We start from the raw sequence: 72,089 nt of genomic DNA, 5'->3' as shown, positions 1-72,089 counted from the left end.
AAACTGTATCCGCTGGGCATGATCAGCCACTGCCAGGGAAAACACACTGCCTCTTTCCTCTTTACCTACCTCTTCCAGTTGGCAACCTCCCTGGTCCCCAGATCAATGTATTTTACGGAACATAACACGCTGTGTACTGTGAGGAAAGAGTTCTTCCACTTGTGACACAAATAAGAATCACTTCTGATTAAAAAATGTATATATTTTATGACATAGACAAGTATTGTTGGAGAAAAGGAGAAGAAAATTAATATTCACATTGGTCACATCTGCATGTCAAGTAATGAAAAGCTCTTGATTACTGGTTCTCATACTAGACATTAGAACTCCAGGAGATCATGAACATGAGTTGTTCATGACTGTGAGAACCCTTTTTTTTTTCTCACAGTGTCACAGAAGAGAAAAATTATCTTAGATAGATAAGTCACAGGTTTATGGGAAAATGGACTGCAGATGAAAAACAATTCACCATGTCACCTATCTTTATGACATTTCTCGGTATTTAGAAGCGATAGTAGGCTTTTTAATAGGAACCATGTTTGTTAATAAGGTTAAAAAGCACCACACAACAATTGCGTTTTTTCTTGCAAAGAGTAGAAGAGGAAACGGGTATACCAGACAAAAGTGTGATGCACTACAGATGCCAAATTAAGGCTTCTTGAAACAAATAAAGTGTTATATATTTAAAAAAAAGCTTTTTGATTTTAAAATATATTCTATTACTGATCTATGATCAATGCATCACTCTGAACTCCTCAGTATTTCTATAGTCAAAATTATTTCAGACACGACAGATAATTACAGTGGGATCTACCTCTCAACAAGCATCCAATTTGCACAATTGTTTACCAGATACAAAGAATTGTCTGCACATAATAAATTAGAAACATTAATTTCATATTTTGTGACATTGCTGGACAACTACTACCTAGAAATACATTGTTCATACTGCAGGGTGCAAATATTGAGATGATACACAAATTAGGACATTCACCGTCCCCTTTCAAGTTGTACAAGCTGATTGCCTGAAAAATATGCTTTATTAGTGCTGGCTTAGCCACATCTCTCCGATTTCTTTTTTCCTCTTTTCAGGCTAGCAATGGGAGATTACACACCTTCTGAAAGAGTATAGCATAACAAAGGTTTCAGATTCCTTTCAATACCCTCTTAAGGCAAATATGCCATTTTTTTCTAGCCTAGGTCTGTGAACGCTTAGCATGTTGCAATTAGTGAAACAGATGTGAAAGGCTTATTATCATCACCTGAGTCATCATCACCAGTTTAGCTTGAAAAGAATCACTCTTAATTTTGCAGGAGTTTACTAGTCTGGTTTTTCCCCCAAATGCATATTCTTTTCTATTATGAATTATGGCATTTTAACTTTTAAAATGTGCTTCTACTACTACTTTTACTGTCCTCAGACAAATTCTTGTTCCTGATAAATTAATGGTAATTTTTCTTATAATCATCAGTGGGAGTAGGAGACAGCTCCTACAATGTGACAATTATTTTAAGCCCAATTTTAATATATAACAGACTATACCATATTGCTATATTATCATCTCAATTGATTTACTCTAAGATATATTGATAAAAATATGTTCAAGATCCCACTTTGTTATGTGTCAGTTTCAAATAATTTTCCATCTCATTATCAGATTTCTTCCCCCATAATAAATATAAAGCCTTACACATACCTAGGAGATCTTTAACTGTTTAAATACGCTTTAGCATACTAGTCTGATGATTTCAGGGGCCACTTGAGTACAGGTTAAGTCCTTAACTAGAGCACTAGTATAAGTACATACAAGTTCATATGCTTCCTTAGCAACAGATCAACAGTAAAATGATAGGACGATTAAAACCAAAATTATGTCAGGTATTCCTAGAAAAGTTTAATCTTCCTTTTCTTCCTGACCTGCATTTTCATTATTGTTTAAATGTCATAGAAGAATGTTATAGCATTTATAACAGGTATTGTAACAGCCTGTACTAACAGCACAGCAGTAGCAGCTGTTACATGGGGAACTACAGCCTCCATCCTCACCAGTTTTGTTGTAGTCACCTCAGTGAAACCTTTCTGAGTTGTTTCCCTCTTACGCTATGCAGACAGCTGCAGTGGAGAAGCCTCTACCCCAGCACACCAGAACAGGCGTCATAGACAGGAACCAGAAGTGTACTGCCCACGCACAGTGCAGGACCATATCTATCCATCGTCTACTTTCAGATTACTTGCCAAATCCAAAACCTGTTCATAGACCTCACTTTGAAGAAATCACATTAAACTAAAAATTCTCATCAAGTAAATTCCCAGTAAATTTAAGAAAAACATTTCATTCAATGTGTACCTACTTCATAGGTACAAACATGGTGGATATTCTCAATAGCCCAAAAGAAGAAATTACACAGAAAGTAAGGAACAGTATTTAGTATGGGGAATGACTATGAGGCTTTCAGATTTGCTTACTATTGGCCTAATCCTATTTCCATCGAAGTAACTGGCAAAACTGTCATTGCTTCAGCTGAAGTTCAGCCTTCTGTCACTTTTAAAGTACCTTTCCTCACTTTAATTAAATTAACCATATAGGTGTTTCCTCAGTTCAGCAATTTGGATGCTGTAATTTCTACACTCTCAAATAACTTCCAGTGACTGATTTCAAATATGCAGAACTCCAAAATGTGGAGTATTGGCCTTCATACTGCAAGCAACAGGAGGCCACTAATAGGATTCGAAGAAGAGAAAGGTCCAGCTGTCACTGAGAAATTAGTTGCCGAATTGAAAGAAAGACCATATGAGACCGAGGTAGAAACTGAGGATGGGAACTGCATTCGTTTTGTTGCAGTCTAACGAAACAGTTGACAGATAGATGGACAGAAAGAGCTAGATAGCTTTGCATAAAAACCAAAGAGATTTTTTTTCCTTCATCTACTACAGAGAAGGTATCTACAGCTCTCTGTTATCTGCGGAGAGAAGCTACGGTACTAATTTAGATAAGACGCCTCACCTTTTAGGCAGCTCCAGTGAAAGGAATCTTAACATCAAACACTGAAGTAATTTACTCACTGTTAAAGGGAAAAGAGAAGAAAAAAGTGTACAGAGGTTGCTCTGATACTTCACAATAATAACAGCTGCCAAAAAAAAGAATGAGAAGGAAGAAGAGGTAAAGATAAGGGATGAAGAAGTAAGAGAAGTAAGAGTTATAAAGAGTAACCACTCAGCGTATGTAGACATTTTTGCAAACTTAGTATCTTTAAATCCAAAGGTCCATATAATCTGAACCTTTTTTCCAATAATATGCAAAAGAAATGGCTAGAAAAGAGTATTACAGCAAAGAAAGGACACTTTCTTCCAAGTATCATCCAATAATTTTCTACCTCCTGAATCAAAGCGGTTTCTAATAATTTAGGAAACCTCAATGTGTTACTGGACTGGTCCAGTTCTTTTTTTTTTTTCTTGATCCTTAGGCGTTACACAGCTTAACTAGATATTTTTGTGAGCCACTGTCTAATAGAATCATAGAACAATTTATGCTGGAAATTTAATTCAACCTCTTGCTCAAAGCAAGACTAACTTCATTGTTAGGTCTCCTTTTGTATCACCTACTAGTTTCATCAGATGCCCCACAGTTCTTCTGCAGTAAGAGGCAGGGAAAAGACTGTTCATATTCACCATCTCTAGGCTAGTCATAATAAGAATAGTATAAGAAAGCCCTCTGACAATTCTTTTCCAGACTACCTCTTTTTTCAGATTGAAGAGCTCTATCCTACTCAACTGTAACCTTTCCTACTTTTGAATATTTCTCACCCTTCTCTGAAACTTTTCCAGTTCTCCTCTATCCTTTTAGAGACTGAGGGACAGAAAAAGAACTTAGTATTTCAAAAGTACCTTGGATATATACAGGGGAATAATCATGTTCCCCGATTCATTTTCTATTGTTATGCTTATAGGATCTAACACTTAGGAAAAGCAGAACAAGATTCTTCATCACTACTGACCAGTACATGACCACATGGCCAACAAGAATGTCTGATATTATACTGTTTTATTTTGATAAGAATATATAATATTTAATAAATTTCACACATATTTGAATGTCATGAAGCTTTCTAACTTATTCCTTGTTAGAAGCGTAGTTCTGGAAACTGTATCTAAGTTACTGAAAGAAAGAGATGAAGATTTATAATAACAACTGTTAATAGTGTTTTAATCCTTATAATATTATAATATTAGATAAAAATACAAGGTGGATCTGAATATGAATAGTTTTAATCTTAGCTTTACTTTCCTATGTCATCTTTTAAAGTTGTAAAAAAAGGAAAAAAACCTCCCAAACATTTTAATCACTTGAACGTATGTGAACAGTACTAAGAGGAGTGATTTAAAAATCATCACTGCAATTTTGTCAGCTGGTATGGTATTTTATGATTCTATTGCTCTGGTCCTTAACACTCATGCTCTGCTTACTTTGGTATCATGCATAAATGAATATCATTGTATAATGATATAAACTATGTGGAGACATAAACACAGATTTCCTCAAAGTTCTTTTTTCCAGTCGGAATTTTAACAGTATATTGAGCTGTCATTTTCACCAAAACAGTAAATTTACATTAGTGGACCAATCTGAAACTAATCTGAAAATTTGGAAAAAATGTTTTAAGCTAGTATTTAGGTAATGCAATAGAAATAATGACTTGCATTAGGTTTCAATTTATTGCCCTTTTAAATCAAAACATGGCATTAACAAATCGTATTACTTTTTTCCTTAGGAAAAAATTGTTAAGTTGTATTATACAAGCTTAGTACAGTGTCATCAATTTATGAAGTTACCATTACATACATTACTGGGGCCTCTACTGTATGTGACAGATACATTTCCCTATTCTAGTTGGCTGTTTTTTCCACAGCCCGTGAAATAGCCATAGCAGTTGCTGATCAGCAAGTAAATTCAGTAAGTAAACTCTCTAAAATAGTGCCTAATTAGGAATGAGTGAACAACATCAGCTGAAACTGACTCTAAGGAAGGCATGTGCATAGTGGCTTGATCAGCTGTGCTTGTTAATTCTAATCCTGACTAGATCATTTATTTCTGCAAGTGTTAGTAATAGCAGATAGTAATTATTCCACAGTGAAGAAGAGTGCAAGGGGTCAGTTTCTCATTAAAAAAGTAAAATTAAACACATTAGATTTAAAAGATTTTTTCACCTTTTATTTAGCATTATTTAATTCAAACTGAGTTAATAATTTGTGTAGGGAAAATAATTATTTTTAGCCTTTATAGACAAAGAATGCCTTTGTACAATGCATTCCCAATATCAGATGAAAACATATTAAAACTCTTTTAGGATGCACCATTCTGATAAATGATTTTACCGTAGGGATATTTAGAAAAAAAAAGTTCCTTTCATCATATTTGATTCTAGGCCACAGAGCAGGTTCAGTAACACAAAAATATTAATGTTAAAATTTTGTTTAATGGAGATGAAATTATCCAATAAAAATATTGACCATTAAAGGCAACTTTTTGTCTATGTGGGTCAAAAAGCGTGAGAAATAACCAAAAAACTGCTTCAATAAACTTTTGATTTACTCAGATTTTTAAAAGTATTGATTAAGTTGCAATTCAAAACCTTTTTAGGTAAATGTAGGAGGAACTGAAGTACATAATTTATATTAAAGTCAATGAATGTTAAATGCCTAGTTCCATCCAGAGGTACAGCTACGACTGCATTCTGAGACAGATAGTATATGCAGAGTCGGACTGCTCTTGTATATTTTTAAGGGTGATTACCATAGCTTTTACTTTTTGTCAACTAGGGTAGTGTCTAAGGATCTCAGCTACCTTTATGTAGTTTGACATATAAATCCACAGTAATTACCTTGAAATCCCATTATGTTCTGTGTAGAGAGACAGAAATATTCAGAGACTGCCTTATCTAGATTGGTCTATACGACTATGTCAGGCCATGTTCCTTTCCATAAGACTGTAAAAGACCCCTATAGTGATTATCTCCAGACATTAGAAAAATTAAAGCAAATGAATTCCAAAATAATTTCTAAAGGAAAATCAGAAAGACAGAAAGGCAGGCCTGTGTGTAGTCCAGTTTTGCAGAGTGGTAGACCTCAGTCAAAAGAATCTACTCACATAGTATCAATTCTCATTACTGAAATTTGGCATCTATGAATAATTTTACCTTCCAAGTAACCCTGAGTCTTTAAAAAGAAAATAAAATAATTTTTCATCAAAGTTTCAAGAATTGTTTGTTTAAGAGTTAAACAACTTCTATTTAATGAAGTTGAAAAATGCAACAAATACAACAAAATGCAACAAAACATCAGAATCAATTTAAAAATATGAAATCACCTATTTCATAAGAGGTACCACAATGCTGATCAAATTTAATGCAACTGGGCAAATTTTCCCACTATAAAACTATTCAGTAAATATTTAAATTATGTTGACAAAGTAAGTCAAAATTGCAAAACTTAAGTGCTCAATAAATACTAATATATTAGTATTTATTAAAAATAAATGCTTGGAAAATATATGCTTGATCTGTTTGAAATGCAAAAATAGTAAAGCTCACTTCTTATATTTATAAAAGCATAATGATGTATGGCCACAACTACTTCATATTTTTTCAGAGTTAAATGTTAAGCGCTCTCTAGTAATTAAAATGCAGACAAACTCTCACTTAGATACAAGACCATGAATAACTGTGACAGTTACCCAATTGCACCTTGTCAGTTCACTATTTAATTTCAGCTGTGAATACCATTTTGTGAATTGATTGTTTTTCTTCTAGCTGCACATAAATGCATAATGAATGCTTTTATAGCTATTTACTATTTTAAATTTCAGTATTCAGTGTTTTGTCATTTGAAGTTCAGTGACACATGACCTAACATATTAAACAAAGCACCTATATTACATGATGAGTTGTTTCTCCCAAGTATCTTTCTAAAATGATTCATAGGTATTTTAATTTATGGAATTATGTTCATGGTGAATCAGATCTTCCAGTTTGTCTCCAGATCTTGTATCAATCTTTTTGATTTCACTTGGTCATGTGTTTTTTTATGTGTGAGCTGAATAAGGGGTCACACCTTCTGCAGATGAAATTACTGGAAAAAACATGATAAAATCATATGTTTGTTTTACACTTTCAGTGCCAAATGACCCAATAAGAGGGTGAAATAAATTACATCAATTCCTATGCAGTGTTCAAGACCAATACTTTTTCATTTTGATATTTCCAGCTTTACATTCTTGTCTCATTTCAGTGAAATATTAGAAATCATTTTCAGTAAAGAATTCTCCGAATGCTTTCACATTACTATAATTTTTTCCTAAATTATACTTTTTTGAGCTCAGAAAGAGGTACAGCTTGCATATAATTCATATCATAAAACCCTGCTTCTTCTCTTCAAAAGCACAGGATGAATACGATTAAACACTTAAAACAAATAGATTATCAAGAAATACATGTATGCTTAGAACTTTGAGAAAAAATGATGATTTACTGAAAGGCTATTGTTGACTTTATACTACCCCTAATACATCTCATAGCTTAATCTTTCTTTGTGTATTTACCTTTCTATGCCATGAAGAGAATGACTTACTGCTGCAGGAAGCAATGCAATTAAGCCTATGTTAGGTCACCTAAAGGTAGTAGCATCATTTGGTTACTCACATAGAGTCACTTAATGCCGTTATAGAGCCTTCTGGTATCTAAGGACTGGCAGTTATGAAGTTATGAACTGGCAGTTATGAAGTTTTTTGGGGGCAGCCTTGGCTGCAGTGACCATGAGATGGTGGAATTCAGGATCCTATGAGGAGGAAGCAGGGCAAGGAGTACGATCACAACCCTGGACTTCAGGAGAGCTGACTTTGGCCTCTTCAGGGACCTACTTAGGGGAATCTCCTGGGGTAGGGCCCTAGAAGGAAGAGGGGTCCAAGAAAGCTGGTTAATATTCAAGCATTACCTCCTCCAGGCTCAGGATCAGTGCATCCCTCTGAGGAAGAAGTCCAGCAAAGTGGGCAGGAGAGCTGCATGGATGAGCAAGGAACTCCTGGCAAAACTCCAGCAGAAGAAGGAAGTGTACAGACTGTGGACAAGGGGACAGGCCACGTGGGAGGAATACAGGGACGTTGCCAGAGTGTGCAGGGATGCGACAAGGAAGGCTAAGGCCCATTTGGAATTAAATCTGGCAAGAGATGTCAAGGACACCAAGAAGGCCTTCTTCAAATACATCCAGAGCAAAAGGAAGGCTAGGGAAAATGCGGGCCCACTGCTGAATGGCGTGGGTGCCCTGGTGGCGAAGGATGCAGAGAAGGCAGAGTTGCTGAATGCCTCCTTTGCTAAAGTCTTCACTGCTAAGGCCAGTCCTCAGGAATTGCTGATCCAGGGGACAAGAGGGAAAGTCTGGAGAAAGGAAGACTCTCCGTTGGTGGAGGAGGATCAGGTTAGAGATCATTTGTGCAAACCTGACATCCACAAGTCCATTGGCCCCAAAGGGAGGCATCCGCGAGTGCTGAGGGAGCTGGCAGATGTTATTGCTAGGCCAGTCTCCGTCATCTTGGAAAGGTCCTGGAGATCAGGAGAGGTGCCTGAGGACTGGAAGAAAGGCAGTGTCACTGCAGTCTTCAAAAGGGGCAAGAAGGAGGACCTGGGGAACCAGGAAAAGTGATGGAACAGCTCCTCCTGGAGGTCCTCACTAAGCATGTGGAGGACAAGGTAATCAGGAGTAGTCAGCAAGGATTCACCAAAGGAAAATCATGCTTGACCAATCTGAGAGCCTTCTCTGATGGAATGGCTGGCTGGGTAGAGGAGGGGAGAGCAGTGGATGTTGTCTCCCTGGACTCCAGCAAGGCTTTGGACACTGTCTCCCATCACATCCTCGTAGGTAAGCTCAGGAAGTGTGGGTTAGATGAGTGGACAGTGAGGTGGATGGAGAACTGGCTGAATGGCAGAGCTCAGAGGGCACAGAGTCTTGTTGGAGGCCTGTAGCTAGCGGTGTCCACCAGGGATCAGTCCTGGGTCCAGTCTTGTTCAGTGTATTCATCCATGACCTGGAGGAAGGCACAGAGTGCACTCTCAGCAAGTTTGCTGATGACACAAAACTGGGGAGAGTGGCTGACACACCAGAAGACTGTGCTGCCATTCAGAAGGGCCTGGAGAGGCTGGAGAGCTGGGCGGAGAGGAACCTCCTGAAGTTCAACAAAGGCAAGTGCAGGGTCGTGCACCTGGGGAGGAAGAACCCCGTACAGCAGTACACGCTGGGGGTTGACCTGCTGGAAAGCAGCTGTGCAGAGCTGGGAGTGCTGGTGGACAACAAGTTAAGCATGAGGCAGCAGTGTGCCCTGGTGGCCAAGAAGGCCAATGGTCTCCTGGGGTGCATTAGGCAGAGTGTTGCCAGCAGGTGGAGGGAGGTGATCCTGCCCCTCTCCTCAGCCCTGGGGAGGCCCCGCCTGGACTACTGTGTCCAGTTCTGGGCTCCCCAGTACAAGAGAGACATGGAGCTCCTGGAGCGAGTCCAGCAGAGGACTACAAAGATGATGAGGGGACTGGAGCATCTCTCCAATGAAGAAAGGCTGAGAGAGCTGGGCCTGTTCAGCCTGGAGAAGAGAAGACCGAAGGGGGATCTCATCAGTGTATACAAATATCTGAAGGGGGAGTGTCAAGAGAATGGGGCCAGATTCTTCTCCGTGGTGCCCAGCGACAGGACAAGAGGTAACGGGCACAAACTGAACCACAAGAAGTTCCATCTGAACATGAGGAAAAATTTCTTTCCTGTGAGGGTGACAGAGCCCTGGAACAGGTTGCCCAGAGATGTTGTGGAGTCTCCTTCTCTGGAGATGTTCAAAACCCGCCTGGATGCGATCTTGTGCAATGTGTTCTAGAGGACCCTTCCTGAGGAGGGGGGTGGACTAGATGATCTCCAGAGGTCCCTTTCAACCTTGGCCGTTCTGTGATTCTGTGAAGTTGCGGCAAATATGCTACCAGAGATCTATGCTTTGCTAGAAGAAAAACTAGATCCAGATGGATCAAGCAAGTAAAATGGCCTGTGAACCTATGTTCAGGCAAATAAAACTCTAGCTGTCCACTTTTGGGTGACCTAAATTTCTCTCTCTCTCTCTCTCTCTAAGCTTCACTGACTATCTTGACCCTCTCTTTGAACATCTCCTTGGTCAGAAGACATCTCAAGCTTGGACACCTCATGCACATACAGAAACTTTTATATAGGCCTACATGTACATAAATTGATGGTACTCTTACTCCCAGCCTCATTAACTTCAGATGGCTTTAGTTCTCATACTTACATCAGCTTTATTGGCACAGGAAACTCTCTGTCTTTTTCTTTTTGTTATCTTCCTCTTTTCTCTGTTCTCTTTTCTTCTTTCTCCTTTATGTTCTCTCTTTTTGTTTTTTTTTTTAACTTTTTTCTTTTTTTTTCCTTTTTCCTTTTTTTTTTCTTTTTGAATGTATGCTGTACCTAAGGCAGGACTGTACAAAAAGTATTGAAATTTAGAGTTAATTTCAGTGTTTGCCAGTCTCAGCTCTGCTTTAACATTTTTCATATTTCTTCCTCTTATGGGATACAAGGCTACAGTTAGTTAATGTGTCAGGTACAGATGAAAAAGTTGCTGCTTATTCACATATCTGAAATGCCAATTCAAAAATAGTATGAAAGTTTCAGAAATGTACCAGTCCTTCCTAGGATATGATCAGTACAGAGGAAAAATTATCAGTCACAAAATTTGTAGTCTATTGAAAACACTGTAATGGATTTTTATTATTCTATTTGAAAACAAAACAAAATATAAAAATTTTCTACGTAATCGGAGGACATAATCAGAGTTATTTGAAGGTTATCAGAACAATACAGTTAGGCTTGATTTTAACTCTAATCATATTTTTTATTTAGTAGAAATATAATTACTTTTGTAGAAAAGAATTGCCTCTAAACATAAGGACTCACAACAAAAATAAAATAATATAGAATGTTTAGAAGATGATTTAAAATGTCTAATCATGATTACTCCTAATTTACATTGAAATCAGTGTAACTCACCAGTCAGATCACACCCATAGAATTTCCATCATAATGCAGGAGTTAAAGATAAACAGATGGAAAAAAGACTTTTGTTCACAACAATGACCCTGTATACTATAAATAAATGAATTCAAAGCAATACTCAAGAGATATGCATATTACTGTAGCCAACAACATAGCATCTCATTTTCCTATTCCCTAGTTGTTCAGGGGTAGTAAAATGCATATTAGTATGGAGATTTTTTGCAGTGGGGCACACAGTTTTTGCTAATGAAGCAAGTCTGCCAGAGCAACAGAGATGGAAAAAAGCATAATTGGATCTTGCTTGAAAAGCTTCAGCTTGAGCTGTGGTCTAGAATTGACAGGATCTGTCAATATTTTCAGAGAGATTTATTGTTATGCAACATATGTTCATAAGAACACAGATTTTTGTAGTCTTTGTGAACTGACCATAATAAAATAAAATGTATGGTGTGCTTAAAGTACATGGAGACTTTTTAAAATTGCCTAAGGTGGTTTACAATTAACTACAAGTTTTGATCTCTGATTTTGTTAAAAATAAATAGATCATTATAAAAATTCTGAAAGCTCATTATCATCTGCGTAAGTAAAAATCAGCTAATAACGGCTATTCAGAAAAATGAAATGTTCTACTTGTTTAGAGAATACATTCTGCTTGTTCTTACGGTATTCCAAACTTAATTAAAAAGTGATGAGTAAAGGAAGAGATAATTTGAAATAAACATTTATAGTATCTAGGTTTTGCTATATATCAGCATCATACTTCACTCACAGAAAATTGGCCAGAAAAATGAAAAAGAATAATCTTACAGAATGTAGCTGAGCTTCTTTTGGAGGTCAGCGTTTTTTTACAGTTTTAAAACTTCCTGCAAACAAGTTAGTCATGTGTAGTTTCTATATATCTTGCTTGAGAATAATTTTCGTGAATTCATAGCGAACTATTTGTGTATTACTTTTTAACTTTTTCTTTCAATTATTTCTTTTATTTCATTTTTCCCCTACCCCTTTAATTTCTTTATGTTCCACTGAATTCTATAGAAAATTTATATTCCTGCAAAAGCCATACTGACTTACGTTGAGGAACTAACTGTAACTTGTTGCAGAGAGGTCTAGTCTCTTTATCTCAGTCCAGTAATAGTTCTCTGCAGGGTTTAGCCTTGAAAACAAGAGATAGGTAGTAAATCATAAAAAATAATAATAATAATAAACAAGAGAGTAAAAGAGTAACTTTGAAATAAGAGGAGATTTGAATTTAGACTAAAATCTACTATATATGCTTAGAATAATGATCAAGAAAAGGTTAAGAGATTCCAATTAAAAAAAAAAAAAAAAGAGAGAGAAAGAAGAAAAAGTTATGTTTCCTGAAGGAAGCTCTCTTTCTCCAATGAAATGCGAGTAACATCTGCTCAGTAGCTCCAAATGTACAGATCTAAAATTTGATGGGACTTTTTCTCACATAATTATGTTTATGAAAATACCGAAAGCTTGTTCTGGAATGCTAGGCTATATTCATTGTGATAGTTTATGGCCAAGCTATTTGAAAATAACTTTTTAGCTGGCTTATCTGACTATCTGGAAAAGCTTCAAGTGAACCATTGGAAAGACTGTTAGAAAATAAATGTAAAATATGTACACATGTAAAAATTAATCTTTTATTTCAAGATGTAATTCTATGTAAAAGGACACATGCTGTCAAATGACAGAATTGACAGTTGAAGCTAGGTCAGTGAGGCAGGAGTGGGGAGCCTTAGGTACTCCTTGTAAGACTGCTTGTGTATCATATATTAGATGGGCGTTGGCCAAAAACAGAAAGGAAGACATTCTGGGGAACAAGTATTGGGGATGCAAGAAGTTCTGAATAAATGATGATCACCCTGATCAAAAGGCTGAAGTCAGGTCCCCTCTTCCATACCCCTTCTCTAGCGCTGCAAATTTTGTCTTTCTGGTTACATTAGAAAAATAAAGAGCAGTCTCATTTGGGCTGTGTAGCACAATGGTGTCTGAAACATGTATGCTTGTGTTGTTACAAACACCCAGAATCTTGGTGTTTTTTACTCCCACGTCAAGAGTTCTATCCTCTAGACAAGCATACAAAAAGGGAAAGAGGACCATGGATGCATTATCCTTTCACATTAAAATAATCAGAATTATGATTTTGTAATATATACTGGATTAAAGAGGAGTACAATTGTCTGAAGTACTGAACCTAGGCAGCCTAAAAGTTCTGAAATATACATAATATACATGTATAATACACATGTATAATATACAGTATAATATACACCATGAATATAAAAAAGAGACAATGTATAATTGAAATAAATTACTAATAAATAAGATAAAGATAATGAAAATGTTAAAACAGCGATCACAGTTTAATAGACGGGTATAGCATGCGGCAACTGAAATAGCTAACAAAAGCTACATTTCAAGGTAAGAGGAAGCTTTTCTTCCTTGCTTTCTTCAGTTCTCCTACTGGGTCTTTGGTTGATCGCAGTTAATTTTATTCAAAGAAAGATTTCAAAGTTTATATGAGCTCATGGGCTTCCCAAAGAGACAAAAGGAAAGGGCTAGGAGATACTTATTGTCCAAGTCAACGTAAATTATTACAGAACTATTAGTCTAATTCAGTTATTAATCTGCCAAGCCAGAGAGTTACATTAAATAAGGTTGATTCATTACGATAGAACAATCTCAACTCACGACACTACATTGGGAATATGGTGTCCATATTTGGGACCTGCCAGTAGTATCCACAAATTTTAGAAAGACCAGTGGGGGGCCAACAAGATGATTAGGGAGTTAGAGCACATGAAATACAAGGAGAAACTAGGAAAACTCGGTATGTTTAGCCTGCAGAGAAGAAGCTAATTGAGTGCTGAAGAGGAGTCTTCTACTATCTAAAAGCAGATTACAGAGAAGATGGAGCCACACCCTTCCCAGAGATGCACAGTGGAGGATCAAGTGCTCATAGTGCTGCAGCAGAAGAAGGGAAGGATTCTTCATCAGGAAGGTGGTAAGACCTCAAGGAGATTGCCCAGAGAAGCTGTGGAAGTGCTTCCCTTGGAGATTTTCAGAGGTTGGCTAGAAAAGATCTGAGCAGGCAGGTCTGATTTTGAAGACAGATTATTTCTTGAGCAGGAGGTTGCACTAGATGACCTTCAGATGTTTATTTCTGCCTATCTTTACTGTTACTCTATAATTCTAAGTTTTCTCAAACATGCAAGCAAAGGCCCTAAGTTCTCAACAGTATCTAGTTGTAGCCCTGAATTCAATAATGCAAGAAAGAATTTGAGACTCTTCTCCACTTCTTTTGGGTGGATCCTCCTGACCGGCTTGTTGTGCCTAAGTCACTGTCGAAGCTTTCAAGGGCTGAATGTCTACATCCTAGTTTGCCTCTAATCCTAAACACAATTATTTATCTAAGTTGCATTTAAGTAAGCTTTCATGTACCTGGATTTCCAAATAATTACAGAAAATGAAGGTCATTAGATGCTGTACATCACATGTCCCTTACAGTAAAGTCTATTAACAGCACTGTAATTTGGCCTTTATTTCTCCCTCGTTCTGCTCCAGGAAGAAATAAACAACTTTTACATATTTTTATTTTTCACTTTCATCTATTTAAATATTTTATACTATTGCTCTCAAGTCATAAGGAGATATATTACATAGTATGTAAATATGATCAGATTCTAGATTCTGATCTCAGTTACAACTGTATAATAAATAATATGACTTCCTTACAATGCAAGCAACAGTACAGCACAAGATGTAAAAATGATTAAGAATACAATTTATGAGAACACACAACAAAGGGGAATAGAGGTAAACAAAAATTAATCAGATATGTTCGTGAGGAAGCATAAAATAAATCTTTGTGGATTACTCTTCTCCATCAGACAGGTATAATTGTATTGTTTCAAAACTTGCTTACTGACTCAGCTCACAAACACGTCTAGGTGTTTGGGGGCTTACTGTTTTACAGTTGTATGTTATCTCAGTGAACTTGCACAAAGGAGTCATTTGAAAATGTTGCTTAAATATATTCTTTAAATCCAGCTCTGTGTAGGGGATATCTCCTGCTTGTAATCCACAAAGTGAAGAGGATAATACCTAAATGACAGTTGATTTTATTTTCCTTCAAGCTCTTGAAAAGGAAAAGAAAAAAAAAAGTCAAAATTCTTGACTATTAGACCTAAAATCCTGCAAATCCAACTCCCCCTCTTCCTTCTATATATCTATGCTCCCACAAACAGATCAACACTGTTTCTTCTCTCCTGCAGAGGAGGAGAATTATCCCTTGTTCCTCAAGTTTTTTGCAACCCTGCTATAAAAGAACTCAAGCAAGCAGATTACTCTATAGCAAGATATTGTTGTTGTCATTACAAGCCTTGGGAGGGTAATTGTAGTAAAACACTTGCTGCCCAACTTAGAGCTGGCTACTGTTTTGAAGAGAAAACGCTGAGTATGCTGAGGGAGAGAATACATTGCAAATTCATGTCATATTTCTATCAGCTGTTCTCACAGATTATGGCCAGTCAGCTAAACACCTAGAAACCCAGCTCAGTAACAAAGCTGGAAAGAAAAAGGAAATGATATGAAGAGGGAAAAATATGCTGGCAATGGGACAGGTCTTCCTGCTGGCCAGCTGTCAGAAATAGTGCTGAGTGTATCTGAAGAAGGCAGATGATGAATCAGTGAGTCAGGCTAACAGAAGGAAGTGAAGAAATTTGACAGTTCTGTCAACTAGCTCTTGGTGGAAAGCAATTAGGTTATGATGAGTAAGAGAAATAAATCATGCAACTGTTTTTTGAGCAGGAGGTTGGCCGCAGAAACTGTGGCCATTTCATTAGAGAAAACCTGCCTAAATAATATAATATTGGGACAAACTTCCGAAGATGAGATACAGATGGCAATACTTCCGAAGATGAGATACAGATGGCAATGCTTCTGCTGCAAAAGTAAGATTAGAATGCAAAGGCGAAGAGCACAACTGCCCACTGAAAATATTCAGAATTAATTTCTTCCCTCCTTCCCTTCTTCTTTTCCCCTCTCCCTCCTTCCTTCCTTCAATCCCCATCATAATTTGAACTTTAATATCAAATAGCTATCATGGTCCCCATCTCAGAATGGAAGTACCTGGAAATACTCCCCTAAGAGCAGCAGTTCAAGAATCTCATGGCCTCTCAGCACTGCAGCTGGGGAGACAAAGTGAAACAGGAGCTGTGATAAAGTCTGGTGGCAGATCACTGCTGGGCTGGAGAGACAGGCTAGTGCTTCGGAGATTGGGACTTTCCACTCCTCTGAGAAAGCAAGAGAGAAGAGCAGGAGAGGGCAAAGTCTGCTTACTTAAAGCAAACTTTATGGAAAGTTCTCAGTCAAATGCGTCAGGCTGCTTTAGACATTGGATTTAAATGCTTTGAATCTTCTCCGGAGTTTCCTCTTTCTTTTTCTTTTTTCTTTTTTCTTTTTCTGTTGACTAAACAGAAATATGACTTCTCGTCCTTATAATGACACTGAAGATGGTTAACTAAAATAACCTAAAAATGAAACTGTGAGTAGGTTTTTATTTTCCCGAATTAAGGAGAACGGTCCAAAACTGAGCTTTTCCTTTTCTATCATGCAAATAGACATTTTTTTTACTTTATTTATTTACTAGAAACAATTTTAATTATCGGGTTAATGGTGAGAAATAAGGAAAACATTTCCCTAAATGTCAAAAAACAAGTGTTGCAATAGCACGACTGAATCTCAAATATCCCATTCTTTCTTAATAGAAACTAATCCTGTTTTTTCTTTATTCATCTCCAAAATCCTACACGGGTTATTTCAGCATGAATAAAGTGTGATAGCTTGAGAAAAAAGAAAACTATAACAACCTCTCTAGACAGATTCTTTTTCCCTGTATTTTAACATTTACTTTCAGGTTACATGATATTACCTTAATGTTTGGCTTTGATAAGAGAGGAATCATTACAATAACTTATTATCTCTAAGGGAGTTTGATTCCTCCATATTTTCTGTTACAGCGAGTAAGTTTTAAGTTATGTTTAGCAGAATACTCAGCTTTCAAGTTCCCCTCATCACCTTCATCTGTCAGTTAAAAACACTGAGAAATTCCCTGTTGCTCTTTCAGATCAATATATGATTCTTGATGCAATTGTCCAAAATGGCCCAAAAGTTTTCATTCATTTCTTTAGTACCACTAAAACAGAAAAGAGAATTCTATTAATAGCGTTTGCACTTTTCTTCTATTCATATACCTTTGTTATTTATTGGCTTTAAACTGATGTCTGCCTCCCTTATCCCTACAGGTATTCATATCACTCCTTACAAAGTTACTGTGGAAATGCTATATGTGGGAGACACACTTGCAAGGAGAGTAGACAGAGTCTACCTCTATATAAGCAACCTTTAAAATCCTTGTTATACACTAGCTAGGTCGGCCATAGCACCTACATAGCAGCACCCTATTGTTATGCTCCAAATCTTGTTATGGGCAAAAATGAAGCACACCTTATATTAATAATAAATGTTTGGTTTTACATATAACTGGAACCTTAACCATCTGATCAAAGACTTAGTTCTAATCCATATTTAATCCTTAAAAAAATAAACAAATAAAAAGAAAAACAAACAAACAAATAAAAAGAATATAAAGAATCACTATACAGAAGACGTCTCAGTAACAATACAGTTAAAATTGTTGTACATGCAGTTTCTACTATCCACCCTTTTCCCTGGTGTTATGCTCACTGTTTCCCTCCTTAGGGATCATTTTTGTACATTTGCAAATATGCTTTACCACCTTGCGCTTTCTTCATTTGTCTGAACTTATGTTGCATCCAAGTTTTCTATATATATGGTGAATTTTACGTTGGTTAGGTACTTGTTCTGTATTCTCTTTTTTTAAGCCTAAAATTAATTTTTTTCAGCTCCAGATCTGAATTTCTTTAATTAAGCATTAGCATGTTTATAGCCACTTCTCTTTACCACATGCTGTGTCTCTACTCAAGGCCTCTGATATCATACGTATTTCTCCATATTACAGTGTTATGGTAAAAAAAAAGAACTTAATTCCACATAAAATAAAAACTAATGTTGTACCATGCAAAGATAAGTAAAAACAAAACAAATTAGACATAGCTATGTAGTCTTTAGAAAAAACAAACAAACAAATAAACAAAACAAAAACCCATAGTTACAGGATGACCAAACAAAGCTCCAGGTCAGTCAAGACTAGTTCAGACAAAGTAAGCCTGACAAGCCTCAGTCCTGAAGCCTTGCAAACTCATTGGAAAACATTTGGCCTTTTACTAACAATGGCCACACTGTGTTACTGGGTGACTATGATCCCCTTTCATGTTTGTGCAGTTTCTGTTTTTTCTGTGCTTGAAGGTGCTTGCAGTCTTCAGAAAATTGGTATAAAAACGGATGCAGAAGAAAATGTAGACCTTCCTATGCATAGAAATCAGATCTTTATGATTATTTATGCTAAATAGGTTTTTTTTTCCCAAAACATTCAAGGAAATCTATAGGTTCCTGTTATTGCATCAGAGTATTAACAAGCTGCTAGAATGCTGCACCATAAACATAATCCCCAGGATGCCTGCAAGCCAAATATTCCCTGTTTTGGGGCAGGGGCGAGAACCAGTGGTTTGATTTTCCCTGATTCTAAGTTTCCTCTTTAGCTTTTTGTTAAGCCTTCATCAGGAATTTCTAAAAAAGACGTTATCTAGAGTACTGTCTGGGAAAACATGACTCAAAGTAGCAAGGAATAAATAGACCTTTATTATACAACTAAATGAAATGGAACATAGGATATGTATTTTTTAATTTATTGAAGATGGGAGAATATTATAGGGTATCTCTTCTTACCTCAGTTTACAATTAATTTTGCATACAGTGCAGATAATAGATTGTGCATACAAAGAAGGGAGAACAATATAACGTACAAGGTAAATAATGGAAATAATTCAGAAAAGGAGAAATAGAATACTTACACAACATTTCCCAGTAATTTAAATAAAAATTTAAAATTTAAATAAAATGTTTCAGGTTTGAGTATAGATTCAGCATTTCTATTGCTAAAGTAATCATATATTTATCTATCAGTGTTGCTTTACAGAACAGACTGTATTAACTGATTTTCTCCATTTAAAACTCATTCCTCACATGCTTTTCTTTTCAATGACAATTTTTTCGTGAATTCATATTACTGACTGGACCTTCTACTTATCTCCAGTAAATCTCTAGGAAAACCAATCCACTGAGTCCTCTACAAGAGGAATAAGAATTAGATACCACTAAAATTTGCACTAATTGATAAAGACTGCAATTATGCATGCATATTTACCTCTCTGTCCTCATCTACCACTAGCCTCTATCTCTTCTTGGCAGCAAACTGAGTTCCTCTCTGGCAAAATAAAATGTCTTTATTGTCCATAAGTATAGTGGCAATGGATTCCCTTATTTTACTGTCATGTATAAATTCCTTTAGGGAAATAGAGTGTGTACCGATACCAAACGGGCGTTCCCTAGATTAACCTCAGACAAGCCCTGGCTTCTTACAGATGTAAACCAAGGCTAAGAAATCTACCTTCTAGATACGCAGTAGCCATAATTCCCTATGCAGGTTGGACACAACACTGGGGCTATTTCAGTTTCAACCGGAAACTGGCAAAACTCTGTTTGGATATCTAAAAATTAAAAACCGTCACATAACTTCTTTTAAATATATTATTTTCTCAGTTAATTTATGCATAATGCCATGGTCTGATTAGATTAATATTTAGTAGTAGAGAGCTTCCTACAAGCGGAAATCCTCTTGCGGGGGGGGAAAAATGTATGCATATATAAAGCAAGTTTGAAGGACCTGAGCCTAGAAAGATTAATGTTTCTCAGATATTTTATGTTTTAATTGCCTCTTCTGCTGTAGAATTCTGGAAGATTTTATTTTTTATTTATTTTAAAGTGTTAACTCTTAATAATTTTTACAGTTAAATGGTCCTGAATATAACTTAAGTGAGACACGATGTATGTGTGTACCTTCAGTCCACGATAAATTAGGTTTCAAGGGCATTAATTACCTGTATTTCTCATCATCACGTGAGTAGGTTGTATCAATAATGTACCTTTTGTTCAGGGAAGATAGCAGTAGCAGAAGCAACTGTTAGCAACTGATAATGATTTAAATTGTGAAAAGAAAACAGCCCAGCAAAACTAAAGAAAGCAGAGATAGACTGAAGTCATGTTCTAGCTGGAGCTGCAAAGATTGAACTAGCTTAATAAGTCTGTCATACTGTAACTTATTACAAGTTAGAAAAATATTTTAGATTTTTCATAGAATATTAGCATTCGTCCCTTGATAAAATGAGCGTAGCTGATACATATGTCAATAGCTACGCCTCTTGGGAACGCACATCTACATTTCCCACTGGATGCCACTGTGTGATTGAATTTTAGTAAAAAAAAAAAAAAAATCTTGAAAATCTGTAGCTGAAAGAAGTTATTCATTCAAATTAATAGATTCTTTAGGAAACATATGAAGCACATTTTACTAAAATGCCTAGAGCACAATTACTGTGGTTTCAGTGTGGATTACATAGAATTAAAAATTGTCTAAGGAAATTCAAAAAGAACTTAATTTTGACTTTTTCAGATGGATTTACAAAAATAAGGGCAGTATAAGATAACAGAACAAATTTTTGATGTAAAAAAGCGGAACTTATTTGTTGAATACCACAAATAAATGTTTCAAGCCCTTGTACATTTTGAGCATGAGTTTGCAGTCAGAAATTTGCTAATAAGGAGACTTGCCAGCATTGTTAAAATGAAACTATTTCATAGCTGCAATATCAATAACTTTTCTTCTTCTTTAAAACAAGATTAGCTCTGTCTAAAGAGTTTCAGTTATTTCTAAAAGCATCTAGTCTGATCTTATTTTCACTGATATGAACAGGAGTTTCACCACTCACTTTCAGGGAATATGTTCAGGCCAACATGAATATTTTGAACATACAGACTTGGCAGTCTGACTTCTTAAAGCAGCATGGTTCAAGTGACAACAATAATTTTTAAACAATAATATATGTCCTAGTACAAAATAAGAAATGACCTCTAAGATCTAGGTTCTCGAGATGCAGTACTCCCAGACAGTAAAATATGATAACAATAAGAACATACCAATAAGAACTGGAGATAGGAGTATGCACTGAAAAAGAAAAGAATGCAAATAAAATAAAATGAATTTTAAGAGATTATGTCAAAAGAGCAGGTATTATCAGAAATTTAAAAGAAACATGGGAGGAAAGGGTGTTGATAATATTGTAAATCTTCCAATCTGTTTTATCTAGATTCCCATATAGTAGTCATTTGTATGGCACCTGAAAAACTCAGCTTTCTCTCTTTTTTTTTAACACAAAGTTTTAAATAAATTTTGACAACAGCACATTGGTTTGTGTAAATATTTTATAGTGAATCTTGACATTTGAAAGTAGATTCCAAAAATGTACAGTAGGCTAAGTACTCACAGTTATCTTGTAATGAAAACATAACATTTTTTTTTAATAACATGAACTAATCTGTCTCATTATCAGTCAGTATTCTATACAATTGAACATCATTTTGTGATCTCTTTGTATTTAAATATTTCTGGAGTACTAAAATGCACCATACTAACTCTCCTAGGCTTGGTAAATGACTTGAAGGTAAGAATAGCAAACCCCTACCTGTGCCAAAGATGTGTCTATACCAAGTCTGGGTTTTATGTAATACTGCCATTCACTGTTTCAAAACTTGATTTTTCAGACTGCTTTAAAACTCAGGTCTCACACTAAACCTTGCAATGGTTATTAAGTTTGGCTACAATACTGGAAAATGTCTCTCACAGTACTTTTTGTCAGTCTTCTAGCATTCTAGAGCAGAAAACATTTAGTGTCTTGCTTGGAGGCAGAGAGATTACTCTGTTAGTCTCTGCAGAGGCAGCACTGGCACGAACAGCCTGGGTTTGGCAGAGAGGTGGGGTCGTAAAAGTTATGAACAGGGAACAGAATAAGGAAATTGAGAGTAGAGTGAAAAGATGTGGAAGACAGACTCAAAAAAGGGAAGGATTTGGAGGTGAGCGCAAAATAAAGCAGAAATAAAGAGAGCCAAGGAGGGGAAAAAAAGGAGAAATAAAACTACAAGTGTTTTACAAAACAGTATTCTTTCAGTAATGACTGTTATCTGCATTTACCCTGTGAGCAGATTTTTTGAGGTGCTAATGTATGTTCTATATTTTTATCTACATATATATAGGTCTGAGTGTGTGCGTGGGTGTGTATGTGCAAGAGTGTGTGTGCGTATTTAACTATATCATTCTATATAGGGAACACGGAGCATGAAGAGTAACTGGCACTAGTTACTTAAGGATGGTGTAAGTGGCTCATCAGTCAGAAGCTTAGAAAGTATATATGGCTTAAAAGGAATGAGTCTCCATGGTCTTTCAGGAGTAGGGAAATACCTTCCTCCCACACTATGAGCCAGTCAGATCAGGGACAGCCTTGCACCACAAGCTGGCAAGCTCCAAGGCCCTGCAATGGTGAAACGTGCACCTTGGCTCAATGCAGACTTGCGTCTGAGGAGCCTGAAGCATCAGAGTACGCTCATAAATGGAAGGTGCGTATATATCTATATTCTGTGTCAGTGGTTTCCAACTACTGAAGTGTGCGTCAGCAGTGAGGTATTCATATACCTAGGGAGATATATGGCAAAGAGCAGAGTCAGGTACTCTCATGGCATAGCAGGAGTCAGTGCTGCCAGCTGCTCAGCAGGAGTGAAAAGGCATCAGCTGGGGTATAGGAATTGGGGGTGGAGGGGGCAGAGAAACAAGGCGGGCCAAAATAAATATCAGAAGACACTACTGTAGGCTAAATATAGTCACAAGCAAGCCGTGGTGGTGTTTCAGCTAACAGATCATTTGATAGCGCACGACTTCCTTTCAGTCTTAGAATCTCAGATGAATTACAGAAAAGAAAGGGGACCAGATTCCAACAAAACACTTGTGAGCAATATCAACTGCATGAGTATATGCTCTGTAGGAATGAAGCAAGAATATCAAAATTGCCACATTTGGTGTGTTGATCACCCATTCCGTGGTTGAAAAGCAGTTCTGTATGTCTGAAATATTTAAGAAAATTCCTTTCATTTTATCCTATTTTAAGTGTTCCTAAAATGACCTACTTAAAATCAAGCCAGCCATGAAATAGAGCTATACCATCAGACTTTTTCATTGTGCTTATGCACAAAAAAAAAAACTTCTGTGTTGTGATTATTTGATGTTAAAATTTTCTTCTTTGTGCTTTTCCTCTCTTATTTTTTCCTCTTATTGTAAATACTTAAGGCAAAGTCCTCATTGACCCGTCTTGTCCAGACCAGCAATTCCTCATCTTATCTTATGGAATCTTTCTAATTTTCTCTTTCTATCTTTTTTCCTGTCCACTAATCTCTCACTTGAAAGATACCCTGATAAATTTCATCTGTAAGTAAGGAAATTGCAAAAAATGAGCTTAATATGATAAATGAAGTATAGTCTTTCAAATTTGTCTGTTTTTTTAATCTTTAAAATAATTGTTGGAGGGAATGTGCTTACCATGCAGTATATGAAGGCAGTGTAAAATAGAAGTCCAGCTTGCATCTTAAGCAAAACTATCCTTCTCAGGTTTTCATGGTCCAACTGGAAAACACTCTTTCTACAACATTTCCATTTGCTTTTATTGAGAAATATTGGTTCATAATTAGTGATGAAGCAAAATATAATGATATAACATTATTTTCCTTGGAAACAATAAATTTCTGAAAAATCTGCCTATCGACTTAAATGCTATTAGCAATAAATTTATCATTCAAATGGATTTGTGACCTTACTGCTGATGTTTCCTATCTGAGCTTCAGTTTCGCTTAAGGATTCTCAGTTATCCAAATTTGTCATAATTCCATTGACTTCAGTGGATTCACTTTGATTTATGGCAGAGAAGAAAATGATCTGCACTATTTTTTTCTGATTTCTTAATATTTATTTGAAATTTTAAATTATCGTTTGCAGAGGCTTTTATAAACAAATTTTATTTTTTCTACTATTTTTTAAGATAGGCAGAACAAAGATTAGGACCCAATGAAGTGCAGGTCATTCTGCTGAGGTATTAAAAAGTCTTCTTTTTCAAAATCGCTGCAAAAACACTTCTTCTACCATTTCAATTTATGCTTAAAATTAAAATCAAATCCATTGCAGCTCTTCAAAATGAAAAAGGGGATTTTTATGGAAGGGGTTAGGGAGAACACATCTCAAGAACTTTAAACTCTAAAATAAATTCTACTCTGTGACCTTCATATATTAAAGTTAGTGGGAGATCTATCATTATACTTTGGTGATAAAACAAAAGCAGTTCTCTTTCTGAGCAAATGCTCTATGAAGGCAATCATATTTTCCTGAAATTTATTTTCCTCTCTTAAGCTACCTTGCCTACCCTAGATATTGTTATTTAATCTGTCAGTACTCTAAGATATTATACAAACAGAAAAATTAGCCATAATCCCTGCCCCAAAAAGTTTCATTACATATAACTATAATAATATGACAGAAAGCAAAACAAAAGAAAGAATCAGCAGAGGATAAGGACGGGGAAGGAAGGAAATAAGCTATGAAATCCGCAGCTTTAATGGTAATTCACATAATTTTTTTTCAGTTAAATTTTTATCTGTCATAGAGGAATAATACAATAAAAAAAAAAGATAGGCACTACGGAACAGATGAGAACATTACGAATATGAGGAGGAAAAGGAGTGTGGAGTCAACAAGTAGGGACAACTGAGGGAAAGACATTAGGCATAGGAACGTGTGCTTTTAAGAGGTTTATAAGAACATCAGTTGTAGCGGAAGAGGTACATGATATACCAAGCTGATCGGTAAGATTTTGATATACGACAGTGCAGACAGCTAACAGATTCCACAGCTTTGAGGTATTTCTCTCATCACAAAACCTACTGGGCAAGGGGAAAAGAAGCGGAGGAGAATCATCACGTGGCTAGGAAGACGTAAGAAACAAAAGTGAAAAAATAATATTACATCAATATAAAATTACTTTGGGGCTTGGAAGACATTTGTTGCAAGACAGAACAGCTCTATCAGATGGGCTAGTTTCTAGGAACATAAAGAAATTCAGAAAAGGAGGCAGTGTTAGTTAGTCTGGTTTCTTCCTATTGCTGCTTTGCTGTCTCTGCTCCGTTTTTACAAACTGCCTTTCCTAGTAGAAGTGAAGATATGCTCTGGAGGAAAGATGCTTTAATATACTGTTAAAGTATGTAGAGGTACGGAGCAGGAGTGTTTGGAGATGTTTTTACATTATTGCAGAATTAGCCAGTAAAGTGTCAGTGTATTCATTTATCTTCTGTTCACAAGCCTTCTTTGAATTACTCCTGTCATCTCTTAAATCTTTTAGCAAGTCCACATTACTGAAGCAAAGAAGGCATAGAGTACCTTGGCCTTCCCCATGTCCTTTGTCACGAGGGGTCCTGCCCCATTTAGCAGTGGGCCCACGTTTTCCCTAGTCTTCCTTTTGCTGCTGAGATACCTGTAGAAGCTCTTCTTTTAGTCTTTCATATTGCCAGATTCAACTCCAGGTGCGCTTTTACTAGCCTAACCCCATCCCTACATGCACATCCCATAGTGTCTCTGTATTCCTCCCGGGTCACTTGTATCTGCTCTCTGCTCTTTTCTACCTCCTTTTCAGTTTGCAGGTTAGTTAGAAGCACCTTGTTCAACCATGCAGGTCTCCTGCTTTTCTTGATTTCCTGTTCATTGTGATGGATCACTGAAGCTTGCAAGAGGCAATCAGTGTAAATTAACTAGTTCTTCTGGAATTCTCTTCAGAACTGTCTCTAATAGGAATCTTCCAAGTCAGTCCCTAAACAGGCCGAAGTCTACTCTCCTCATTGATGTTGCTTCACTTATAGTTTTCTTTTTAGTCATAGATTTCAGTTAACCAAGGTTTTCACTCATTTGATCATATGATAGGCCATACTATAAATCAGTCCAGCTAAAACTAGCACTCCATGCAGACTATATCAAGAATAAAATCAGGAATACTATCTACTTGTCCTTTATAGATTTTTTATTTTACCAGACTACTTAGTTATTCTGTTCATCTCTGTTGTAGATTTTATTATTTTATTCCTTTACTTATTCCACACATTTGTGATGCAAATTAATTCAATATGGTTTTCTATTCATTGTTAAAATTACAGCTCTATTACAATATACATTGATATTTACTTGAATATATTTATCCTTGTTCAAGTAAATTTAACATTTCTGTGAATCTAACTGATTATAAACACAGATGCAGACTCAGAATTCATACAGTGGTCCCACCTATGTCCCGTCTGAGTAGTGCGCCAAGCTAGCAAGTAGTGAGATCTCGTGTAAGGAAGCTACAGCCGAGCCTTTAATATAACTTCAAACAACTTAACATTAAAGGCTTAAGAAAACTGGGGTACGGGTGTCTCTCTGGTTTCCTCTATATTAGCATTTTAGTTTCAATCAGTATGACACTTTCAAAATGAGTATACTAATTGTTTCTGAGTAACAATCTTTGTTTCAAACCACCAAACTGTTTTGAAGTTCATGAACTGGATGCCTTCCAGATGAAAATAAAGTGAGAAAAAGAGCTCCAGGATCACCTTTAAAGTGCTTAAACTGATAATTGGTAATCCATCCCTGGGACTAAACTAGAGCAAGTCTGAAGTGAAATCCTTCAAAATGCATATAGGGTGAATATCAGGTCCTCAGTACCATCTGTTTTGTTCTACGAAGCTGTTCCTCTTGGATCACCCTTCTCACTAATGTAAGGAGGCTCAGCAATTGTTCCCAACAGCAACACTTAAGGCAGAACAGGCCAAAATTCCAGAAAGCCTAGCTAAGCTTGCATATAGTTAATTTATATACACACTTATACCTGTATGCATACCATATTGGCCAAACTTCCGAGCAGCTGAGAGAAGAATTCTCTCATTGAAAAATGTATTTGAATAGAAAATACATTCAGAAATGAATGCTGATAAAGGGCCTGTAGCTGGGAGCTTTCTGTTAAACAGAACGGTGGCTGGACCTGATGTTATAATGCCTGATTTTAGCCCTGATAAAGCAGGAAGCATCCTCATACTTTTGGAGGCTTGTGTGATCACTTCTGATGGTACAAAATGAACAAGAGACTGTCCCTGATGAAACTGGCCTGGATGACCTAAGGCGCTCTGTGATGGTTGCTTAGTTTTATCCAAACCAAACTTTTAAGTGTTCTTTAAACTTAGAACAAAACAAAACTGAAAAAAAAACCAACAAAAACAACAACCGTGAACAGCTTTCTGAAGAGCTGGAAGTAGCAGTGAATCTTCCATATAGGAAAAAATTTCAGTTAAATCTTTGATTAAGTTAGAGCTCAACTGTCCAAAACACAGTTCTCAAGAGAGTTGCAAGCACGCTACCAGTTTGGCAGTGGTCATAATTTTAAAATTATTTATAAGTACTTTCCTGTACATTTATTTATAATGCAACATTTTTTACAGCTCCCAAAGGATTTCTTCACAGTATTTCAATGAAAGCTGACATTTAGAAAGCTCTTTTTGGTAAAGTTTACTGTACAACAAACCACATACTGTGATTTCAAACATGCTTTTGCATTAGATAGATTTATTATTGTGGTTATTTAGCTGTTTTTCCGTAAATCAGACCCAGAAAATATAACAAGACCTAAAGTGTACATATCTCTCTTTACATTTATAAAAACAGCAATATTGCGCAAGAAACCCATACTGTGTCAATGAGGGATAATACCTCTGCACACTGTACAGAAAGATGAATCCCCTGAAGTTTGACCTATTAGGTAGGTTTATGTGGACCAGCAAATGTGCTGTTGTGGAATATTAACAAGACAAAATGCTAGCAGGATATTTGGTTCCCCTAAAGTAGAAAACAGAAGCAGCAGGGAACAGGCCACAAAAGTAACAGGGGATGAGCCCTTTCCTTCCCATATGGTAGGCAACAGATCTCATGACCCTGAGCAACATGTGAGTTGCAAAATACTCTATCTTAATTTACTCTTTCTTTTGTTCACTGCTAGAACGTCTAGCCATTTGTTGGGTTAAAACTACTGATGCTTTAAAAATATGAAAATATTGAAGTAGTTGGTCTGTTAACAAAATCATAATATCATAACATTTAGAATGTATCAGTACAACGTACTCAAATCCATAACAATGCTTATTCAGACACATTCGTTTCTTAATTAAAATATTTTTTACATGGCTCTTGTTTGTTTCATTTTCATTAGTTATTTATCTGAACTACATCATCCAACTATAATGGAATAGAGATATTTACACAACTCTGCAAAGCTGTGTTTATTCTGTTAGTCCACACTGAAAGAATATAGAAATATGCTTGGGGAATAAAATATCTTTAATTAGAGGTTCAAAACTCATGCTCTGGTCATAGTTTACACTAATGACTAGCAGAATATCATTTATAATGTATATGCATATGTGTATTCTTGAATTCAAAATTATACCTCAAAGTAAATAACCTACAAATTTAAACATATTAAAACTACATGTGTGTCCAGCATGATAAACAAATACAAAATAAGAAAAATAAATCCTATCTCTCTTGTCTTTTCCCTCCCTGCCCTCTTCCCAAACCTTGTTTTAAGTACCTCTGCCTAAAAATAAAAACCTGCAGCATCAGTGAATCATCATTTCCTGACAAGGAGAAAATAAAAAAAAAAAATCAATTTTCAGGTGGAGCAGATCTATTTCTTCTCTTTTAAAAGACAAAAAAGCCATAAGCACAGTGACAGACATGTTAACACTCTTAAATAAAGAATCAGTTGCCCACAAGCTGCATACTAGTTTCAGTACATTTAGAAATGACTTCTCATAACATACACAGCTGGGAAAATCTAAGCATGCTAAAAAAAGAAGTATTTCCAGAGTAATTTTTCTGGCCCTGTAGGTGGTGAGATATGAACAAAAAATAATCTGTGGTAAAATATAATCAAATATTTTTTACTTTCCTTGCAGAAGGCTTTGGTTTTGCATCCCATAGTATGTATGTTGTGTTTTACTTAGAGACTTATTCGGTGAAATGCAATAGCAGCTGTAGATGGGATGAGATGAAACCACTGAGGTCTTACTAGACTATTCCTGTGCGGTTTTGTGGATAAATTGAGCATGGGCCTGGAAACAATGCAATAGAAGTAGCACACAAGTGTCTGGCTGGTATTCTTCACTCCAGAGAATGAATGTAAGTGTTAATATCACGAATACCAGTGCAGATCTGCCCTCTCCCAGGTGGGAATGAGAAGCTATACAGCTATGTGGTTACAAATACCTCTCTGTCAAGGAAACATGCATATTGCACAAGCTAGTGGCGGGGAAACAAAGACCAGTGAAGGACATTGTATCCGTGCTGTAACGGAAGTATGTCCATGTTCATCTACCAAGTATTGCCTTTTGTATTCTTTTTCTAAATATTGATCATTCAAACACAATGAAGGAAATCAAATTACAGTACTGTCTAGAAGCGTACGAAATGCGCGGAGCTCTCCCAAAGCTTTTTAATCATCTGAAAAACTTCAGACCAAGCCACTTCATTCCATTTCTTTTCTAGGGTAGGCTTGCTTTATTGTTTCCTTTCATTTTAATTGTAAATTCAAAAATTGTAAATTTTTGTTTACAACAAAAAAGAAATTATAAAATATTAAAAAAACTTCCTGAGCTTGGGCAAATTACAGTCATGTGTCTCATCCACTTGTTTAAAATCTAGTACTTTAAAGGAATGAATCACTGTTTTATTCCAGAATAATTTACAAAAAAAATTTACAATGAAAATAAATGAATATCTGCCTTCTTAATTTTTCTGTCTATCACCAGTTCCTTTTATCTCCTTCTCAGAGTCTAAAATTGCACATACTCTGCTTGAAGGATTATTAGTGCAATTTTTTCTGACTGGCCTTATGAATATAGGTGGATATTTAATCATTGACTCTTGAACTAAGAACTACTTGATTGTTTTTCAAAGAATTATACAACAAATTATATAATGGAAAGGCTGCTGATAAAAGAGGGAGAGCACAGGAAAGGTGGGATCTGAAAGATAACTACAGCTAAGCCATCTGCGTTAAGCTCTCGTCTAATCCCGCACACCTTTAGAGAGTAATCCCTGTCTTTTTATGACGTGCCTAAAATAAACCAAGATAATCTCCCCCAAAACATTATTTCTTTGCCTATAGAGCGAGTCTCAATCAACAAGCTCACATTCACATGATTAACTCTGAGGCATCTGAAGTGTGCTGCAGTTGAATTCTATCCATGAGACTCTTCTGCGCTATATTTCTAACAAATTCATTCATCTACTCATACCTCATATGACACAAAAACTCTTTCACAAAAAGAAACACCTTTCACAAAAAATAAAAGAAAAAATGAGAAAATCCTTCAATTGTAAGACAACTTCACAAATGTATTTAGTTTAACTAGAACAATGTGTTAGACTAGGTGGATGGAAATGCAGCCTTCTCAACAACTGTGATCTGAAGGTTTGAAGAAAAGTGTAGTGACTGCTCACAGTTCATAGGCAATCTGTAATCATGCTCACAACTCGCCAGCCTGAATCTTTCACCTTCAGATGGAGGATTCATATGCAGAGACTAGAAAACATAAGACGGATTTTAATCCCAGGCGTTCCAAAATTAATGCAAAAAGCTTGTACTGAAAAAAAGGGTAGTTCAAAGAACAATGGGATATTAATTGGAATTTTAGTAATACATGACTGATGGTGGTTAACACTTTCTAATATTCTTTGTAGTGTCTCTGAGCTCTGCCAAGATGTTGATTATAAAATTTCCTTAAATCAAGACTATTCCTTGCTGAGATGATGTCTTTTCCATTTTTATAGATTCTCAGCATTTTTTTCAGTGTCTTGTCCCAAGTTTTTGGTTTTTGTTTTTAATCCTATTACCTATGATCTGCATCTACTTGCTTTTATTCCTGCAACATCATGATTTTGCAAGTGTAAACAGCTTCTGTCCCTCATCTGATTTCCCTAATAATGAGCTTATGCTTCTCTTTTGTAAGGAAATGAAAAATAGTTAAGACTATTCCTACGAAGAATGAAGGCCAGCCCACTATGAAGATCTGAAATGTACCCTTTTCTTCTGAACAGTTCAGTCCATTCTTTTACTCATGCCAGCCCCTTTGAGCCACTCACCTATACTGGACGCTGACTGCATGTACTGATACAAACAGTACATTTGTATAGGCTATGAAAGTTTATTATTTGTTCTAAGAGCTTTACATATGGAAAGAGGGAGTATGTTGCAAAATGCCATGCTCTTTGACAAAACATTCAATGACACTAAAGACAGAGAAATCTGTACTCATTCTATGTCCAGTCTTCTTGGCCTCATCATAATAACCATAAATATTTTGCCTGGAGGAATAATAATGTATCTACTTTTCTGTTACGTATAAAAAGGGAGTACTATCTTTAATTGCCTTCACAGCCTCCATATCTGATATGCTTGATAGCAATACCCTTGGCATGCTGGATTTCTGAACAGCTATAGGATCTTATTTACAGCTCCTATCCGAAGGGAGAAATTTGTTTTTTACACTGCTGTAGTGAACAATAGCTACCAAATTAGTTAAAAGTTCAAAACAGGAAAATGAAGGAAGAAAGAGAACTCAAATATCTATTATTACAATAGTTTGCTGCAAGAAGATGTTGTCTTTTTTCAAGTTGATAAACAACAAACAACCAAAAAAAAATTAAGCTGATAAGACTAGACCTCTTCAAAAAGTGTTCTTTTTAAAGATTAACAAAACTGTATATACATCAATAACTGCTTAAACCCATAATATTACCATTTTTTCTGTGTATTTTTAACTGAATAAATTAGGTATGAATAGGTTGCGATTTTAATTCTGGTACGTGGGTAATACATGGTTTATTTCTTGATAACAGTTTTTTTAAAGAAAATATCAACACAAATGTGTTTGTGATACTCTAGATTCAAGCCTTAATGTTTAATGCTGTGCAGTGAATGTTTCATTTACTATGAGGTTGCTTAGTAAAAACTGAAGTACGATTAGCCTGATTTTAATAACTAGGTGTTGATCTGGAGTAACTTCACTGGCATTGATGATATTGACATCAATTTTTTTTGTTCTGTATTAATTTATTATTTATTCATTATTATTTATTTATTTTACACATTCAGGGAAGGAGGACAAAGGAATTAATCCCCCACACAAGTGAAGCACTTACTTAAATTAGAAGCCTAGTCTTTTCTAGAGAGTCACTAGAATGGTAGGTGAAGAGTAAGTGCTGCATTCACCTTAGAAAGCACCTTTTTTTCTTTATAGATTACAGGGAAAGCCTAGAATGAAAAGGGGTTTAGTTACATGTTTGAATTTAGGTGGTATATTTTATTCACTTCATAGAAACTATTGAATGAGTAAATACATGATCAACTTTGTTGCTGTCACTCAGCCTTACAGTTAGATGTTTATGAGTACAGATACTCATTTTCTCTGGACCTGTCATGTCATTTCTCACATATGCCAAAAGTTCAAACTCTGAAATAAAGGCTGTTCATATTGATTGTAGGAAGAAATTTGCTCAAAACACTTTGAATTGATCATTAAGACAAAAATGTTTTTCTAAAGAAAAAAATGCTCTGACATTAGCAACAATGTCAAGTGTTTTTCAAGTGTTTACGTCACAGTGGGGCAGATATTCACCATATTCCCTCTGAATATCATTAACTCGCATGCACACAGTCCTTGGAATGACCTAGGGAATGCACTCTGTCTGTATTCCAGAGTCATGTAAGATTTTAATTACTTCACTCCTCTAAATATATTTTTATTATATTCATAGGGATCAAAGAGCATCCTCTGTTGGCTAATACAACACCTGATTCTGTTGTGCTACCAGCTTAATGTAGCCCTGTAGTAACTGACTGTGTTATGTAAGGGTATAGGTTCAATTTCTGCAGAGGATTTGCTTTCATTAAAAATTCTTTTATTAATATCCACCTTTTTCTTACTGGGATATGGCTAAATTAATTCTTAGTTTGAAATTATTTTTCTCATTTTACTAATTGGTATATGCAGAAGCCTGGGAACATGAAAACAACAGGGAAGAAATTAGAATAACAAGAGAGATCTCTAGACTAACTTTTACATTCTTGTACAGAAAACAGTCTTTTTGTTTTGAAAAGAGACCTTTAAATTCTGGCTTAAATTTTTAAAGAAAGCTGCAGATCTGCAGCTTGAGTCGAACAAGATTTGGGCCCTATCTTAGGATTAAGGATAGCACATATAGTAGCTGCAATGGAATATGTTTCTTGTTTTAAGACAAGGTATCCTTGTACTGGATAAACAGACACCAGAATTTTTGTGGGGGTTCAGATGAAATGTAAATAAGGATTAACTTAAACAGTTACGAATTAGTACCAGATGATAAAGGTCAACCTTTTATAATTTTCCGGTGGGTCTGAATACGATTATTCTTTTCTACGTAGGCTTAGCTCTTAGTTTGTACTGTTATGCTTATTTCAATACTCCTTCCAAGTCAAGATTTTGACTCATTAGTCAAAAGGCCTCTCAGGTGGGTAAGCAAGAACATTTAGTTAAATGTTCTTGCCAATATGAATCTATAGTATCATCATCTCACACACAATGTGTAGTTCTGACCCCCTCATCTCCAAAAAGACATTGTAGAAACAGAAGGGTCCTGAAAAAGAACAGGTAGAACACTTAATAGAACAGCTTCTGTGTGTTTACTTAATATACAGTAAAACGGCAAGACTCCTTGCCATAGGATGCCTTGGATGCTGTGATTTTATATGAATTGAAAGAGAAATTGAACAAGTTAATGGAAAACAAAGCCACAGATACGTACTAGATTTATAGGAACTAATCTGGCTTAGAAAATCCCTGACCTGCAATATATCTAAAGTATTAAAGCAAAGTATTGTTACATATCTTTTCTACAGTTATACATTCTCTTATGTGCATACTTTAGAATCTCTTTGGAGACAACTTTTGGTTTGTACCAATATAGCAGTTCTGTGTGCCTTAAATACACCTCAGATGCATTGTTTTTTGCATGCAGGAAAGCAGGCTTATAACTATACTCTAGCAGAATAGGGTCAGCTGTATGCTTTACCTGAAGTAACTCTAGACTTACTGTACTTGCAATGTACAGTTTATTCCATATATATAGCTGCACTTGTGCAAGCATACTTACAAGAATGCAGTAGTCAGGGCCACCAGAACCTTGACGGCTAATCACAGCTAATTTTGATTCAGTAAGAAAGCATTATCAGTCCTCTCTCATTCAGGTTCCTGTTTATATCTGTATCACCTAATAATACCTGTAACACTTTTCCTAAGGGTAAAGCTTTATGTGATTCTAGACCTGATTTTGATATGGCCCAGCTGTATAACCTTGACTTAAACTCCTGTAAAAATTGGCAAGCTGTGAGAAAGAGCTGTGAGAAAGTATACAGAATAGGGCTATGTAAGATAAGTAAAAAATGCAGAGAGGTAAAACTGCTGAGAGAGGCATAGTTAGCAGTTCAAGGATAGAAGAGGAAAACCACGGACATGAAAATGTACAAAACCTAAAGGGAAAAACAGAGTGAGAAGACAGTAACATCACAGCATTGAGTATCAGCCTGTTCCAAGGAGCAATAGAAGTTGACCCATCCAACCCAACCATAACTACCAGGCCTGCAAGCTCCCTTCAGGCAATTTATTGGGGGTGGTGAACATATTAATGCTTAACTGAGTAGCTTCTTTATCCTAGCTATCCATTGTCAGTATTAGTCATGGATATTTGCCTTATACTTTTAACTTCCTCTTTGCAGAACCTCAGCATAAAGAGAAAGGTGCCCAAACAAAGTGATGCAGAGAGGGAAGGCTACAATAACTTCTGAAGCTGTTTCATACTCTACAGGGAAATAAAACTTCTTTGATCCTTCAGAACTGGACCTTCCCTATATACTCATTAATTCAGAGCAACTGCTTTCTCAGCATAAAAAAGAAAACAAATAAACCAGCCATTTCCTTTAATTTTAAATTTTACTATCTAGACCATAATAGGACTTGTCTCTTGGCCATCCTCAGTTGTAATAGCAAATTTTGTCTCATTTGTAATTCACGGAATTAGTCTTCCTTCAAACCTAATAAATGCTATGAGTTCAAAATCTGATGTCCCAATGCATATAAATGCTAATTTTCACCCTATTGCTGACAACAGGATGCAATTATTTTGCAATTGCAAGCATAATTTGAAAAAGCAATGACTGTTCAATTGAAGAACTATTTGAACCCTATTTCTGTAGTGAGTTCATAGGCGCTCCTTCTTTTGATGACAGAAACTGCTTTTAAAAAAAAATAGTAATTTATATGCCTTCTCTTATTTGAAGGGATTCATTTTGTTTCTGTTGTTGGATCTAACAGCTGCTTTTGATCATCACACTGCAGTATTAGAGAATCCTTCCAGAATCACAGCAAATGGCCTATTTCAGAGTAGTCAGGTTTCACGTTTAGTTCAATATTCATCAGATCATGTTCTTTCTTGTAACTAGATATTACAACCGGGAGATATTATAAAAAGAAGCAGTTTGTCCTGCTGCATGTGTATTGTAGTTGTTGTTGTTGTTACAGTTCTATTACCTATTTTAAACAAATATATACTAGCTACTCAACTATGGCATGTTCCATACTTGGAGTTGGTTCAGATAGTTTTTTGAAAGGTTAAATGATCCAATGAACTTTTGTATGTGTGTTTCAAGCTCAAGGAACTACATTCCATGGCAGAGAGTTAGAAATATTAATACAATTATTGATACTGATTATCACTGACAGCTTTATAATGGATATTCAGAAAATCTCTTTGGCCTTTGGCACAGGGATGTAAATCAAATCCCTCATTAGCTGTTATCAATCAAAGGAAGATTACTTCAGAAGCCAGTATTCTCCCCAACCATATACATTAGTCAGCAATCGATGGTAGAACTTAAGTATCCAGTTGTCTCAGGATTCTCCACCTATCACAAGAATACTTGAGGCTCACTAGTGAGTTCAGTATGAAGATAATAATGATTAATATTAGACTCTCAAACATTACTTAGATTCCTAGTTTCAGATGTGCAAAGAAAATTCTGCTTTCCTCAGCTTAATTTTCTTTCCGTAGGCAGCACTTCATTTTCCATATAGATTTTGCAAAGTTTTAATTAACTATAGCTGTAGCTTTAGGTTTTATCTCTCCAACAATCTAAATGATTAAAGATTTAACAGCTCTGCCTGGGGAGTTCAGAAGTGTGATTTCATGTTCAGTTGTCTTCTGCAATCCATATCAGCTAGATCAGGAAACACTTTCTTTTCTTCTAGAGAAATGTAGGACAGTGGATTTGGAGTTAGCAGACCTCAGGCAGGATTTAGGAAACTCCATCCCAGTACGCACATCTAGATTGCAACATACCTTTCTTAGCTAGGAAGCTCACTGTACAAATGAACTGATTTAAGAGAGGAGAACTAAGCTACTTGTAGAATTTTCATTAGTCACTTATGCTGATTATCATTCAATATCCTCCCCAGGATTTTTCATATGCTCCTCTAATACATATATGTTTGATATAAATGTGTACTCTGCCTATTTAAAATCTTCTATAGTTTGAGTCTTTAAAAATTTTGGGATTTTTTTTTTCCATTTCTTTTTTTTTAAATATGTTAATTTCTATTACATCAGAACTTTGGTACCTCAGCCATCTTGTAAGTGTAAATAAATGTCTACAAATTTTTTAACACAGGATACTTAAATAATCAGAGTTGGTTACAGGATTCGCTCAACTGTCCTTTGTTGTTAGTTTTATATTCTTTATAATCCTCCAAGACTTTCTCTGAAAAGTTTACTATATGATTTAGATTAGATTGGATTTTTAATCATTCATTTATTCACTCAGTCATATCTGGCTGCATTGCTTTTTAAGTCAATTTATTTACAGTTAGCTTATGCATAAGTATGACTACAATAATCACTGTGTACATTGCATTATTGCAATCTCACCAGCATAGATTCTGAGACTATAATTCGTTCCTCAAGATTGTATTTATGTTCTTTCAGTCTTCCTCAGTGCTTACGAATTGCGTGTATGTCCCCTAAAAAAAGAGAGAGAGATATTTTAGGGCTATTGCAACTCATGTCTCAGGCATTGTGCAGAGCTGTAGACCCTGATAAATATTCTACATCAAGCAGAATCAGACAACTAACTTTGGCTGAAATTTGCATTGTTAATTCCCTTTTCCCTAAAAGGAGATTGGATGTGATCTGTTCCTCCCCTCGTTATTTCTAAACATCTTTAATTTATTAAGCTGTAATTTTTTTTAAAAAGAATCAAACCATTATTACCAATAACAGAAAATTCTACAGCATATTCACTGATGTTTTCATTCACATATTCACTCATAGTTACCTGGCTGGAAAAACAGATGGGAGCTCCACCATGCACTCACAAGTGGAAGATCATACTGATGCACTAGCAGATCCTCAGTTGGTGTTCACAAAGTTCCTCAGAGGGTCTTCTGTTTCCTCAGGTATGTATGTAACCCTGCAGTCTCTGTCTGTATACAGCAGCCACCTCTTGGATGTGGTCTGAGTCGCACAGCCCATTGCTCACATTCAGGCATGCCAGTGGTCTTGTGTGGGTTAGGCGGACTCTGCATGTTCTCCGCATGATAAACTCTGAGTATATCAGTCCTTGCAGAGTTAACAGATCTGCTAGTCTCCAGAGCTTGTCTGTCCTTGGTGAACTGTTGCATACTAGCTTCTTAGCACTTGCATTTCCTCTCTTTGGCCTGGCAACTATTTTTCTCCATCCAGACTGATAGATACCTATAGAATCCATTCACACAGAATTACATAGATGGGCCTTGTCTTTTGCAGAGTACTTTCCTGGGGAAAAAAATATTTAAAAGATCACTTAAATGAGTTCTTCCCTTCTTACTCCTTGAATATTACAAAATTTCTGTCCTCTGTAATGAAGTTGTTGTCTAATGCGTACTTCAGTACTGATACTTGGGAGTTTAAATATCAGTGGGAAACAGTTCACCCACCCATGCAAAATAATTCAATACTTAAGAAAATATCTTAGTCCTGTGACAAAACTGAAATTTTTCAAGGTGCTATTTTTCCTTTTCCAGTATCATTTTCTGAAGACCAGAATAATTCTGTAACCAGAGCTCTCACCTGAGATGTGGGTGATCCAGTTATAAAAGCATTTTGTTTGATTCAGATTAGGTATTTAAATGTTAACCTCTAGTACTCCAGGTTTAACAGGTTATTAACAGGTCCTGTTGAAAGAGTCAATTTCCCACCCAAAATTCTTGATGAGTTAGAAGGAGTAATCAAGCAGTTTGGATAACCAACAGAGATGGGAGATTCATCTTAAAATCCTCCCCAGTGTCAAAATCATTGGGCAGCTAACACTGATGTTACAACACGAGCTAAGTTACTAAAACTATCCTTGTCCAAGTATGACATACATTGTGCCATTTCATATTGTGCTGAGTTTTTGAGTATAGATATTATTAATATTGAAATAATTAACAACATCAATATTACTATTCAGAATGTTGACGTTATTAACAGTATTCTGAGTTCCATGGAAGAGTCCTAAGATGAACTGGAGCTGAAATAAAGTTGGATTAAGAAAGGCAAGAAGGTGGGAAAGGCAAGTTGGAGAGTTCACAGAGTCACAGAATGACCAAGGTTGGAAGGGACCTCTGGAGATCATCTAGTCCACCCCCCCAACTTCCCTGCTCAAGCAGGGTCATCTAGAACACATTGCACAGGATCGCATCTAGGCGGGTTTTGAACATCTCCAGAGAAGGAGACTCCACAACATCTCCGGGCAACTTGCTCCAGGGCTCTGTTGCTTTCCCCGTAAAGATATTTTTCCTCATGTTCAGATGGAACTTCCTGTGGTTCAGCTTGTGCCCGTTACCTCTTGTCCCGTCACTGGGCACCACGGAGAAGAGTCTGGCCCCATTCTCTTGACACTCTCCCTTCAGATATTTGTGCACATTGATCAGATCCCCCCTCAGTCTTCTCTTCTCCAGGCTGAACAGGCCCAGCTCTCTCAGCCTTTCTTCATTGGAGAGATGCTCCAGTCCCCTCATCATCTTTGTAGTCCTCCACTGGACTCGCTCCAGGAGCTCCATGTCTCTCTTGTACTGGGGAGCCCAGAACTGGACACAGTAGTCCAGGCGGGGCCTCCCCAGGGCTGAGGAGAGGGGCAGGATCACCTCCCTCCACCTGCTGGCAACACTCTGCCTAATGCACCCCAGGAGACCATTGGCCTTCTTGGCCACCAGGGCACATTGCTGCCTCATGCTTAACTTGTTGTCCACCAGCACTCCCAGCTCTGCACAGCTGCTTTCCAGCAGGTCAACCTCCAGCCTGTCCTGGTGCATGGCGTTATTCCTCCCCAGGTGCACGACCCTGCACTTGCCTTTGTTGAACTTCAGGAGGTTCCTCTCCGCCCAGCTCTCCAGCCTCTCCAGGCCCCTCGGAATGGCAGCACAGTCTTCTGGTGTGTCAGCTACTCCTCTCCCCCTAGTTCTGTATCATCAGCAAACTTGCTGCGGGTGCACTCTGTACCTTCCTCCAGGTCACTGATGAATACGTTGAACAAGATGTGGACCCAGGACTGACCCCTGGAGGAGTTGCTGATAATGTATTTACAATCAGAGCCTGAGTTTCATGGGTTACAATCTGTAGTAAAAAGATGGTGAGCAAAGAAATGATCAAGAGATATATAGGTCAACCGATGCATGTATTCATCAAAGCTTCCAAGATCACAAAGAGAACAAAATGATGCAGCGCTGGGATCTACATTAGATAATTAGCATATGTGAATTTATGAATGACCTGAAAAGTAATCCTACGTATTGATCTAACTGTTATCACAGAATAATATCCCACTGAGCCAATGGCATTTGAGGTATTTCAAATATTTTTGTATCTAAATATTTTATATATTTAGTTTTAAATTTCAGGTCAAACAATTTCAACAGCAGAAACTGAAAAAAATGTAGTTTCAGACTTCTGTAGTATGCTTATGCAGTAGCTGAGACAACTCTCTTGGAGGCATAATATCACAGTTCTCTATGGTTTTCCATGGAAACTGCGTACTATACCTGAGACTGCAAAAAGAAGTTGATCTCCTTTTTGAAGAGCTCCTTTAAAAATCAAGGATACTCATATGCTCTTATTAGTATTTGATTATTTCCACAGTGTTGCTATGTCTGGCAACAATGCTGATTGACTCTCCCTGGAAAGAGTGCTCAACAATAAATTCATAGGCTGAAAGAAATAAAACCTCACTCAGGGCAGAAACAGCAGCTCAAAGAGCTGATGGGTCAGTAGCTGCTTGCAAAGCTTCTGCCAAAGCAGCAGCTATACTGATCATATTTTATTTACTTCTGACTTGCTTTCAAGAAATGAAAGAACACTCTAGAGTTACATGGTGGACCTTCCTACACAGGGGAGTTTGTGCAGAGTAAGCCAAGATGTGAATTTACAACATACTAATTATCACAGTGACTCTCTGCTAGTTACACCTCGCAAAAGCGTTCTAATTTTGGAGTACAGATTTCACAAGGGGAAACAGTGCACAAAACCTACTGTGTTATAAATTCATACCTTACAGTGCAGTTGCTTACTTCATGGTAAACTTTCCATACAGATTAACTCTAGAGGTTAAGAGAGGATTAATGACATTTGTTTTTTTTTAACTCTAGCATAATGAAACTGTGGATATTAACAGAGACAAATCTTTGGTATCAGTAGGGATAAACACAGACAGGATGAGCTGCTGCTCTTGGGCATTGTAGAGCACAGTCATGCCTCAGAATTTTATCAGAAATGTGATTAATACACTTGGATAAGTTTTAGGAATTTTTGTAAGATGTTTCAAAATTCCCATAACTCAATGTTATGAAATGTTGCATATTCATCACCAGTAATAAATCACAGTTCATGTCACTAAATGAAATAGTTTGCAGACAGCTTGATTTGAAATAAAATATTATCCTTTATAACAAAATCACATTTTAAACTAAAATTGCATGCTAGACATTTCAATACAGCATATTCTTCATATATTTTTCTTTTTCAGTGATTAGAATTACTATAAACTGTCATTCACAGCAAATAACAAAATACTGTACAGATATTGGTATACTTAGGAATAGCTGCAGAGTCAAGCTCAGTGTTACTATGGGAGGGGTAATACACTAAAAGTAAGAGATGAAAGTTAACACTCAAAATGTTACACTGCGAAATAGCAATACCCATCTTGTTGCAGCTGCAGAACAGCATTTTGGACCGAGTCCACTCATCTCCCTTTGAAAGTGACTGAGAGAATGCAGCTGCTGTCCAACATGTCTTCTACTGGGACCGCTTGTATGCCAGGCCAGGCAGTAAAAAATTACGCAAATAACAGTTAAAGGCATTGGTCCAGATTTACCTCGGATTTAACACTATAGATTTCAGTTTGGCTATGCTAAAAGTAAACTTTTTGTTAACTTTTTTTTCATAGTATTGTCCCTATTGTTCAATATAGTAAAGAGGAACTAAAAGGTAATTCTAAGAAGACATCTAACTGATCCTCTATCACGGAAAACTTTTTAGTTTTTAACCAGATTGTAGGACACCTTTGCTTTGAAATCTTTCAGCTACATTCCTACCCCAGGGGGAAAAAAAGAAAATTTTCCTTTTTCAATGGTTTCCATATCTGACAAATAAAAACTAAAAATGGCAAAACATCTGCTTGTGTTGGCACAGTCACCAAAATCAATGTAATGTAAAAATTTCCTTTCAGCCTGTATATAGCAGAGACTTTATAATTTAATAGAACAGTTATTGCCATGGATTCTTCCAGGAACCATGATGCTTTAAACCTACTGCTAAAGTCTTTCTGAAACCTGAAGTTAAACACGTACACACAGGGGTATTGCTGTGGGACACAGCCAATATTACTCATCAGATTAAAGAAATCTATTCTCCTAAAATTGGGCATATTTGAAGTTTTCCAGGGAAGAAGCCACTGATTGCTGACTGAGGACTCGCTGCAAAAAGAAGTCTGGTTTCTTGGTAACTTCTATGAATAAAATGGTATCCTTCAAAATAAATTTTGCAAATATTGTTCTTTCTCAACAAAATGCTTATTTTTGAATTTTAAAGGGATGCACAAATAGATTTCCTCATGAATGTAACCTATCTACAATACATGGTTTAGAAATGTCTTCCACAGTTTACCTTATCCATAAATTGAAAATTTGGAAGAAATTTTTCTTTAGCGTGAACATTCTCCTTCCTGAAACTAATAATTTGTACTTAGTATCTTGATATGTTCACAATACAAGCAATTACCTCACATATCTTCAATAGTTGGAAAAGTATATGATGAATATTAAATATTTTAGGCAGGAAAATAATAACATGATATTATCTAGCACTAGATAGTCCTATCTATCTAACACTATCTACTCCTGCTGGCACACTTCTAAAATATCTCTATACACTGTGGAAAAGTATTCTGCTTATTAAACAAATAGTGTATTGCAGTCTTCTCAGTGATAGGCTTATTTATCTACAAACCTACTGGCCAAATTATTCCTTTATTTATTGAAACAGTCCATAATAAATTCTTTCTGTCAATTGAGGTACAATACCTAGTGCTAAGTACATTTGATCGTTTACTAACACCCTTGATAATTACCCACTCCTGAAACTAAGAAGATGTTTCTGCTGTGCAATCCGAAAGGAACCTTATGAATATATATATTTTTTCTCTTTGAATCAGAAACAAATTCTAGCTCTACTGAGGTCCACATACTCACTTCTGGAATCCAAGAAAAGATAGCGACCTTATATTGATGTAGCTTTGAAGTGGCATTTACAGGGGTAACAGGCCCGCCAGATTTCCCTGTCCTGCTTCTTTCATAGTATTTCTTTTTTTCAGTCCTATGTCATGCTAGAGCTAATAAAGTAGTGGGGATACTGTGTTTATATGCTAGCTTACTTCAATGACAGTAGTGAATCTTTATCTGAATAAGCAAGTAAAAATTGAAACAGCTCTTAGGTATAAACCCTGTCTTCTGTAGTATTTAAATAATAAAAAATTGAAGTAAAAAAAGAACATTGCTAGTAGCAATGAAAATATTATACAAATACAAGAGAATAGATTGAAGATGAACTATAATAAAATATAAGCAGGAAAGCTGGCGTGTTGATTAGAAAAAAGAGTATAAAGGGACACACTGTAAGATGACTTAACCATTTATGACAATCCCATAAATGATCATACATATCAAGGGGACAGAGACATTTCTCAACCTGAAAGAACTGAATAAACACAACAAAATAAAATTTAACTTCATGAAGTCTTCTTGAATTAATAATGAAGGTTTCCCCCAGCATTTGGAATGCTGTTGTATATATGAGTTATACATTGCAGATACTTTGTATAAGAAGTTCTCTAGCTTAAACACTTTTGTGAAACATCCAAGTTCTGCAATTGAGCCATTTAGTTTGCTGGTAAAGTACTACTTCACCAACTCTGTGAGAGTCAAGGACATTCAACCTACTTATTAGATATTTTACTTATTCTAGTCAGAGCTCTAAAATGGTTTATTCATCTTAGATGAAACAGTTGTGGACTAAAATGAATAGAGAAGAACTGGAAATGAAACTTCCCTTCCTCCTCCTCCTCCTCCTAAATCACCCTATTCCCATACTGTATCTGGCATTCACTTCTGCACACTGACACAACTTTGGAAGGAAAGATGGAGTTTCCTTTCCCATCCCACAGCGAATTTTCCCCAGCCTTTGGGAAGATGGTTCTTGACTTTCTTCAAATAAAGGAGGGAAATGAGTCAACATCTCAAACACCCTAGGCACGTTTCCTAGAGCTTAAGCATTATTCATGATTATAAACAATGAAGTAGTTCTGCTGCCTCATTATTTAATCATTTATACTCAAATATCTTAAATTTTTCATGAAGATATGACATTTTAATAAGGATGATGAATATAAAAATAAATATAACTTGGATCTAAAAATGAATCTAGCAAATAAAGTTGTCCAATAAGTAATAACTATCTTGTATGAAAAATTCAAATTGCATGAAACTGTGTAGTTTGGGGCAAGGGGGAGGTCACGCAGCTCAGTATCTGGAAAAAAAATCAGAAATAGTTATAGCTAGGAATGAGCTTTTGAAGACCATTTTCTTCTGTCACAATAAATGGAGAAACTTGCAGCTATTCAATATTATGTTAAAAATCTGTAGACACATATCTGTTGCTACAAAAATAGGTAGGAATATCTTAATTCTTGGTTCCATTAACAAATAACTAGATCCAGACTAAAAAAAAAAAATTAAAATTCCAGGTTCTCTTAACATATGAAACCCACATGCAGAAAAAATTGCAGGAAAGTAAGACAAATTCTTTCTCTCCATTAAATTTCTCCAGAAGAGACAGACCTACAAAATAAGTCAAAAGAACACGTAATAAAGAACCTCCTGTCCAGTCTCGCAACAGAGGCATGTCTCAGTCAACTATCACTGGCCATAACATCAAGCTCAGCCTGTTAAACCCATTGCAGGAAGTTAAGACTCTTGAACCAAGTGGTTCACAAAGTGACTGAAGTCTGACAAGATGATTGTAGGATTTATTGGAACTTTATTCTGTTAATTATGGGTTATACTGTTATAGAATAAACACTTTTATTCTATTATCAGAAATAAAAGGAATATTTGTTATTCTGCTCCTAGTGATATCAGCTACCTTTCTTAAGAATCAAAGACTTATGACAGTTTTCACCTTTATTTTTCTCCTATTGGCAAGAATCCATTACCGTTACATTCTTCATTTTCTGTATCAAAAAGCTGATCAGGTGCTCAGTCAATAAACTTAGTGACTGCGACTTGATTCAGACCTTTCCCAACAGATGTTCAAGTACTCAAATCCCCGACTATCACCATGTCCTAATTCTGCTACTTTATGAAACAAGCTGGAAGAGGGGGGCGGAAAAAGGAAAAATAGAAAAAGAAATTCTGCCCTCTCTGTGCCCCAGAGAAAAAAACTGCCGAGTCACGCAATTTAAAGCAACTCAGGATCTAGGCTGTTAGTTGAGGTATTAACCAGCAATCAGTGAACTATACATTTGGGTTCAATATCAGTAATGCAATAGATAAATCACAATACTAGACACTTACAAAATATTAAAAATTACCTGAAATTCCTAAACACCCTTTTATTGCTAGTCGCAACAGGTTGCAACACACATGCGCACACCCGCTCCCCGCTCCGGAGTCCGCGGGGGCCTCCGCCGCTGCCCGCGCCCCTGCCGCCGGCCCCCGCGGAGGGCGGCGCCAAAGCCCCCGCGCGGCCCCGGCGCGCCCCGGGCTCCCGGCGCTGCCCCCGCACTGCCCCTGCCCGCGCCGCCCAGCTCCCCGCGGCGCCCGCCCGCCCAACGCGGCGGCGGCGGCGGCGGCACCACCACCACCACCACCACCACCACCAGCAGCAGCAGCGCTGTCCGGCCCCGCGCAGCCCACGCCGCCGCCCCCAGCCCCTGTCCTCCCCGCCTCTTCCCCCGCCCCGGTTACACGTTCCCACGCTGCTCTTAGACCGCTTTGCGAGCGGGCCCCTTCTGCGTTTCCAGCGTCTCTGGATAATTCCCCGGTGACTGCTTAATTCAGATGGTGGTCGCCTTCCTCTTCAATATGGTCAGCTTCGGGCAGACACCCACCCCAGGCAGTTTTGGGTGTCACACACACTATCTACACGCACAGTCCTATCTTAAGTACCTACTATTACTTTTTTTTTCCTTTTCTTGTTACGTAGACATTTTCAACACACTGAACTATCTCACACTGCACTTTGGACTTAAGAGCAACTTTGATTTGTATGTAATCCTTTCCTTTCCCCACTGCCCTGCCTTCCTGAATGAGCTGTACCTTTCTATAGGACTACCCTAGTTATGTTGCTTAACTTAAAGCTCTCTGTTACGCCAGTTAACTTATAAACTTGGTTACATGCTAAGACTTCCAGCCCATCCTGCTTATTTCATATATTTTTGTACTGGTATATAGATAAATAGACTTCTTAGGTGACTGACTCACATTTTCTTCCTATCTGTCATAAGACTCCTCCAAAAAGAGCAAGAGTATATTTTTATCATTTGTTTTTCCCCCGGACAGTTAAGCGTGTATACCGAGTTATGGCCTTATGTTGCCATCTACTACTGTTCCTAGCTTAAAGCCTTTCTCATGAGAGTACTAAGCCTGCGGCTTTGTGATACAGAATCATTTCTGCTCGACAGACCTTGTGCTTCCCAGTAACATCATCCACTCAGTCCTGTCGTATATCTATATGTCTGTCCCTATGCATGCTTTCCTGTGTTGTTTAGAAAACATCAGTTGAAGAACACCACGTAAGTATCCAATTTTTTAGTCACTCACCTGCTAAGGTTGTTCCCAAAAGCACTCTTAATGTTCAACTGAGTGAACAGCACAGAGTAATAGCGAGTTCATGCAGATGGAGAAGGATCTACTTTCAAAGCAGCCTCAGCTGCTGTCTCAGCAGCTGTCTCAGGTAGCACAACATCTTGGGATTATAAATCGAATCTTTAAAAGCTTCATTCATGTAACTCACTAGGGAGCTGCCAACCACCATGCTTTATCTCCTCTTGAGTGCAGTGACTTTGGATCTGGCAGACTTTGCAGTTCTCTTTTTTTTCCCCTCTGACACCAAGGTTGGATCACAATGCCAGAATCAGACTGTTTCTCAATTTCAGTGAGCGGCAAGCTAGCAAAAAACTACATTTCTGCCTAGGTAGCAATAGCTTCCTCTATTGCTGCTCCTTCTCTAGCTGGGTAGTTTACATTTCTCTGGAAGACTCTGCATGTGTGACATCAGGGCATTACCATGGCCACAAACGTTTCTGACACTGGCTGCCATCTTCTCGTGTTCTGGCATTGCTTCCCGAAAGACTGAAGAAGCACACTTGTCTGACAGGAGATAATCTGCCCTCCTTCCATGCTAAGGAAATGCTGACTGCAGCCTCTGCAACTCCAGCCAAAATCTGCATAGTGGAGCACAGGATCTGGTTGCTTTAGAAGCGGGGATGTAAGTAGCTTTTAGAGGTACAAGAGACAACAGACCAAGCAGCAACCTTATATGTGACAATAAAAACTGCTCAGTGAGTGGAAGTCTTTTTGCTTTTGTTCCTCTGGTTCTCTTACTTTAGATTCCCTCACAAAATGTACCTGCCTGCTGTTTCTGTTGGCTGTCCTCGCCATTTGTTATGCAGTGTTAACAAATAGTTAATGATGTGATCAGAGAAACTGTATTTCTAATTATAACCAAACTACAGATGGAACGTTTGGTTTGCTATGACCAACATTTTATCACTCAAATGGAAGTAATATGATTTTATTGCTTACAAAACTGTGTCCTGATCTTGCACTTCATGCTCTTATTATACTATTTATAATAGTAAAGGGTTAGCTTTCCTGGATAAAGGAATTTCACCAGATAAACAATAATTTTCATTGACTTTCCATTAAAATGTAGGGCTATGTAGCTAGGAACTACATAGACTTCCTAGACTTCCACATGCTAGCTGACTGTTCAATATTTCGCCAGATGTAGATGTTCTCATATTAGTACAGATACCTGTATAGATACTGAAATTAAAAACTATAGCTTTAGTAACTTGTAGAAGATCTTTCATTCCATATTTTCATGCCTATAGTATAGAATAATGTCAATATGACAAAAAGTGTTAATTTCCTAGTGTGCCTTCATTTGTGCTTTTTTTGCTCTGTGATTATGACATTATATTATGCCTCAATGGCTAAAAGAATAACTACAAGCAAAAAATAAAAAAGAGAGAAAATACTGTACCTTCTCAAATTAAATGCGCAATTTTTGATATTTAAAATACTGTAAGTAAAATGAAAGTAACATATTGCATGCTATGTTTATGCTAAAGTAAAAAACGCACAAGAAGCATCAGATGCAAAGAGATAACTCTCTAAAGTTGTAATGTTATTCAAAAGTGTGTACATAGAATGTTGCTTTATATATACATATTGATAACCCGTAAGGCAAGTTCTTTTAAGACTTTAAATTATACAAATGAAAAGTATATGTAAATTACTGCACACATTTTTAATGCACATATACTTTCATTATAGGCCTATGTCAGCTTTTTGTTATTAACCTCTATTTTTTCTCATGTGCAGCTTGGCCACAGAAATGCCGTATAGTAGAACTGGCCATACCCTGAAGACATATTTTCTTATTTCTTACTATTGTTAAATCTATGTGAGTAAAAAGCATAAATTTTTCATTTTTTGTAGACAAAAGTTAACAGACTCTAGCCTTTTGTTGTTGTTTTGCTTTTGCTTCTATTTTTGCTTTTGCTGTATAACCCTCAAAGGATTTGGGGTATAGTATTTTTTCAAACAAAATATTAAATTTTCCAAAGTGCGTTTCTCATATCCATGATAGGCATTTTATTTTATAGCCTTCTTTTAGCCTAATCCTTTTCCTATTCCAGAGATCAATGCAGTCATATATAATCCTGTCATGTATATAAATGATGTATAAGTTAAATGGGATTTGGTTGCTCATGGAGGCTGTTCCACTGACAGAAGCTGCAGACAATGGGATCCTTCAGAACTGACTGTGGCAGCTATCGGGCCGTGTTGGGTGATCACCCTTGCATTAGTGTCTGTCTCTACAACTCTCAGAGCTTACTTCCAATATCATAAGTTTTATTCAGGTACCCATTTGTCTCTGCACACAGGAGTAAGAGAAAAATAACGAGCAGTACAGCTGTCTGTCTCCCTTCATTCCCTAGTCTCATCCCTTTGACTAAGGACAATGGTAATGTGTTTCACGATCAGAAATAGCATGTAGTGATTAATTTGCAACAGGGCAAAAAGAAGCCCATATTTACCATAAGAAGTATCTAACAAACGTTCTGAGACAAGATTTCATATTTCTAAACATTTTCAAGCACCAATCTGAAACTCTAGTTTTTGCTTATCCTCTTCTAGCATCTGTCTGTATTTTGACAGGCCTTGAAGTCATACACTAGGAGCGTGGGTAAACCTAGGCATGAATATGGTCCAGAGGCAGCATGACCTACCCAGTATACAGAGCAGAGGGCCCAGTGTATCACAGTACAGCAAATTCAGTACAACAATTTTCCTATTGTGTCAAGCTCCAATGAGTAGTGTTGAACTTATGTTCTATGTTGCTGATGAGGAAAACATTTCTTAGTAGGATGTCTATATAGGGAGAAAAGGGGAGGGTTAAGTCAAGATCTCTACGAACAGTCTTCTCACCTAGAGTTAATCATCACAGAGAAGCTTGTTCTTACTCAGTCTTCAAAGGTTCATTGAAGATCCATGGCTTGTGACAAAATAGTGTTCTTTCAGTGGAATTCACCACTGAAAGGACTTATTATTGCAGCAACAGGAGACATCAGATGAAATGCAAGATCCATTGTACTAGACGCTGAGCTTTACTGGAAGCAGCAAAACACAATTTCCTCTAGAAACAATTTGTAGTCTAAATAAACCAGACATGGATAAGTTAGATATGGGAACAGAAACACAAAAGACTTCTCCAGGACAAATAAGCAAACAAACAAACCCCAAACTTTTTCAGAAATGGAACACAGATATCTTTGCTTCTAGTTTGTCTTCTATCAATCTATGCTGTCCTTCTCATCGGGAGAGGGCACACACCATCATAAAAGACTATATATTGTTTTAATATTGCGAAAGAAAGGCTCACATCAAGTCAGAAGATGACTTAAGTCCTCTGCAATTTGAAGCCAAGAAAAGATATGGTCAAGGGTAATGCTACATCTGTAGCAGAATTTGTAGAAAAAAATCACTTTAAGCACAAATGCACGCTCAAAGGCAAAACTGGAGTTATTTAACGTTCTTGACCATTTTAGTGGGAACTCTGTCTGACTGAATAAAGTCTCCATTTTTAATCTCTTTGATTTGATGCGATTTTCCAGAAGACTGAGGCAAAAGCGAAGAATTGTAAAGGAGCCTTTTAGAAATCTCTAACTTATTTTCTGTAATAAATGATAGCGGACCAATCAACACCGTTACATTTTACATGAAATTTTAAAGAGAAAATAAGATAGCTTCCTCTAAATCCACCATTCACAGTGAGGAAATTATTATTAGTGTTTACATACTTCAATAGATGAATGCTTTCAAGGGTATATTATCTGCTTGATACTTGCTCATGTTAATATTAATGGGAGTGAAGTGCACATACGACCCAGGGAATAGGTGTGTAATTATTTAAGTGGTATAATATTAGTTTTATGGCTCGCTGTATAATGCAAACTTTCACTCTGTTAACAAGCCAGTTGAGAGCAACAAAATAACAAAAGGGATGAAGGGCATTACAAAGAATTTAATTTTATGGCAAGATTAAAAAGCTTTATATCAGCTTGAATGACACCACAAATACTGAGGGCCTTTATTAATTTCCTATTCGGCTCAAAGTATAGATTCTGGTGAAATATTTTCATGATATTGATAAATCGCTTAAAAATAAAATGCTATGTACAAATAACACTTGCTTCTCCAATGTTGCATTTGACCCCAAGATTAAAACAGCAGAAACATCATTGATCTAAAAGTTAAACTTACCATACCTGCAGATCCCTTAGCTGTTCAAATTATTGACTTCAATTTTATTTACTGCCAAGTAAATGCATTTTGTTCATAAAAGGAAACAAGTATCAATAAAATATTAAAAGTTTTAAGTATTATAACTTCCTTTTAAAACTATTTCAATGAAATTTTTCCCAGGAGAATTAGCAAGAGATATAGCCTTTGTAGGTTTTTTCCCCCCTGATGTCTGTGTACTTTATCCCTCGGAACAAAAAAGCAAAAATTCCACAATCGTCTCTTTCTTAACCAAATTTACCTATTTTATCAAGATAATTTTATCAGGAATATTTTCATGTTCTGAATAATCCCTCAGCCATTCAGAACATCAAGTTAATATAAACAGTAATTTATCATAAGGTAGTATAAATAGCCCCTCTGAATAAAATATATTAACAAATATTTTACAGAAAGAAGGAGCTTTGTAAAAATCTGGGAGTGTGACAGAAACAGTGAAAACTAATAAAGTCTTAGAGAAAAAGAAATGATGCACTGCAGAAAAAGAAAAGATGCATTTCACAGGATTAAGGTCAACAAAGGAAGGCTAATGGAAGATTCTGGGAGTTGGGGAAGGAAAGGGTTACTTCAGGTCTAAAGATAATTTCCAGCTAAGGTAAACAGAATCTGAGAGAGGTTTACCTAGGGAATAAGAGCAGGTGACAGAGTTAGAAGTGAAAAGGAAGTTGAGCTGATTGGGATGTGACCTTTGGAGTGAGCGGAGGACAACGCACTAGACGGTGCAGGTTAACATCGTTCCTGAAGAAAGAAAGTTAAAAGCAGTGTAATTTGAGGTGGCCACAAACATATATTCAGATGCCCACAATGGCAAGACTGGAAAATAAAAGACCAAAACTGAAGATGAAATATGAGATATCCTGAAGGAGAAAGTTAGTCAATCAAGGTGACTGTCAGACTGAAGTTTGTTAATGGGTTCAAACACTAAGACAGTGGGAATTAATTACACTCAGACTCATAAACTGGAAATCATTTAGCGTTTTCAGATAAACGGCACATAAGTTTAGGAATACTGGTGCAACTTTTAAGTAGTTTACTCTAGAGATCCTGTTTCATATTTATATGACTATGAAAGTTCACTGACCTTGTTATATTGAGGAGAGGGAGGGAAAATTATTTTTTTCATTTTTTTTTCCCAGTGCCACTTGAAATTCTAAAAGCTTTTGTGGAAAGAATCATAGAATTTCAATTTAATTGATATATAAAAATGAAATTTAAGCTTATCCAGTAGTTACAATTGTGGGGTAGTAGTGTATCAGAGCTGTGCATACCTGAAGACTTTAATTCATTGGGTAGTGCAGGAGCTCCCTAACTAGTCATTTGAATAGGTGAGATAGATAATGGACTGCTAGATAGTGGACCAACCTGAAACAAGGTGATGATTGACTGAACTACTAACTGCCTTCATAACAAGACATTGGATTAATTAGTGCAGGAGGTCCCCTGGTGGAAATTTTGGACTGTCCTGAGTATTTCTCCAGGCAGCACCTGCAGTTTCCACACTAAATTATATGTTTCAATGTATTGATTAAAATCCTGAGGAAGAAGCTGGCCATTGTTGAGATTCCACAAGAGGTTCCTACTGCAGAATTGACCAAATTCTACACAGGTAAGACGTTTGTAAATAGTCAGAAGGCAGATGCAGACATGGTCAAGTAAGAAGGTCTTTTGTACATAGTAAAGATACTTAACAGGTGTTTTGTGCATGGTTTAGGATAATCAATAAGAGTGGGAGGGATCATGCATGTTCTAGAGTGGTCATGTAGAACCATAAACCAGCTGATTATGAGAATGGAGCAGAAGAGCAACGTGGGGAATCTTACACAATCCAGCTGAAGATGTTGTTGCATGAATCTTTGTGATAGAGATTCCTGTCACTGTTTGAAAGGTGACTGAATATCCTGTTGGATTGGATTCCTCATGTGAATGTTACCCTATAACAAGATCTGAATTTTTTTTTTTTTAACAAACACTCTGTGAGTGTCTGTGCAGCACTTTCTTTCTAAAAAGGAATCAGGATCCGATTTTAGATAAAAAATAAAATAAAATAAACACTATGTAAGTTTATCTTCTCAGTATAACAGACAGAATGGCTGAAAACGATGGATTGCCCCAAGACGCAAGTCCAAAGCAAATTGGATTTATCACCTTTCAGGCCATGTTTCATAACGGATTTGTTTCTCTCCTAAAAAGAGACTGAGGAATAGCATGATATTCAAGATCTTATAATTGATTATGTTAGCATTATGATCTGAAATAATAAAGGATTATCGTATCAGTCAGAACTTTTGCATGTATGTGTGTGTTGTTATTGCTGCTATTATGGTTAACATATCAAAATCAAATACTGTAATGATAAAATCAATATGTTTTAAGGCAATTCTGAAGGAATTCACTATTTATACTCTAGGCATTTTAGACTCTAAGACTGTATTCATTCGTTTTAAGTTTTTTCATCTGTGATGTAATAGTGAGAGGGAATATTTCTAACATCTGTAGCAATGTTTTGTAGCTTGTGTTTTTAAAATGTAATTCCTTAAGTCATTCCAGTGCACTTACCCTGCTGATGGTGACTGTTTTCTCTGAAAGAATTAAGACACTGAATGGGAGATGATAGCAATTTTGAAACAATTTCTTTTCTACCTCTGCAGCCATAAAAGATCCTCAGGTGAGTATTCTTACTGTTACAGTATCCTCATAAATTATTTAATAGGAAAAGATAAGATCTACATGAGACACGTGGATGTAATAAGCTATCACCAGGGAATAAAAAGGATGAAAAAATGCTTTATGCATCTCTAACACTCAGAAGATCAACATATTCACTGATTTGAAGAGTCTGCATGTTGATGACTGATGCACGTCTCATGTCAGGTGGAAGAGAATGGAATAGTCCTCCTTATCCACATCGTGTTTGAGCTATGCTCTTGAGTTATGACTCTCTCCCTAATGTGATCTGAATTTTCATAAACATTGAAATGATAATGATCACTTTAAAACCTGCACGTCTTCAAATTAACTTTGAACGTCTGAAACTTTCCAATAGTAGAGCGCTCCACTTTACCTGTAGTACGTCAGCAGTGCATTTTATTGCACCATAATGTATTACTTTATTGTTTTTTTTCCCCAAAGGTAAATAAAATTAAGTTAATTTGAGTTTAAAAATATGTTTGTACCATATAGATTCATTTGAGCTGTCCAGTCTTATGGATATTTCATGATAGATTTCTGACACTGAAAATGAAAAATGTTTTGGATGTTTTTATTAGGTAAAACCGTTTCAACCCAGTGAAATGTAAAAATGAGCTTTTCTAAAGTGTTAGTGCTATGTTAATGCTCAAATGTATGAGACAAACTGAAAACATACATAAATATTTCATTTTAGAAAAGTAAGAAGATAAATATGAAGTGGATTTCATGGTTTTTACGATAAATAGGAACTCTAGATCTTCTGTAGATATTTGAGGATGTATTTGAAGGAAGGATGTGATGGCTAGCACTATCTTTTTATTTGCTTTAAGTTGATAATAGTGTTAACAGTAATTTTATAGGTCATTTCTTAAAAGAATTCAGTCTGTTTATTCAAGCAATAAATTTTCAGTTTCCTAAATGTAGGTAAATCACAAAAATACTTATGAAACTGAGGTCCACATCATCCCCACTTTTCATCCTAAGGATACCTAGCATGCAGCTTTTCTAAGTACAGCTATCTCTGGCACTGTCCAAGAAACTAACAGCACCATGTGACAACAAGAAGACCAAAAAGAACAATCCAAAGAGAAATTCCCTCTCTTAATTTATGAAATTTTTGTTTGGCATTTGAATAGATTTTGAAATGGTTCATTTTCCAATAAAAAAGATTCTTTACTAAAAATCATGATTCTATGCTATATAGCTCTATCTGTACACAATGCACAATATATTTTATACTGTATACTGGTATTGTGTATTGTACACAATACACAACTATGTTTTATACTGTGTACTGGTAGGATATGATTATAATAGCCATAATTATAACTGATTTTCTTCAGCTTTGTAAAAGATTTAAAATTCAAACAAAATTTCAAGCAGAAATGCCTAATATTTTCATTTTTCAAATGAAAGGGAACCTAGAAATATTTTTATATGAATAAAATTAAATCTTTTCATCTCAGAGCAATATATTTTATTAAATATTGCTCTTTTCTCTTTTTTAAATCTAGTAAAAATTCAACCTACAAAGATCTGAAAATGAAGCAATGTTTCAAAATTCAAAAAAACAGTTAAGAAAATACTGAGATAAATATTTTAACTTTTGTTTGGTAAGTATTTCTTCTGTTAAGCCAGCTTATGATTAGAAATGGAATTGTTTCACAGACTTTTTATAAAGACTCATCTGTATATTCAATGAAAAAAGTTCAAATTTCTGCATGGAAAATACTATTTAGTTTTCATTTCTGAATTGATAAAGTCATCTCCTATCTAAACTGAGAAGGCATCTAGGCAGTAAAATTGTTTTCCTGCTAGGTTAACATGTCCTGTTCTTATTCCAGCACATGGGCATACTGATCATTTTACATACAAAGCATTAGCTGATCAAGTAATAATAACATCTAAATCAGTTGATTAAATAAACATTAATGAAAGTGACTATTATTAAGATGCATATTTGCATATTATGTACATATTATGCACTTATTACATTATTAAGACATTCACATTAATATGCGTAATTTCACCCTCATGCCTAACTATATGACCATTTTTTTCAAAACTAGTTAGTACTAGTTTTATAGTTTTAGCACTATTACTAATTTAGTGATATATCCATCAGCACAGATAGAATCTAGTCTATCCTACTTCTATTTTTATATCACCTTCATAACTAATAATGAGCAGCTTTCAGCAATGTATAAAATATCATTAATAGTATTCGTCTTGTGAGTTTTTCTCTCGTTTTCTCTCTTCTCCCAGGCAATGATTAGTATGATATAAACTTTTATGTAGAATAAAATATAATATATCCTTGACTAGCTAAGCACCACACAACCACTTAGCTGCTTATCTTCTGTAGACCTGTAGACCTGGCAAACATTGGGGTGCCAGCTATTTATTTTGTGAGTATTTCTCTTATCACTGCAGAATTCCATCATCATCTTTTCTGGCACAGCTACCAAAACAGTAGCTTTTATTAATGCTCTTTTTCAGCTGGACTGTTAGTTAGTTTAATCAGAACGGCTAATAAAATATTGGAAATAATCCAGAAGTTTAGGGATAGAGGCCTCCAGGATCCCAGACTAAAGAATTTTAAAACCTAGCAAGCAAATATATCACACATAAACCAGCTGCAAGTCTTTTGAATCCATTCATGAAATAATATATAAAATATATTAAAATTTGAGGTGAAGTTGAATTTGTCCTATCAGAAATGTACATATTAGACAGAAAAATTCACAGAAGTCTGAATATCTCAGTGTCGGACAATTGCTTTCAAACAGGAATAATAGCATTATTTAACTGTCACTTTCCTATGGAAATCTCATCCTTACTATTAGTCGGTAGAAACTGAAACTCTTAAGCTTAACCATGTTTTCAGGTATAACCACTGGCAAGGGTGAGGTGGATGAACAGAAGTACCCGCCGCACAGGCTGAGGTGGAGGACTGGTTCAAAGGCACCCCTCTGAGGATCAGCACCAGCTTCCCAGTCATTCTGGAGTATGGTAGGAATTTGTTACTGGCTAAGATCAGAAACTTATGATAGCATGCTTGACCTTCGTTGCACAAGTCAGATAGTCCAAGTCACTCATATGTGTTTTATCACAAACGTAAAGGATGTCAACAAAAAACACATTATACTTGGATTGGGCTAGCACACACCCTTTCCTGTAAATGCCTGCATTTTTAAAAAATGTGTTAACTCTTTTTAACTGATACTATGGTAAATAATTATTAATGCTCGGATTGTATGGTGTGGTAGAGAAGGGCAAAATCTTGGAAAGATATTTTTAACTCACAGCTGAGAACTTCCAGAATTAAAACAGTAGTTTCAGCTAATTTATATAGTTCTCTCTGCTGTCTGAGTAGCCTGTATAGCCCTCAAGACAAGGAATATTTTATGACTCTATTTATTTAGTTCATTCTCATTTTACTGTACTAAATAGAGCTAATACCATTAAGTAGAAGTGTAGAAGTACCAACAGCTGATAACAGCAGCCCATTTGATCCAGTTGAAGTTCTGTGAAGGAAGAAGGAGATGGCAGTTGAAAATGCTAATAAGACCTGAGCTGGCATCTGCCATGCATTGAGCTGAAGCATGAAGAAGAGAGACACGATGCTCAGAAAGCCTACAGTGACATGACAGCATTATTAATGGCAGCTCTATCAGAAGCTACAAGCAGCAGCTCAGATGCAAGTTCACTAAATCCTGGCTTTCGGAGTTGAAAGTAGCCCTGAGTGGTGCCAGTTCCTCTTGACGAATGTGATGGTTGCTGCAAAGGAAAAAGTTAGAGGCGGGTTGGATCAATCAAACGGTTTTCTGATATGAAGAAGCAGAGACGGGACCAAACACCCAACGTTTTCAAATGAATATTTGGATATCATTGAGTTGAAGATCATTATTTGAAGATAGTTATTGAAAAATTAGATACAGAAGATAGTTACCCTGAAAATTCCATGTCCACACATACGTCATCGAAGCAATTGAATGGTTTAACTCAAGTATGTGGAATAGATTGGCTGACACTAGAGGCATATCACCCACCAACATTTTACAGAAATAGGAGACAGAGAAAAGAAATAAGCTGGGATAAAACAAATAACTGTGCTGTATTGCTGACATGAAAAGAAACAGAGAAAGGATTTTGTCTGAACTGACAAGTGGTCTCTGATTTTATAAACACAATTTTGATCCTTTTTAATAAATGTGTCCAAAATTTTTATTGTATCTGAAAATCATATCACATAGCCTAAATCCGTCTGGAATTTGAGAATAAATCCTCTTAAACTTCTTTAAAATTTCCAGCATCAAACTTTTAACTTTTTGATGTGATTTTCATTCACAATTAATTGGAGATACAACTATTATCACATGCAGAAATATTTACAAGATAGAAGGTTAAATTGAAGCTCTTTAAACAGCAGAACCAAACTGTATATATGGGATCCCTGTTACTACTTGAAGAGGAGAAAGTGAGGAAGGAGAAAAAGATTGGTAATAACTGCGATAATCACTGGAAGATGAGTTTGTATTATTACTATTGTTATTTTTATTCTTAATAGCAATAAAAACACATTAAACCAACTCTTCACAAAATTTTTATGATCATGATTGTTATTGTTGTTCCCAGTGTAGTAGTTATAGCTCCTGAAGAATGAATCTTTCATCAGAATTTATTTGTACCCCACAGCACATTCATTCACTGATTCTTTTAGTTTTTTTCAGATCACACTGAATTTTTTAGAATGACTTCTAATAGTCCAGTAGTCCAAAGTCCAATGCTAAATGTGTATTTTGTTTAAAACAAATGAATCTGGAGGTACATGTTCCCAACTTTAAACCTGAGGAGGCAAATTTATGTAGCTAAATGGACAACAATGAACTCTTCATTTTCTTGTTAAATTACAAATAATTTAGTACTTTTCTTGCCTTAGATAGAGAGGAGGAAAGCACATTTAGTATCAGTACTGCATCTGCATATTTAGATGAGGTTATTTCCTGTTGTAGTTGTGTCACATCTCTGAGCATTTGAGTTACAGAAGAGAATTTGCCAAATAATAGTAATATAGTGACCCTTGAAAATCATATTTTTTTTCAATTTACTTAAATATTTAAAGCTAAAACTGCAGGATCTGGTACATTTCATTTTACTTTTCCATAGAGATTTTGAATGGAGGATGAGTATTACAGCTTCAAAAGTTGATTACTGCTTATATAAGCAGTACCACCATCACAAAAATGCAGTAGACAGTTGGTTGCCACAGATTATTTCCCTGGCTGGATAGCAGATAAAGGTAAATAGGCTTAATTCTTGCCTATTCCTTGAGCTGTAGGCCTAGAGCAGCTGGAAGAGGGATATCTGAGTTTGCCCTGGTCATACCTTGCAGTGGTGCTTATGGTAGGAGGTGAGATGAATATAACTGCCTCTTAGCTAATTCACCACATTGCCTTCGTAGTTAACAGACTGATACATTGTATGCTCTAAATACCTAAAGTAATATGAATCTCCCTTTAATATCCTTATAGCACACCTAACTATACATCACAAAGGTGGTATGGGACCCACCAAAGATGGGCTCCACATTCCACTAGGATTGTACATCTGGAACACCTTTTGTAATTAGGCTACTTTTCGAGGTAGGACTACTTACTTTAAGAAGGGTATGTCCTTCTTATGAAAGGCTAAAGGTCAATTTATACCTGTGCACATTTTTCCTGGGCACATTGAGCCATACCTAATGACATTCATTTCCGTTATATAAAGTTGTGGAGCTTCTGCAGGCCATGTTTACTGGCATTTATGACACCTTTCTAAATGTCAAACTGAAACTAGATGGATTAGAATATACCTAAACAGATGCTTCATGACTTTACGATCTGGTAATTTTAGTTTGTATTACTAGAGATATCCATATAATTGAAATTGCATTTTTGTTGGCTGAAAACTCGAAAATACAAGACAGAATATTTTTCATTCACGTGCAAGATAAGCATGATATTTGCATGATCTCAGAGCCTTATATACTTTTAGTATTTAAATACAAAAAGTACTGATACGATCTCCTCAATATATCTCAATGCATATTGTACCATAAAATTGTTAATTCTTGAAATTGAGGTAATAGCTTTTTCCTCTTTGACAGGTCAACACATCAGTTCACAACAACACGTGATTTAAGTGTAGCCTCTTCTAGAAATGACAACACATCTTGCCTTAAAGGCTCAAGTGATGAAGCACTTATCATTTAAAGTTCTGAAGTTCTTTTTCAGTTGCTAATTATAGTGACTATTAAAAATCTTCCTTTTATTTTCAACTATTGAAACATGTTATACAATCCATTGGTAAAATCATTGGATTAAAAGAACTCAATAATCGTTTAAATATTGCCTCAAAGCTGTCTCTCTCTCTCTTACTCACGTTGTGCTTCATGGACTCAGCCCACTGTATTTGGGACTCAAAGTGTCCAGGTGCCTTGACTGTTGGCAAAATTTTAACATAACTTCCTCCTCCGTATGAGTGTGGAAGCCAAACGATACAGTAAGTGTGCAGTTTGTGGTTTTGGTAAAATTAACATATTTCTCAAAGAATCTTTGCCTGACGTAATTTTAAAAGTTAATCTAGAGATCTGCTGAGGGAAGACCAAAAGTTAGCTAGAGCACTGAGGGGAACCTGAGGGGAAGCTCTCTTAGAGCAAGCTCCCTCAAAAGGCCAGAATAGCAAAGATAGCAATGGTAAGTACACGTTCTTGTAAACTAAATTTAATACTTCCTACTTTTTTTCACTTTTCTACCTATACATTTTGTTTGAAGCATATATATTGCTTCAATATATACATTTACATGTATACATTTCAAAACCAGGACATTCACTAAGAATATAAGAAAAAGACAGATATGCCCTGTTTATGGTTTCCCTTTGGTAATAGGTAGCATTTAGAGTAAGTAATGAGTAACTGGAGTAGAGTAAGTATGTACTAAATTTAGAGTAAGTAAATTTTATCTTAATTAAATAACGATTAAGAGAGTTCCTCCGGATACCTAGGCAGATGTTTTGCAATACTGTGACCTGATGGCATGTCGAAAGTCATATTGGCAGCTGTTAACTGTCTCCATTAAAATTGTAAGCTGAAAAAGTGCTGAATAAATGTTTGACTAGTGTAGGGCTTGATTATAAAAATGTATCTTTTTTTTGGTAAACCTGGGACCATTAGTGCAATGGAACAGTTAAGTGACCCTTAAGGTATATTTAGGAATGATGCTGTTAGCTTTATAATTTTGAAAATACTTATAGCCAAAGGTAAATTGTTGAATATGGTTGTTGATTACTTAGAAAAGTCTATCTGGAGCAAACAAAAGGTACCACTAAATTTGTGCATGACTAGACACTGCATTTGCACAAAGCATTAGCTTTTAATTTACTTATATTGGGTTAGAATCTAACCATCTTCTGGATGCATTGATTGTGCAGGGCAAAAGGATGGAAAGGCAGGTTCTGTTCAAAGGCTTCCATATTCCCATTTCAGGACAAATATATCTTCAGACTTTCTTTATTGTCTCACTTTGTACTCCAGTAACACAGTTTCTTTATGAGACTAAAGACAACACATTGTTTTATATCCAAACAGAAGGTACATTTTTCCTGATTCTATCATAAATTGTACATTTCCAAGTTTTTGTGTTTACCCATATAGTTATTTTTTTTCTTTACTTCATGTTCACCATTATAGCCCAAAGCTTCATTCATCTACTCACTATTCTGGATATTCTTCCAGTGCTAATACTCCTGAATTTGACACAAATCTGGGGTATATACAAGTGACCAATTGAAATAGTCAGCTTGCTTCAGGCTGATAGTCCACTCATCTTCTCTCACAACATTTTCCATTATTTTTATTAAAAAATTCTATTTAGCTAACGGCATTCTTGTCATCCGCTTCCTGTAGAATATCACAGTTTATAACAATTCTTTGTTTTCTCTCTCTTCTTCTTCTTTTTCTGAATGTGGGGCATAATATTGGCCTAGTTTTATTCTGTGTACCTCTATTTATTATATTTTGTTAATCCTGTCCCTGAATTCAGTGTTTATTTTTGTCTCAGGTAAGATTCTTATTGCAGTCTGTTACAGTCATATGTGTCCTGTATGAAAAAGCCATGCACACCTCAAATTCTTCAGACAGACTGGGTGCATCTTTTCGTTGACTTTAGTAAAAGCAAATGTGGATCTCCTATTAGCAAAGTATTCCAGATACTTATCCAGGCTTCTTTTAGACTTTCTTTTAGCCCAAAGAAAGCTGATAGTACATCAAAAGCCTGCTCCAATAAAACTAATACAGAAATTTTGAGGAGAGAGGGTATGAAAAAATGATAGTTTTGGTTTTCTAAAGGCTTTCGTAAGTATTCAAAAGTAGTTATTTTTGGAACAAAATGACCCACACACACATCATTATTTAAAGAAAATAACTTCACAGTAAGTACAAATTTGGAATAAAGTTAAGTAATGCTTTCACTGCTTTGCTGATTGAGTAATAGCATATTTTTCTTGTATTCAGTGGACTCTATTGTCCCATGTACATATCATTGTGATTTCTATCTCTCACATCCCAGAAGAGTTTGAGCCCAGGGGTATTTTTCTTTTCATTGGTTTATTTGTTTGTTTTCCTGAAATGGTAGTTCTTTTAACATTTTCCTTGTGGAAAACAGAAGGAGAGAGCATAGAGGATTAAAAAAAAAAAAGCATCTAAGTAATAGAAGAGTTGGGCAATTACTGTAACTATTGTAGCATGTTATCCTATTACTGCTAGAGTACAAAAGTTTCTGAGCTTTTGCTTCTAAAATGTCATGTCAGACAAGACCTGGATTACAGCTAAAATTTTTTAAACTTTTTTATAATAGAATGTGAGCAGTGATACTCTATTGTCAATGACAATGCTACAGCTTTTCAGTTAACTTTGGCACCAGCTGCACTTTATATCTGACATTTGGTGTAGTGAACCATTTAAAATTCATCTGCAGGAAATGATTATTAACAATATGTTTCTACAGGATCATATTTTTAAACAGTGTTGATAATCAATTTAGATAGTTTAGGATGGGGATAAAAGTAATTTGTAATTTATATTCTTACCGCATTCCCTGTCTTGCAGGGACTCCTAAACTAAACAAGGCTGACAATGACCAGTACTAGAGATGAAAACCCTCGGGGACTTCCCAGGCACTGCAGAGCATTGTAGTGGTTCTGTATCTACTCTGAATCTGTTCTCAGTGTGAACTAGGAAGAGTTTTGCTTTTGGAAGAACTTCCTATTGAAGGCCGAAACTCTTACCATTGAAGATCAGTAAGTCATTATAGTAAATGACATATTGGACAAATTCCAAAGTGTTTACATTATCTCTACTTAAATTCCCTGTTCAGGAACTGTTAGACATAGAGAGGCCAATTCTATCATCAGTTACTGAAGACAGCTTTTAAAGGTCTACCCAATCAAAGTAAAGTGTGTCTGAGAGAAAGTATAAACAGAAGGCAAACGTTCATTGACAGTTAGGACCATTACAACAGAATTTTAGGACAATAAGGCATGTTTTTTTTTTTTTTTTTTAATCAAGATGAGCAACCTGCTAGCCTACATATATATTTGCTGAACTACCACATGATAAAAAGTAGTTATAGGAAAAAAAAGATGATACAGAAGATTTGTGCAGTTTACTGGTGTCACTTACTGCCAACACAATAATTGGAAAATATTTGTCCTTCATTACTTTCTCTTAACAACAACAACAAAAGACACTAGCATTCAAACCAGATGGAAAGCCAGCTTAAACCTTGAAGTGTAGCAGTTCTTAAGGACCAGTTAGTATATATCAGGCTCTGATTTTTATTTCTTTATTTATTTTAATTTACATGACCATATGTCTAAACCAAAGTAAATAACACCTAATAAAAAAGACACTCGATGTTATACTAATGGTATGAACAGTTCTAGGACCTTAGGCTAACAGGCAAATCTTATTTCAATGTGATTGTATTGTTGTATTATTGAATTATTGAAGCAATATATTATTGAAACAATAATCAAGTATAGGTTTAGATGCTTTTAATTGTATATAAGTATCTGAAAGAGCATCTTGGCTTCTGCAAAGTAGAATGAAGTCAATTAGAATTTTTTGACCAATCCAACAAATATCAGAAAAAAAGAAAACTAGTATAACACATTTGATAAAAGTACCTAAAAGGATAATATTAAACTAAGTAACTACATAAAAATAGAAAAATAGATTGCGGTAACTAATGTTAATTTTAAGTGTATCCATAGATTGTCAAATAATTGATGATGCAGAAGAAGAACTAAAAAGTAATACAGGAAATCTACATCAAAAAAGGGACTAATCTCATATAATTTTAAAAAGCTGTAAAGTATATATCCACCTTGGTTGTTCATTCTAGACATCCTCTTGCAGTCAATAGAGAGAAATAGGCAGTTCTAGGGTACGATTCATCTGACCTGTTTTGGACATCTATTTTAAAATGAGATGTGTTGTGCCCTAAAAATGCCTGTTTCTGTCCATAGATGAATGAATCCTAGATGGCTAACTCACTCATTTGTGACTGCATTGTAGATATCTACTTTTGATAAGTTTCAAATAATTTTACCACAATCATATGATCTTATGAAAGTTATAATTCAGGAATCTCAATTCCCTTCCCATTCTCCTTCCCCTTTTCCATCCCCTTCCGTGCCCTCTCCTCCTTTTCCTTCTCTTTTCTTCTCCTCTCCTTTCCCTTCTTCTCTGAAAATTTCTATAAAAGAGAGAGATTTTGAAGTATCTCCAAAAATCTTCATCATTTGATTATTTCATTCAGGAAGAAGAGTGTTTCAAATAAATAGATAATTACAAAGGTTGAAAACACCCTCAAGACAAGCAGAACACCAGTATGAATCACTGAAAAATGATAGACTATGCTGCCACCCAAAGGATCTGTTGAACAAATTGCATGCTTTTATAATACAAGAATCTCACTCTCCAGGTAGAATAAAGGTTTAGGTCTTTATTTCTTTGCGTGATCATCATCCAGGCTGATGTGCCACCATCAATAGTTTCATTAAAGGTTTTGTGTGTGTTTTGCTTTACTTGTGAAGTGGCTTGTGGCTGCTTTGAAATAATCATTTTTAAAATGATTAAAAAAACCTCATATTTCTCTCTGACTTTTTTTCATTCAACGTTTTTATAAAGTCACTGTCCACCTTGGATTCAAAAAATAGAGTTTTGACATGCAATAACTTTTTGACTAAGCCAATATTATGAAATGGTAGCAACTTAAGTGAAACTGGCTATATCCTTCTGATTACAGTTAGGAATGCATATCTTCTCAGTTCTTTCAATTGTACAGAATGATTGATCTGGATCCCATTTAATAACTTACAAACGATTTGGTGTCTTATTTTTATGAATGTTTTCTTGTCCTCGACATATGTATGTCTAATTTGCCTAAGTATGACATATGGTCTTCTGGAATGCCCATTTTGTCTGGAAGCTTATGTGGTGTAGACAGATTTGGAAATCCTGCTCCACTCTTTGTTCTATTGTGTCATTGAGTGATTGTGTGCTGTATAATTTGACAACCTCCTCTATCAGCTCATCAGTATAACCTGCAACATGCATAATAATTACAGCTTCATTTCAGGAAATACGTGAGAAAGGGTCAGAAATGTGTCAATCTGTCTAACTTCTTCTCCCATCACATCTGTTTTACTTAGGTGTTGAACATAGTTGTACTGCCTTATAAAATAATAATGCATTTTTAAAAGTGGGGTAATGTTTTATCCTGTCACAGTGCTCATTCAATGTTAATCTGTTACCTGTCTTTTTGAGGATTTCCTCATTAAATGTGATATTGTAATAACACTATATTAAAATCAATATAACTGCATTACCATCCATGCAGAGTGTACTTCAGCAAAAATATAAAGTATTTCAGAACTACAGGATGAAAAGTTCTGTGTAAAGATTGACTTTATTGAATGGGCTACAGTTAATATTCACATTCCTTCCATAAATGATTGGCAGATTTTTTTAAGTTTATTGTAGACACTGGTTATGTTATAAATGCATCATCAGAAGACTGTATGTAGATCAGCAGAAACCACACCAATTTTATTCACCTGCTGAAATATATAACAATTCTTTTCATAAAATGTCTTCAATAAGTGTATTAACTTTTTATGAATAACACTTTAATATAAATTATTCCTCTATAAAGGTTTTGTGTATACATAACTGATATTATTGCTATTTAGCAACCGGTCATTAAATGTACATGATATTTTCCATATTTTCCAGAAGACCATTTTTATGGACATTATACTACATTCTTATTTTCAAATATTGCCATTTAGTAACTGGTCATTAAATGTACATGGTATTTTCCATATTTTCCAGAAGACCATTTTTATGGACATTATACTACATTTTTATTTTTAAATATACAAGAACTAGGCATGCATATACATTACATGCACCGTATAATTTATTTTAAAATGCTTTATGTTATTGTCACAATTGGTGCAAAACTGATGAGATAGATAAACATTATGAAATACTAAGGACAATATTACACAAGATGATTCTTTATATTTTCTCCTTAAACTTTCAAATTCAGTTGCCTTGTTTTAAGCAAAAGAGCAAAGATGACTTGCAGAACCAAGAGCAGTAAGTTGTAATTCATTGCCAGTAAAATAGTTGCTAAACTAGTATATGAAAATACTCTTCAGAAATGATCAGAGCCTACAACCCGTAGAGAGTATTTCAAATTATAGCCCCTTAAAACAAAGGTACATTCAGGAGAAACCATCTTTCTCACAATACAGCTGGAGGAAAGAAAAAAAAGCTGACATTGCAATAGGCTTGTCAGAACTATTTTATAAGAGGTGATAAGCCTTCCATCTGATGAGAAAACTAACATCAAGGACGCTGTCCACCTTGGCATCTTTGTCAAAGGTTCCAGAGAAAAGAATAGTTTTAAAGAAAAGCAGGCTTGTTTTTCCAGATTTTGATTTACACTGGGCAACAAAAATGTTAACTGTAACTGTGAAAAAGGTGATGAAAAACTGCGTTCAATAGATTTGTTTTTTGTGTGAGTCCTCTTGGTAGAAAAATAACCATTGATGTATTTTTCTTTTTCACTGTGACAAAAAAAAAGAAGACAAAACAAGTAATGGAATAAGCTATTTGCTAAGGCTTGAATATCTATTGTTTTTACATTTAGTAAAATATTGTGATATGCTACTACACAGAAGTGTTGAATAATTATGGGACTGGGCTTTGTATATATACATACAGCTAGATACATTCAGTTCCCAAACCTGAATCACATTGGTAGCCAAATTCTGACTTGTTTAAATCATGTTCAGTCCCACATTCCATTCCTAGTCCCGTAAGCAAGCATATTGGAAACAGATTCTGATTGTAATTCTTTTCTGTTTTAGTTTCGTGACACACTATTTCAGATCAGAAACATGGACATGTTGCCATATTTTGTTATTCAAGAGTTACTGAGCTGAAAACCTGCAGGTAAGATCTCCTCTGAGCTTTGACAAGGAAAATAGGAGTAACCATTAGCTGAAAACAAACTTACCTATCCCTCCTCTAGTCTGGATAAATATGTGTAGCTTGTTACTAGAGCCTGAATAACTTAAAATCTGTATATGCATATGTATCCATCCATCCATGTGTGTGAATTTTTGGGACAAAAGTTTTAATCTCCAGGGCTACCAAAGGTCCCTTGAATTCATTTTTCTTATCCGCCTGTTTTTCACCATCATAGTTTTAGAGAATAAAAAAAACTTTTGGTGCAGTTAAGGAGGAGAAAGTTGGGGGGGGGGGGTAGAAAGATGACATCCTTCTGACAAGAATGTCATCAAGTTATTTTTAATTACTGTATAGGTGAATACTTTTGAGACTTTTGCTGGTAGAGGCTATGCAATAAGCTCAGTGGATGCTTCTGATCCTTTTCTGATCTTTAAATTAAATATCTTAGTTTGATTCTCCTGCATCCTTTTCTGTTAGGGTAAAATTTCCAATTCCTCTCACTCTTATACAAAGATCTAGGTCAAACATTCCTTTCAGATTAAATTCCAATCAGACTAAATTTTGTTTCTTTCCTTCAGGATTTGTAGTTCTTGGCTAATCCTATGATGAACACCAATCTCCTTGCAGCATATGTTTGCCAGCAAGCAGAAAACACATTTAGCAACATCACTTGAAATCAGTAAACTATGTTTATTTTGTCTCATCAAATCTGATGTTTCGTTATAGTTTAACTAGACTGGTTTCTTTCTTGAGTTATACAACGAGAATACATCCAACTTACTTTCTCTTAAGATAACAAGAGTTTTTTGGAAGCTCACGCAGCCTACATTTTTCCTTTTTAAGTTGTTCTTCTCATTCTATCCCCTCCTTCAAATAAATGCCCTTTTGTCCCGGTTCCTATACCTGTAAATTTTAGTATGGGATTTATGCTTCAAGATTCCTTCTGCAAAGGAATTATTTTAAAGATTAGTTTATCATTCAATAACTAGAGAAAAGTAGTGACCCAATGCTGTCTACGGAAAGCGAACTATGTAGACCAGGGAATATGATTTTTGCCATTTCTAGTGAAAGGCTTTGGGATGTGTACTGACCTGACAGTGCAGGGTCTCAGAATTTGTCTAAAATTGCCTTAAGCTGGCAGAGCTCAAGTTTCCGCTGGGGAGGCGACAGGGGCTTGGCCACAAGGCTGGCGCGGGAGCGGAAGTGGGAGCAAGAGCGAGCTCAACCTGGCCCTGGCCACGGGGATCCGCACCAGCCCCGAGACCTGTGCACGCAGCGTGCTGTGCAGCCCGCTGCCTCCCCCTAGGAACGGCAAAAAATCCTTTTTATTGGGCTACCCTGCAGAGCAAATAATAATACTTTATGTGAAATGAGACTGAAGGAGGCAATTGTGCAACTTTCAAACTATAACTGAGAATTAACACGAAGAAAGTAGACTGTGATAATAATAACAATGATAAAAAAAAAAAAAATAGGTCCAAGCATACCCAAACCTGAGAAGAAAGGGACCCCGATGTCCCCATCTAGTTCCTCCTGGTGACCAGCTCGGGACGCTGACAGCTCACAGCGGTATCCCAGCACCCTGCCTGAGGACGGGCACTCTACAGCGCCGTACGGCCTGCAGGGCCCGTGATGAGCACTGCACCACAGAAAAGGGATAGATACCAGTAAGATTTTTTTGAATAACAAGTTGAATTATATTATTAATATGATAATAATTTAATAATTAATTGGTAATAATTTAGACTATCAGTAATAGTAGTACTGTAACTGGACTAATAACTGTAGTGATGCTCTCTTTTGATTCTCTGATAACATTTTAATGTACCTAATAATAAATTTTTAACTCATATGTATGATGCGCTTGCTATTGCCCATAACAACTCTTTCAGTGTAACAAATGGATGTATCTTCTTTCCTAGGTATATTAAGTCACAGATCGGGAATGTCATTCATAAACTTTAAAGCTGGGGGTTAGCATGTGCTGACAAGCACCTCTCTATTCTGCATTTTTAGTTTATATTTTGATTGCAGAAAAAATTGAGTAGTTAGTTAACAACTCGTGTAGACTTAAAGTCATATTTATGCCAGTTAATCAGCCCTATCTCACACCATCCAACTGTAACGACTCACTATCACGTTCACAGGATTCTGGGTCTTCTTGCATCTCCACAAACCTCCATTCATTTTGATATTAATACTGAAAGTGGATACTTACATTTTGATCCTTATGATAAAAATGTAAAAAACTCTTAAGGGCTAAAGTTAAGGGAAAATTGATAGTCAAGAATTGGCTTTGTTTGATGTGTGTCTCTCAAACTCCTGTACTACCCTATAGCAGAGTTCGTCAGCAAAATAACATGCAGGTAAAAGGCCTAAGGCTCCAGAACAGGAGAACACCTTGCTTTCTCTAGGCACTACTTTTTGAAGGACTTTTCATAGCACTTCCCTGGTCTGGTCTTCACTGAGATCGCTGTTCTTAAAACTTTACTTCTGTAAAGCATGAAAATCTACTGCCAATTTCGTCACCATTACAATCACAAAGAAATCAAGCCTTACACTCTCATAGTTCCCTCAGATTATAAGGAATCTTCTTAGTTTCAATAGATTTATAACTCTTTGCCTACTTTCTCAGAAGAGGTATCAAAAAAGCCCTTGCAGATTTCAGCAAGAACTCATCAAGTGCAATCCAGCCCAAACTTAAGGGCCAAATTCATTCTGATTGAGTTGGGAGAACTTTATGGACTAAGAGACATACTCTTTTGTTGTTTGCACACAACTGCTCTTCAAATATTTGAAAGTACTTATAAGATTTCTATAAAATGTTTTCTCTGTGATGAAGGTAAAGTTGAACAATGAGCCTCTAATTTGATTAAGAAATAAGGGTGATTTTTTTTCACAATACCTTTGATGGATTGGTACCAGATAAGTACGTCACATATGTAGCACTGTTGTCTCTCTTTGTACAGTGCTATTATTGAGTAGTGTTATTACTCAGTAATATACTTACATGGATGTTGTTAGCTTTTCAACAAATGTCCCTTAAGTATATAAATGATTTTGTAAACATACAGTCTTATGAGTGGTCCAAGCCACCTTTCTCCCAAATCTTTCCTTTCTCTTATCATGTATGTTACAACTGACAAGGTGGCTGTCTTGTTGTGCTGAGTACTCTGCGAGGTTTTAACATGAAATAGTCTGTACAGCAAAGAGTTGCAGGCAAAAAACAAGAAGAATCTACAGAATATTCAGGAGTACCTTTTACAAAACAGCCTAAATATGTCAATAGGCATATAAGAAATTTACCAAAGCACTTAAGCAGATTAGGCACCTAACTCCCATTGACTTTAGGATAGTCAGAAGTCTTTGGGAGCTGTGAAACTGAAAATATGAGAAGGCAGATGATGCTTGAATTACACAAGTTGAGTAACATCTCTAGTATAGTATTAAAAAGCTGATCTGTTTGGGTGGTGGGGAGTAAAAGCTGGTTGGGTGTGAAAGAGCTGTGGAAACATGTAATAATTTGAAAGATAATTAACGAAATCTGTGGAGTGTAAGGGACTAATGAAACTTCTTAATATTGTTATAAATGCATTATGATGAATAGGATGGCAAGTGCATAAAGCCAGCATACAACACTCCTAGACTCTCTCTTTTACTGTATTATTTACTTCATGAAAGTTTATATACAATGATAATTGAGAAAATTAAATCAAAAGCAGAAAGAAAAGCTTATCAGTAGTAACACATGATGACAATTTCATCTTACTGTAGAGGTGCCAGCTCAAAACTAAGGACAAAATGCTACGACAGAAGAGAGGGCTTGGTAAATTTGTGTGTGCACTCTTTTGCATGGTTTGACATGCTGTAGAAATCACAAAAGTAGGATCTGAATGAAATACTCAGAAGGTCTATCAGATAGGCATTTTTGGTGTTGTTTTCAGTGAAATTCATAGAAGCATGCTGTTAGCTCCCAGACTGGAAGTGTCCAGATGAGATTATTTGAATATGCAAATATTTTTCCTTTGCATAAAGTTTTCAATGCTAAGTGCAATAAACAGGACTTCCCATCTTCGCGGTCTAACTTTCATCAATTTCCATGAACACTGAGACGCACACTGGAAATTTTCCCACTGTGGAATTTCTATTTAACTGTGAAACTGTCCACTACATTTGATTTGATCCTACCTTCATACTGAAGAACTATTTCATCTCCTTTTATTTGCAAAGAAATCTGTGATTTTTTTCTTCAGATAAATCTATGAGGTTCTAGCTACTGTTCCTCATTTAGAAAACAGGCTGATTTATGCTGTCACCATTTTCTCTAAATAATATTTAGCTGTGGGATTTGGACACACTCTGTTAAGATACAGACTCAGATCCCTAAAATGAAGATGGAAGAAGAGTCATAGAACATCACCAAAAAAGAATGTCATACCTCCAAGTTTTTCTTGACATATCTATTTTTTTTCCATCTACAAGCAGCCCAGAAAGAAATATAGGACTTTTGCCATTCATCTGGGATTTCTTTAGATCTTACAGAGCTACAGAAATTTGGAAATCCTGTATAGGTTGCCATGACACCTGCACAGGTCATCTATACATTAAGAATGATGTATCACAGGCTGTAGACTTTTCAAAGTAACAGCTGTGAATTTCGCTATATGAGCAAAATAATGAAAATACAGTTCTTGCAACACTCTGCAGTGATGTAGGTAATTCCTTTTGTGAATAAAAGCCAATAGGGGCAACACAGTACAGGGAAGCAAGAATCGATACAGGTGCATTTCATCCTGGCAGGTCTGAGGGTGTCCGTCC

The 72,089-nt window shown here is 36.0% G+C and overlaps 1 long non-coding RNA gene across 3 annotated transcripts; it reads right to left on the bottom strand.

The window, feature by feature from the left end:
* Positions 1 to 28,556: 28,556 nt before the first annotated feature.
* On the bottom strand, positions 28,557 to 45,635 carry LOC104139586 (uncharacterized). 3 transcript variants are annotated; one of them, XR_011138836.1, is made up of 5 exons: positions 41,543 to 45,635; positions 39,700 to 39,962; positions 37,663 to 38,141; positions 37,257 to 37,348; positions 28,557 to 30,822 (listed from the first exon to the last, which is right to left on the bottom strand). It is a non-coding gene; the product is annotated as an uncharacterized lncRNA (long non-coding RNA). The 3 variants fall into 3 exon arrangements; XR_011138838.1 differs by having other exon boundaries at positions 45,490 to 45,627; XR_011138834.1 differs by having other exon boundaries at positions 39,700 to 45,635.
* Between the last annotated feature and the right edge of the window lie 26,454 nt (positions 45,636 to 72,089).

Source organism: Struthio camelus, chromosome 1 (assembly GCF_040807025.1).
Source record: "Struthio camelus isolate bStrCam1 chromosome 1, bStrCam1.hap1, whole genome shotgun sequence".
Classification (NCBI taxonomy): Eukaryota; Metazoa; Chordata; class Aves; order Struthioniformes; family Struthionidae; genus Struthio; species Struthio camelus.
This window is presented reverse-complemented; position numbering and strand designations above follow the sequence as displayed.